This window comes from Eutrema salsugineum, unplaced genomic scaffold (assembly GCF_000478725.1).
Source record: "Eutrema salsugineum unplaced genomic scaffold, Eutsalg1_0 scaffold_15, whole genome shotgun sequence".
NCBI classification, from domain to species: domain Eukaryota; kingdom Viridiplantae; phylum Streptophyta; class Magnoliopsida; order Brassicales; family Brassicaceae; genus Eutrema; species Eutrema salsugineum.
This window is the reverse complement of record NW_006256867.1, coordinates 4,824,776-4,893,583: the sequence shown is the minus strand read 5'-3', so window position 1 is coordinate 4,893,583 and position 68,808 is coordinate 4,824,776. Positions and strand designations below refer to the sequence as shown.

General features: G+C 35.5%; 11 protein-coding genes and 1 long non-coding RNA gene across 13 annotated transcripts in view; 6 read left to right on the top strand and 6 right to left on the bottom strand.

Annotated features, from left to right (window-relative positions):
- Nucleotides 1-19,325: 19,325 nt before the first annotated feature.
- LOC18022028 (psbP domain-containing protein 4, chloroplastic) lies at nt 19,326-21,046 on the top strand. Its single transcript, XM_006405035.2, has 5 exons — nt 19,326-19,684; nt 19,921-20,024; nt 20,150-20,261; nt 20,516-20,743; nt 20,825-21,046. Exons 1-5 carry the CDS (start codon nt 19,396-19,398, stop codon nt 20,887-20,889), a joined length of 798 nt encoding a protein of 265 aa, XP_006405098.1. The 5' UTR covers nt 19,326-19,395; the 3' UTR covers nt 20,890-21,046.
- A 644-nt stretch (nt 21,047-21,690) lies between these two features.
- Nucleotides 21,691-23,619, top strand: LOC18022027 (carboxyvinyl-carboxyphosphonate phosphorylmutase, chloroplastic). Its single transcript, XM_006405034.2, has 6 exons — nt 21,691-22,067; nt 22,160-22,233; nt 22,461-22,543; nt 22,710-22,734; nt 22,843-23,018; nt 23,096-23,619. The coding sequence occupies exons 1-6, from the start codon at nt 21,775-21,777 to the stop codon at nt 23,465-23,467; spliced, it is 1,023 nt and encodes a 340-aa protein (XP_006405097.1). The 5' UTR covers nt 21,691-21,774; the 3' UTR covers nt 23,468-23,619.
- Nucleotides 23,620-23,886: 267 nt separating this feature from the next.
- On the top strand, nt 23,887-25,039 carry LOC18022026 (putative DEAD-box ATP-dependent RNA helicase 29). Its single transcript, XM_006405033.2, has 2 exons — nt 23,887-24,368; nt 24,523-25,039. The coding sequence occupies exons 1-2, from the start codon at nt 23,993-23,995 to the stop codon at nt 24,912-24,914; spliced, it is 768 nt and encodes a 255-aa protein (XP_006405096.1). The 5' UTR covers nt 23,887-23,992; the 3' UTR covers nt 24,915-25,039.
- Nucleotides 25,040-25,236: 197 nt separating this feature from the next.
- Nucleotides 25,237-27,330, top strand: LOC18022025 (chaperone protein dnaJ 10). The gene is made up of 9 exons (XM_006405032.2): nt 25,237-25,470; nt 25,562-25,621; nt 25,715-25,797; nt 25,886-26,039; nt 26,126-26,255; nt 26,343-26,680; nt 26,763-26,843; nt 26,933-27,061; nt 27,135-27,330. Exons 1-9 carry the CDS (start codon nt 25,384-25,386, stop codon nt 27,213-27,215), a joined length of 1,143 nt encoding a protein of 380 aa, XP_006405095.1. The 5' UTR covers nt 25,237-25,383; the 3' UTR covers nt 27,216-27,330.
- Nucleotides 27,331-28,890: 1,560 nt separating this feature from the next.
- Nucleotides 28,891-29,467, top strand: LOC18022023 (ethylene-responsive transcription factor ERF084). Its single transcript, XM_006405030.2, has 2 exons — nt 28,891-28,900; nt 29,001-29,467. The coding sequence occupies exons 1-2, from the start codon at nt 28,891-28,893 to the stop codon at nt 29,465-29,467; spliced, it is 477 nt and encodes a 158-aa protein (XP_006405093.2).
- A 2,550-nt stretch (nt 29,468-32,017) lies between these two features.
- On the bottom strand, nt 32,018-33,219 carry LOC18022022 (probable WRKY transcription factor 64). Its single transcript, XM_006405029.2, has 3 exons — nt 32,972-33,219; nt 32,767-32,889; nt 32,018-32,656 (listed from the first exon to the last, which is right to left on the bottom strand). The coding sequence occupies exons 1-3, from the start codon at nt 33,217-33,219 to the stop codon at nt 32,083-32,085; spliced, it is 945 nt and encodes a 314-aa protein (XP_006405092.1). The 3' UTR covers nt 32,018-32,082.
- A 2,658-nt stretch (nt 33,220-35,877) lies between these two features.
- LOC18022021 (UPF0725 protein At4g29550) lies at nt 35,878-37,865 on the bottom strand. The gene is made up of 7 exons (XM_006405028.2): nt 37,810-37,865; nt 37,270-37,472; nt 37,111-37,155; nt 36,832-37,015; nt 36,605-36,729; nt 36,423-36,509; nt 35,878-36,337 (listed from the first exon to the last, which is right to left on the bottom strand). Exons 2-7 carry the CDS (start codon nt 37,441-37,443, stop codon nt 36,119-36,121), a joined length of 834 nt encoding a protein of 277 aa, XP_006405091.1. The 5' UTR covers nt 37,444-37,472; nt 37,810-37,865; the 3' UTR covers nt 35,878-36,118.
- Nucleotides 37,866-42,595: 4,730 nt separating this feature from the next.
- LOC18022020 (putative 57 kDa heat shock protein) lies at nt 42,596-43,902 on the bottom strand. Its single transcript, XM_006405026.2, has 5 exons — nt 43,866-43,902; nt 43,402-43,743; nt 43,287-43,316; nt 43,091-43,141; nt 42,596-42,921 (listed from the first exon to the last, which is right to left on the bottom strand). The coding sequence occupies exons 1-5, from the start codon at nt 43,900-43,902 to the stop codon at nt 42,596-42,598; spliced, it is 786 nt and encodes a 261-aa protein (XP_006405089.1).
- Nucleotides 43,903-49,490: 5,588 nt separating this feature from the next.
- LOC18022019 lies at nt 49,491-52,749 on the bottom strand. 2 transcript variants are annotated; one of them, XM_006405025.2, is made up of 7 exons: nt 52,689-52,749; nt 51,117-51,722; nt 50,922-51,020; nt 50,687-50,812; nt 50,024-50,545; nt 49,760-49,866; nt 49,491-49,664 (listed from the first exon to the last, which is right to left on the bottom strand). In XM_006405025.2, exons 2-6 carry the CDS (start codon nt 51,609-51,611, stop codon nt 49,816-49,818), a joined length of 1,293 nt encoding a protein of 430 aa, XP_006405088.2. In that variant the 5' UTR covers nt 51,612-51,722; nt 52,689-52,749; the 3' UTR covers nt 49,491-49,664; nt 49,760-49,815. The 2 variants fall into 2 exon arrangements, with proteins under 2 accessions (XP_006405088.2, XP_024014139.1); XM_024158371.1 differs by having other exon boundaries at nt 51,117-51,686; nt 52,689-52,715.
- Nucleotides 52,750-57,386: 4,637 nt separating this feature from the next.
- LOC18022018 (UPF0725 protein At4g29550) lies at nt 57,387-59,378 on the bottom strand. Its single transcript, XM_006405024.2, has 7 exons — nt 59,315-59,378; nt 58,793-58,988; nt 58,654-58,698; nt 58,362-58,542; nt 58,129-58,253; nt 57,948-58,034; nt 57,387-57,862 (listed from the first exon to the last, which is right to left on the bottom strand). Exons 2-7 carry the CDS (start codon nt 58,964-58,966, stop codon nt 57,644-57,646), a joined length of 831 nt encoding a protein of 276 aa, XP_006405087.1. The 5' UTR covers nt 58,967-58,988; nt 59,315-59,378; the 3' UTR covers nt 57,387-57,643.
- A 5,309-nt stretch (nt 59,379-64,687) lies between these two features.
- Nucleotides 64,688-66,805, bottom strand: LOC112088224. The gene is made up of 3 exons (XR_002900390.1): nt 66,577-66,805; nt 65,873-66,087; nt 64,688-65,673 (listed from the first exon to the last, which is right to left on the bottom strand). It is a non-coding gene; the product is annotated as an uncharacterized LOC112088224 (long non-coding RNA).
- Nucleotides 66,806-66,995: 190 nt separating this feature from the next.
- Nucleotides 66,996-68,808, top strand: part of LOC18022016 — a 4,729-nt gene continuing 2,916 nt past the window's right edge. Inside the window, exons 1-6 of the mRNA XM_006405021.2 lie at nt 66,996-67,317; nt 67,387-67,539; nt 67,628-67,840; nt 67,929-68,158; nt 68,249-68,327; nt 68,409-68,808. The exon at nt 68,409-68,808 is cut by the window's right edge and continues 4 nt beyond it. Of these exons, the coding sequence (XP_006405084.2) occupies nt 68,261-68,327; nt 68,409-68,808 (467 nt within the window). The 5' untranslated portion in view covers nt 66,996-67,317; nt 67,387-67,539; nt 67,628-67,840; nt 67,929-68,158; nt 68,249-68,260. The remainder of the gene's footprint in view (nt 67,318-67,386; nt 67,540-67,627; nt 67,841-67,928; nt 68,159-68,248; nt 68,328-68,408) is intronic.

Below are 68,808 nucleotides of genomic sequence, written 5' to 3'. Positions count from 1 at the left end.
AAAATTTATTTTCTCAGTTAACAAAAAGGAAAAGGAAACAAGATCTCAACGGTTACTTAGTTACTTGTTAGATACGATTGAAGAGCAAGCTTACTTAATTTTTGGTCGTATTTGAGTGGGTTTGTACGATTAGGGTTCCAGGATTACTAAAATAATTATTTTTCTACCAAAACGTAAAATTCATTTTTCTGTCATAACATATATTTTGTTTAGATTAACAACTAATTTAAAATAGTTAAGAGTTAACATTAAAACTTAAAGGAGGGTTATTGCGAAGTTGATTTATGCAGATTTTTAGAGGTTAAGGGAGACACCTACTCACTCTTGCTTGTTCAATAAAATGACTAGGACTGTCTTGCCATCGATTTGTTCAGTCTCCAAGTATAGAGCAGCTGCTAAACCAAGAACTCCTTAATCTCCAAAACTTAACGTAGCTTATTTTTCACTCACTTAACAGCTTTTCAAATCAATATAAACTCATTAAATATTTTTAAAACTAGGAAAAATAAAAAGAGCGTTTTAATCGAAAACAGTAATTCAAACTTAGAAAAATAAAGCAGCATATAATTATTTAGAAATATAAATAAACTGAAACACTCTTTTGTTTCCAGAACAGCACCAATGTGACTTCAACTCGAGTGTACACGAAGAACTCACCTGAAAAAGAGAAAGAGAGGTGAGTAACAAGTTACTCAGTAAGAACGATCTTACCTGTCCACTTGATCTATACGAAGAATTAAACATAACCCCATATATGTCTATTTAACCTAACATTAGACGGAAACTTTAACGGAAAGAAACAGACACAAATCTCTTATCATACCTCAGAAAAGGGATCGGAAGGTAGATCTGAAAAGATGGATTCATGAGCCTCTTTTGAAACTTCTCGGATCGCCGGCAAAACGCTTCCAAAGTTGGCTTCTCGCCAATATGATCTGTGCAGATCTGCTTCGGAAAAACACACGTAACTTTCAAACCACAACTACAAATGCAGATCTGCTAGCGGCTATAGCTAGATCTCAGAATCTTGAATATATTTACTAGTTTTCAGGCCGACCCAATGCGATTTACCTGTTTGTTTCTCTCTTATGCCAGAACAGGTCAGATATGCCTCTTAGATGGCTACAATGGCTTCTCCTTTAAGGTGCTTCTCCACAACGTAGCTCTCTGGTCTCTTATAGGTCATGGCTCCTCTATTTATAAATTGGAGAGGAGAGACTTCTTGGTTAGGTTTTCTGAGTAAATGTCCTCTTTTCCCCTTAATAACTCCTTTTGGCTTCACGCATTGGGGTTCACACATTCTCCTTATAGGGCCACGAAAATGAGTTTATGATCTCTGGAAACTTCTTCAAAATTGGCTTTAATACTTCATTCCACTCATGGTTTTTTCTTAGCCCGCAACAAGCCCGACTCCTCGCCTAATGATTCATTCGGTCCTCTACTTCATTTCATTCATTATAGGTTCCACTTTTTCACCAGCCCAACTTAGAATGAAGTGAACCTTGTCCCAATTTACTTTCACTCGAGAATTCCAAACTGACGCATTGCTTTCTAGTTTAGACTTTCGTTTTCAAAAAGTTAGGGTTTACACTCTAGGGTTTAATCTAAAACAAAAGCCCTAATTTTGATTATTGGGATGTCTCATTAAAATTCTATAGTTATTGGTTTGTGAATTTTTACATTCTTAATAGAATTTATTTTTATTTTTTTATGGATTATAAAAGTTTTTAAAAATCCATTATTATTGATTTGATGATTTTTATAATCTAATATAAATCTGTTGTTATTCAAAAAAGTTTGTATTTTTTAATGTTTCTATGATTCTGCTAAAATTTAGTGTTATTGGGATAAAGATTCTATACAATTTAACTCATAAATCATGATTTTCAAAACACTAACTATATCCCTTAGATTCTCAAAGTCTGTCACATTATAGATATTTTGTGGATTGTTTAAATCCACAAAACTCTCTGCAAATTTTACAAATCTAACAAAGTTCTTAAAGATTTGACAAATCTCATGACTTTTAAAATCAACCAAAATCTTTGTAAATCTAACTCTCAATAAATCCCCCTTAAAGTATGATTAGATCAAAGCAGGGGTATTTTATTAATTTTCTTATTAAAAATATTTTGATGGTGATGTAAAAATGATAAAAAAAAAAGTTCATTGAGATGAATCATCCAAATGAACAACCGAAAATAGAAACAAATATCATTCAGATGTATAATCCATATGGATCATTTAAATGGATCATTTGAATGTAAATGCAAGATGAACAAACAAACATGGTCTTAATATATCTGTTTTGCTTTGATATTAAGTGCATTCATCACATCAATTCTTCAGCCAACTCCTCCCCCACCACCACAAGCAAGGCCAAGGAAGAGAAAGCAATCTGATTTTGATGGGGACTTAGTATTAGATAACCAGGAATAATTTTTCCACTATTTCATTGTGAATTTGGTTATTTTGTCACTTGGGTTAGTTTGGTCCTGCCTTCGTGTCTGCCAGGGTTGTTATGTTGAGCTTTGGTTCAGAGTTTCATGGTTTTGAGCTTAAGAGTTTTATGATTTAAGCCATCCTTTCCCTTTTCTTATATTTTAATGGTCTCGAGTAAGAGATCTTTTGGTCGTATCGTAGAAAAAGAAAGATCAAAGCGGAGTGAGATGTCCCTGTCCTGTAACTATCAATCACTTGAATAATTGAAGAGAGATGGGATCCTAGGTTTAGCTCATCGATGAATCGGTCGAGCGGAAAAAAGAAATTCATCACATGAAAGATTATCGGGTAAATTTCCCAATAATGTCTGGAACAACCACTATCAAACAGGGAATACTCTCATCTTAGCACACTCCTGTCACATGCATTTGAGTTCTCCTTCATCTCGAAAAATCATTCTTGTTTGTTTCTATTTCTATCAGAGCTACATCTCCCTTAGTTGAGCTTTGCTTCCGGGGTTTTCTTATTTTTGCCGGCTCTTTGTGTTGTAAAAGCGCATTCCACCATTGCATCTTTCTTTTGTATTATATAATGAGAAATTCAGACAATAAACAAAAAGCGGACAATCTACATACCTGCGAGTGGCAATTATGGAGGTGATACTGATGCTAAAATGGCTTATGAGGCAGAACCAAACAAGGAGCCTATAGACTTCAATGTTGGTCTGGATACTGGAACCTATGTTGTTCTTTGTAGCTTGACAAAAGCGCTCAATCCCAGACCCGAGAGAAGCAATGCTAATTCTCCTGCAAGTGTTTCGGAGACTGAGGTAAGGCGTGACGCTGGACATGATTTAAGCCCTCCAGCATTTGCTGCAGAACAACAGAATATCACTAAATCTTTAGATGAAACTTCGAATGACCAAGAGCACACTATACCTTATATTGATGAACAAGTGTTACTGTGTTTGATTCTAGAGGACGTTAGGATCTCCAGGTTTAGTGCTTATCAGGAAGCAGATGAAAAATTTGGTGAGTTAAATAACATAAGTTTGATAATTTTTATATTTAACAATTATGTGTCTTATTTGATTCTTGTAAAGCTTACTCATGTTTATGCTTTGTTGATAAGTAATGTGGATTTTCGCTGCAAATTACCAAAAGTTTTTGGTGTGTAGGTCCCGCAAGTAACAAAGGAAATTGTTATAGCTGTTCTTCATATGTATTGATATGGGTGCAGTGCACAACTACATATTTTATACTAAACAAGTTGTAAGTGCATATCAAACGAAGTAGTACTTTGGAATCGAATCTATAGGAATTTGTGTGTTAAGAATTTTTAGTTGATGCTAATAGCGACTGTAGACCTAATCAGATTAAAGGAGGGTTTCTGTGCCACATTTTCTAATAAAATAAGAAAACAATAAAACTAAATGCAAGAGATTGTAAATAAATAGATAAAAATATTGGGTATTATGGATTCTCTCTACGGTTCATGATCTATAACATAAGGAACTTATATAAGGATTTTTTTTTATCATTACGGAACTAGAATAGACACAGGTAAGATTATCCAACTATCGTCACATTTACCATCTAATCACTCAAACTCGACCAATAGCTTTCGTGTCTGGCCGCACGAGAGATCATGTGTTAACTAAACATAATTCATCTCGGCTCACGCCCCTTCTGTAGGTAGCTTTTGTCTCGTATGATGGTTACGTCCATAGGATCCAGATCAGGTAATCTGATACATCACTATCGTGACTCTGATTAAACCTTATATCAGATGCTAGATGATCAATATGGCATACAACATTAGGATCAGGATGAATGAGAGAATCATCTCAAAAATGAAATCCTTAAACCTAGATATTTTTTATCATAAGGTCTTCATTGATGAACCATTTTACCCAACAAGGTCACTAATCAGAAATAGCTGAGCTTAACATCATTATTGGTTTTAAAATAGAAAGCAGTAAAGTAAAAGATAAAGGATGAAGAAAAGATTCTCTTATTAAAGAAAGAGTTGGCGAGAAAGCCTTCTATTGCATAAAAATAACACCTAGACCTAAAAGATGGTATTCTATTCTAAGCATGAAAAAAGACAAGTTGTAAAAGACCTATAAAGAGAATATATTTGTAGTTTCTCCTCTCCTTAGGGCGTCTAGGGGTTGCAAAATAAGTGCAGAAAGTGACTTGGGCTTCTAAGGCTCGAAAATAGGTCCACCACGGGTGAGAGGGTCGGAACCATGGTGCAGACTCTTTCGACCACGGGTAAGAAGGTTTCAGCTTCTGGACTATGTTGATTTGCCTTCAGTGCATTAGGGTGTCTGGAGATCTAACCGTTGGCTTGCATCCATTCACATTGCATTGGAAAGCTAGTTGTGTTCTCTATAACATCTACAAATCTGGTGATGATCAGACGACAAGAAGGGTTTTTGGTTACAAAACTTTTGACTGTCTGAGTTTATCCAAAAATATACTTTTGTTCTAAAATGCACACCTTAAGTCCAAGTTTCCTGAAAAGTCTTTAAAACTCTAAAACATATAAATCACTTATAAAACATTGAAAACAGAGTTAAAACACATGCATAAGATATTAATAATAATTCATAAATGATAAAAAATATCCGGTGTTATCATATATCCAACACTTTTATCTCTTGCTTCTGCCTATTACCATCTACTAAGCCTTATTGCGTTTTGGCTGAGATCTCAAAATCTATACTACTTTATAACACCAATTTTGAGCTACAAAATCTCTCTCCAATTTGCCTTTTGAAGGAAGGGAATATGTCAGGTCAAGATTAGATGTTGAGACATTGAAGCAAAAATTTAATCTCTACATCAGCTAGTAAGAATATATTCAACTTCGTTTGGGGTGAATGACTATAGAGCCTAGAGAGATATAGAAAAAGTTTATCATAATCAGATCATAAACATATATAATTGTTCGTAACGAGAAGCCGAGCGTAATACTTCTACTATACGAGTACAAAATTCTAACCAATAAAAATACTGCTAATATTATTTCTGATAAATACTTGAAAAAATATTCTTCTAATATAAAAGGAAAATTACAGCATATAACTTAATACTAGGTGGTTGCCTGTGCCAAGTGCGGCGAATATATGTTTTAAAATCTAGTAACGAAATAATTTTAACTTAACTAAAATAGGCATATTTAACAATTATAATTTTTTTAAAGTGTATATAATGCTATTAATATAATTTTTTTACTTAAATATCAGATTAAGCAAAAAAAAAAAAATCGTTATACAAAAACATTACAACTTCCGTAATAGGTATTCATTAACTTATTAAGAATAAATTAAATTATTTCCATGTAAACTAAAATCATTTGAAATTTGTTCGAAAGAATTAAAAAAAACAATGACAAAATGTTTTTAAAAATAAGACATCATCAATTTTTATTGTGGAAAGTTGTTGCACTCTTGTCTTCATTCTTTATCGATCTTCAGTCTTTACAAGTGGTCTGCAACACCATTCACAATCCCCTTCTTGTCCTTGATCTCCAAGTCAAACTCCTGCAACAAGAGGATCCATCGAAGGAGCCTTCGTTTGGCATCCTTCTTCGTCAACAGGTACTTCAGTGCGGCATGGTCTGTGTGGACAACAACCTTCGATCCAACAAGTTAAGACTTGAATTTCTCAAATGCATAAACCACTGCTAAATGCTCTGTTTCGGTTGTGGCATATCTGCACTGAGCTTCGTCGAGTGTTCGGCTTGCTTAATAAATGACGTGGAGCCTCTTTTCTTTCCTCAGACCCAGCGCTGCTCCCACTGCATAATTACTAGCATCGGTCATGACCTCAAAAGGCAGTTCCCAATCAGGTGGCTGGACAGTAGGAGCGCTAACCAAAGCTCATTTTCTCGTATGGAAAGCCTCCAAACATGCATCATCGAAATCGATTTTCACATCCTTGCACAGCAGCTGCATCAGAGGACTAGCAATCTTTGAGAAATCTTTGATGAAGCGTCTGTAGCATGACCCTGAAAACTATGGATCCCTTTGACTGAAGTTGGTGGCTGCAGACTCATCATCACGTCGATCTTTGCCCTGTCTACTTCGATCCCTTTCTATGAGATTTTATGTCCCAGCACGATCCCATCTCTCACCATGAAATGGTATTTCTCCCAGTAGAGCACCAGATGCTTCTCCTCACACCGCTGCAAGACCCTGCACAAATTAGAAAAACTGACAGAAAATGAGCTTCCATAGACAGAAAAATCATCCACGAAAACTTCCATTATGTCTTCAATCAAATCAGTAAAAATCGACATCATACAGAGTTGGAAAGTTGCCGGGGCATTGCACAAGCCAAATGAAATTCTGCAGTACGCAAAAGTGCCATAAGGACATGTGAAAGTCGTCTTCTCCTGGTCGTCTTGGTGGATTTGGATCTGAAAGAAATCTGAATCGCCATCTAAAAAGCAGTAGTAAGGATGGTTAGCCAATCTTTCAAGAATCTGATCAATAAATGGCAAAGGGAAATGATCCTTACGAGCTGCAGCATTCAATTTCCTGTAATCTATGCACATTCGATGCCCAGTAACAATTCTAGTTGGTATCAATTCATTCCTATCATTTTTGATCACAGTGATGCCACCTTTCTTATGAACTACATGAACCGGACTAACCCAATTACTGTCTGAAATTGCATAAATGGCGATATCAATCCTAACTCCCCCCAACAGCCATTCCCAGTGAGCCTAACGTCCTCGCTAGGCACGTGGGTCCAACGTCCTCTCTTTAGGCCCGTTGGCCCAACGCCTTCTCTAGGCCCATTGGCCCACCACTGTCCGACGGTCAGGAGTCGTTAGTCCGGAAAGCTTGTAAGACTTGTTTACTGTCTCTGCAATCACCACGTGATCTTTCTCCGTGTTTTATCCTCACTCGCGCGGTACCGCAGAGTACTTCCCGGTAGGTCACCGATCCTGAGATTACTCCAGCATCAGCACGCTTAACTCTGGAGTTCTCTCAGCACATTTGACCGGAAAAGATAAGTGTACTTTGTTGACATAGATAGCCAAATCAATTCTTATAAGCCTTTCCATATATACCAGAAATCGAGATGTTACACATATAGTTTGCATATGTGCAAAAGGACACTGAAATATTCATACTTTACTTCCATGGCCTAACTCAGTCATTGCAAAGCAGCCTTTGACAACATAATCTTTGATGTCTTTCAGCCACTTGTCATGGTGGCGCTTTATCCCAAAGAATTTAACAGCACTACCCTGAACTTAATCATGCCTACGAATATCACAATTCCCAAATATTAATTTCATTGTTTTCGATACCAATATGGACAATATCCCTCTTAAGACCGAATTGCACATCTCCAAAATGAGAAATTCAAGAGGAATTTTGCTTTGATGTGAGTTAGGCACAAACATGTAGTTCGTTGAACATAGAACAACAAGAAATGAACACCGAGTTTGGCAGAGATAAAGTAATCATAAATCCTGCAAACTTCGTACATAGCAAACTACTTGAGCTCAACCTCAGGAACTGTCTCCATCAACCATCCTTGAAAGACCCCTTTCTCGAGCAAGTAGCATATGCGCTTCATATTGATCTCGTGCTGCTGCTCCATCTTCTGTTTTAATCTGAAACAAACATAACCGAACCCAAGAAAAGTGTCCCCCACCTTTTCTGTGTATCATACAGGTTATACACAAATAACCTTCTAACAAGGTAACCAATACGATTACGACAAAAAGAAACCACAAAGACGATACAGAAGTAAATATATAAATAAAATCTCTACCATTTGACAGTATTGCAGAATACAGTGACAAGCAACACCTAAACAGTTACAAACATCAAACAAAGGTAAGACCACGAATAAAAGCAAAAAAAGTTAAAGATCAAAAATATCAATCTTTATAGAGAATAAATCACCACAGAGAAAGAAGAGAAAGATAGAGATGACGAACGAAAAAAAAAAACGCCAGGAGTCAATAACAGAACAACGCAAACGCAAAACATGCAAACTTGCAAACGTGAAAAACAAGAAACCGATACCTCGATAGAGATGTATGCACCTGACAAATGTCCAAGAGCTAGACCCACCTACACGAACAAAATAAAATAAATAAATAAATCTTTTTGGAAATGACTGAAGAAAATGATCAATTTCAGTACTCGTAGTGTTTTTAAAGAGTTTAAAAAAGAGGGATCGGATTAAAAAACGGAGGATGATGATGATGAATTAGCTAGTGCAATAGACAATGTTTGCTCCCTTGTTTTTTACAAACGTAGTCACATGTTAATAAAGTAATCCAATATGATTTGCAGAAATATAACTCGTGCTGATTTAATCGAGAAACATCTTAACAAAATTAACAATAGAAAAACTATAGTATATCAAGAAAATCCACAGAGTGTGAAAGTCAATCAAATTCCAACATGATCCTTATTACCTTCAATTTTTATAACCATATATAGTGTAAACAGATCTCTTGTTCTACATGTTAGATCCACCTTCTTCAACTCGTCATTGTGGATTTGCATCGAGTTGCTTTATGATTCGTGTATACAGTCTTGAAAGAAGACAAAGATGAATCATATTAACCTAAACATGTGAAACCCACAACTTCAATATTTCTTAGAGACAAACCTGAGCTAATTGATATCTAACAAATCAGAGTCTACATTAACCCTAAAAATGGAGACCAGTTTGGGAAAAAAAAAATTACATGCCACAGAAGAGGAATAAGAGTCGTTGTCTGTCACCACCAACGGCACCTCCGATGCGGTTGAAATTTCTCAGTGGACCATCAAAACAGATGAGATCGTGGAGAAAACTGCTGGTATAGGAGTCAGCTGATCCCAAATTGTAATGATGCATATTCCAACCCTAGGGTATGGAGAAACGACGATAAAACAAAACACTCAAACCTCGACAGAGGAGAACTGATGTTTAAACCTCACAAAAATACCCAAAAGAGAGAAAGCAACCTACAAAACAAAACCAAAAAAAAAAATATCTGATGTATTAGTAAGGGAACATAAATTGGAAAATAAATCATAAAGAGACATATGGAAAACTAATCAATTAGCAGCGGACTACAACAATTACCAAAAATAACAGTATAAGTTTTGAGAAACCCATAACCGTAACGATGAACACAGAAGGTAGTTACCTACAAAAAAATCAAAGCTTAAAAGAAACAATGACTATAAACCTAATGCGAAAACACAAAATTAAGAGTAGGAGGATGTGATCAATTTATGTGAGATATATATATAGGTTAAGCTAGTGGTTGAGTTTTTTTTTTTTTTTTATGAAACCTAATGCAGCTATTGTTTTATTTTTTTTCTGAAAACCTAAAACGGCGTTAGACTTTATTTAACAACACAGACTTTAGCCCAAAACCCAATTTTAAACAAAAAGGTTCCGATAATGGTTCCGATAAACGGGCTATGACACAACATTTATAAAATACCCATTTTTTTATACTAATAAAAGTTGAAGCTAAATGCTTCTAAGAGTGTCCACATAAAATTTAGAAGTATAATTTTAGGGATAATTTTATTGGTCCACATCAGCATTTAAAAATAAGAAAAATTTCCAAATTTTAATTTTATTGTTGAAAAAGGAAATTAAGAAAGTTTACAAATTCTAATTTTATTGCTGAATAAAAAAAAACTGTATAAATTTTTTATTGGTCCACCTCAACATTGGAAATTAAAAAGTTTCCAAATTCTATATTTTTTAAAAAAATGAATAAAGATGAATAATTTTTTTTTTATCAACAGATGAATAAATTATATATAAAATTTATATTAATAAGAAAAAATAAATAAATTTAAAATAGGAAAAATTTAAATTTAAATTAGATGTTTCAACTGTATAAATTTTTTATTGGTCCACCTCAACATTGGAAATTAAAAAGTTTCCAAATTCTATTATTTTTTTTTTTAAAATGAAAAAGATGAATAAATTATTTTTTTTTGTCAACAGATGAATAAATTATATATAAAATTTATATTAATAATAAAAAACTAAAATAAATAATTTTAAATAGGAAAAATTTAAATTTAAATTAGATGTTTCAATTATATAAATAACTAAAAAAAATAAAATATTATAATTTATTTACATATATATACACATATATTTAGAGACTCCTACATTAGCATTCAAATTTTTGTTACATAAATATAATAAATTATAAGTTATTTTTTTATGTGTGTACAACCATTTCAATTAAAAAAAACAAAAAATAAAGTTAGATTTCACTAAAGAATAAATCATTACAACATAAAATTAAGAACCAACTTGACTAAACTATATGTTTAACTATTAGCTAAATTAAAAAGAATATGATGAAAGAAGATATAAACAAAGCCACTAAAAAGCCGCTTTAATATTGAAAAAGAGACTGTAAAATCTCCAAAGTTTGGCCACCGGATTTGAAAAAAATGAGAAATTTCAAGTAATCCGAGAAACATGTCAAGTGATTGATACCCGAAACTTTTGAAAAACGAAGCACTAAAAATAAAGAAAGAGGTTCTGACATTAAGGCAAAAGAGATTGAGGTATCCGAGGAAAATATTTGGAATAACATGACATCTGACAAGGTTTTAGCAACTCAACCTGAACCACAAATGTAACAATTAGCTGAACCAAACAGTATCAGATACATTCAGTAAGCCTCAAAACATGGAGGAGGATCAAAATCACTTGCCGCAATGGGCTTCGTATGGTATCTTCCAGCGTTAATATCTAAATATCTTATACTAATAAAAGTTGAAGCTATAGGCTTCTAAGAGTGTCCACATAGGATTCAAAAAAGTAATTTTATTGGTCCACATCAGCATTCAAAATTAAGGAAAATTTCCAAATTCTAATATTATTGTTAATAAAATATATATAAAAGGATAAGGAAATTATGTATTAAAGGGTGTCCACATAGAATTAAAAAATGTAATTTTATTGGTCCACATCAACATTCAAAATTAAAAAAAGTTTACAAATTCTAATATTATTGCTGAATAAGGAAATTAAGAAAGTTTACAAATTCTAATATTATTGTTGAATAAATATTTTTTATAAATTTTTATTTGTCCACCTCAACATTGAAAATTAAAATTTTTCAAATTATATTATTGTTTTTAAAATTTATTAAAGAAAAAGAAATTATATATAAAATTTATATTAATAATAACAACTAAAATAAATAATATTAAAATAGGAAATTTAATATTTAAATTAGAGGTATGAACACATATTTAGAGACTCTTACATTAGCATTCAATTTTTTTTTGTCACATAACTATAATAAGTTTTATGTTTTTTTCTGCGTGTGCAACCATTTCAAATACACAAAACAAAAAAATAGAGTTAAGTTTCAATAAAAAATAAGTCATTACAACATAAAAGAACCAACTTGACTAAACCATATGTTTAACTATAATGAAAAGAGATATAAACAAAACTATTACAAGCCGCTTTAATATAAAAAAAAGACTGAAAAATCTACAAAGTTTGGCCACCGAATTTGAGAAGAATGATAAATTTCAAGCAATCCAAGAAACATGTCAAGTGATTGATACTCGAAACTTTTGAAAAATGAAGCATTGAAAATAGAGAATGAGGTTTCGTCATTAAGACAAAGAAGTTTGACGTATCTGAGGAAGATTTTTGAAATAACATGTATCTGATGGGGTTTTAGTAACCTAACATTAACCACAAAGGTAACAATTAGCTGACCAATCAGCATCCAAATACATTCGGTAATCCTCAAAACAAGAAGGCGAGACCAAAATCATGACACTTTTGAAAAACGAACCACTAAAAATAGAGAAAGAAGTTCCGTCATTAAGACGAAGATTGAGGTATCCGAAGAAGTTTTTTGAAATAACATGGCATCTGATGGGGTTTTAACAACCTAACATTAACCAAAAAGGTAACAATTAGCAGACCAAGCAGCATCCGAATACATTCGGTAAGCCTCAAAACAAGGAGAGACCACAATCACTTGCCTCTTGTGGGATCTTTCAGCTTTGATTTCTACATCTATTATTAAAAAGGTAAAAGCTATATGCCTATAAGAATGTCTAAATATGATTTAAAATTTTTCAATTTTATTGGTCCAAATCAATATTTAAAATTAAAAAAATTCCAAAATTTAAAATTTATATGGTTAACAACAAAATATATTTATAGAAAAATAAAATCGTAACTATATGCCTCTAAAAACATCCACATAAGGTTTAAAAGGTCAATTTTATTAGTGTATATCAATAACTAAAATTTAAAAAAAAATTAAATTATTAAATTACATTGTTAATACAAAACAATATAGAAAAAAATTTTAATTAAAATTATTCTATTATTAATAACAGTTAAAGCTATATTATTTTCAAGGCATTCATATCAGCATTTAAAAATTAAATCTTATTCGTATATATCAAAATTGTAAATTTTTTTTAAAAAATTCTAAATCTATTAAGAAAAAAATTAAAGAATAAAGAAATCTCTATTAACAAAAAAATAACATGATATTAAAATCTTCATTAAAATGTTTAAGTTATAAACTTAATTTAGTATCTATAAAAAAATATACTACTTATACAAGTTTAGGTTACTTGATTTTAAAGTTTTTTACGTAGAAATTTAAATAACTAATATTTATAATTTATATTAATTAATTTTTTTTTTACATATGCTAAACATATTTTCACATAATCTCATGTAATATATTATGCGAAAATGCTCAAAAAAATACATCTTGTATATTCGACTTGGAATTGCAATGATTAATGTAGAAGTTTTGAGTTGTTCAATTTGTTATTTTATTTTTCTAGATCTTTATGTATTAAATTGTATCAGTTTTGCCTACTTAATTATAATTACAAGAAATAAGAATGAATATGATGAAACTAAATATCATCGTACAAAAATCATTAAAATAAATAAATATGATATATTCGTTGAAAAAACAGATATAACAAGAACAAAAATGAACAAGATGAAAAAAATTATTCTTAATAGAAGAGATGACGTATAATCATTGAATTTTTTTTCAAATGTTTTCACAACAAATTGATCAATAATATATTTAATTCACAAATTTTGTATGATATTATTCATTTTATATTCAACTATTATTTTGGTTTCAAATTTAAAATTGTTATTAATCTCAAAGCAAATATTTTATTTATTAGTTTGTTGTTTAAATTAATATAACAAAATAAAATTTGTATCGGTTAAACAAGAGAAGAAAAAAGATTAAATTTTAAATTTTATTATTTTTTATTGTTTTAAAAGAACACATATATAATTGGAAGAAAAGTGAAAATGATGAAAAAAGTTATCTTCATTTTTTAAATAAGTGAATGTATAATATTTTATCATCATGTCAATACTATGTTTAAAAAGTAACATTTGATTAATTTACAAAATTTTTAGTTGATTTGAGTATATTAACTTATAAATATTCAACTAATTAATACATTTTTGAAATATGACATATTATATATAGATTTAAAACAAAACCGTTAAAACTTTTAAATTTACATAATAATTAACACCATAATATTTTTAATATATTATTAAATTATTAATATATAAAATTTATATCTTAATAAATATAATTGATTGCATATAATTTTTTATCAACAAAATATCCACGTGTAGTGTGGGAGCAAAATCGAGTAAGATTAATAAAAAACCTATTAAAATGATCAAAAACCCGCTACAGGACGTGAAAATACGACATGTAAGCACAAATTAACATATAAAAAAGCTTTTTTGCTTGCCTATAATCGAAGAAAATAACTATATCACAGGTATTTACACGTAAGATTAATGTTCGACCTATCAAAACTAATTTTAATGTCACATAATGTTTTTTTTTAATAAGAACACATAGGCGAATCGTTGTAGAGACAACACGTAGGATTTTTGATTTTGCAAATAATAATATAGATAGCAATCGATATTTGCTATTGAACTTAATAAATTGGCATATATATATAAAAACACTACATAATATTAAGTCCTAACTTTCACACAACAATATCTTTAAAAAACATATAATAGCATACAAAAAAGCGCTATTGTAGACTGCCGACCTATTATAGCTTCTCCAGTAATAGCGTTTAGAGTAACACTATTTAACACGTTTAATAGCGTTATGCGTGAGTTAAGAATGTGCATATTTCTTGTAGTGGAGTTTTTCTTTGTTTCGGTGGCAATACATACTCTTAATCACCATTAAATTCAAGTTATTGTTAGGAAGGGGAGAAGAAACATGCTGAGCAATATCTAGCTCGTGAATATATTGAAACAAATGAAAAAGATTTAATTTATTGTATAAAAAGAAAATAAAGACATTAATTCCATATATATAAAACACTTATGTAAAATTATAGACGAAAATAGATCATAGAAATAATCATCTAGTAAAGACAAACAACTTCTGTTTTATATTGAAAACGGAATTTGATAAACATCTTATCATGTTTCTAAAAAATAATTAAAATCTGAAAAGATCACTGATCTTGGCTTCATTGGCGATCACCATATCTTCTCTCGATACTGCGGCTAATCTTTTGCAATTCAGATTCAATGTAACGACGATTTACAAGGTCTTGATGTATCTCGTAACAAGTACGTGCCGCATAAGACAATAACGTGATCAAGAGGCAGAAGATGATGATGACGCAGATTCGTTTAGAAGCCTTTGTCATGACTGATGGAAGAGATACAGACAAGAGCCGGTTATGTTTTTTTTTTCTTAAACAAAAGACTTTGGAAAGACAAAGAGGTTAGGGTTTTTTTCGTGTAATAAATCGAGAGAATGTGATTATGAGTGTGTGCTCATGTGTTTATATATATAGAAAAATTAAGTGGAGAAGAGAAACCGACCTTATATATATATATTTTTTTTACGAGGGCAAGGTTTTTCCTTTTTTATTACTGTTTCATGAGTAAAATTTATTTTTTCAGTTAACAAAAAGGAAAAGGAAACAACATCTCAACGGTTACTTAGTTACTAGTTAGATACGATTGATGAGCAAGCTTACTTAATTTTTGGCCGTATTTGAGTGGGTTTGTACGATTAGGGTTCCAGGATTACTAAAATAATTATTTTTCTACAAAACGTAAAATTCATTTTTCTGTCATAACATATATTTTGTTTAGATTAACAACTAATTTAAAATAGTTAAGAGTTAACATTAAAACTTAAAGAAGGGTTATTGCGAGGTTGATTTATGCAGATTTTTAGAGTTTAAGTGAGACACCTACTCACTCTTGCTTGTTCCATAAAATGACTAGGACTGTCTTGCCATCGATTTGTTCAGTCTCCAAGTATAGAGCATCTGCTAAACCAAGAACTCTTTAATCTCCAAAACTTAACGTAGCTTATTTTTCACTCACTTAACAGCTTTTCAAATAAATATAAACTCATTAAATATATTTAAAACTAGGAAAACTAAAAAGAAAGTTTTAATTGAAAACAGTAATTCAAACTTAGAAAAATAAAGCAGCGTATAAATATTTAGAAATATAAATAAAATGAAACACTCTTTTGTTTCCAGAACAGCACCAATGTGACTTCAACTCGAGTGTACACGAAGAACTTGTTGGGGTCGGTTTCCACCCCAGCTGAATTAACTATTTCAAAATGGCTGTGTCAAAAGGCATTGACAAACCCGAGCCCTGTGAAGAGGCAAGCCGAGCCCGTCTATAAAGTAGGATGGGCCAAGCTCTGGAGCGATATGGGCCGAGCCCTAGAAGCAGCATGGGCCGAGCTGTGCAAGAGAGAACGAGGCCGAGCTGTGCAAAAAGGAGAATGGACCGAGCCGCTACCTTTCGCAATTGGACCGAGCTGATTCTTCCCAGATGGGCCAAACTAAAGTCTTGAAGGACGAAAGCCCATAAAAACCCTAGGCGAGGCATTGTGACGGTGGCCGCATGAAGCGATAAGAAAATATTCCAAAAATCTCTCCCGATATTCTCGGCTAGGCGGTTAGAAAACTAGTATAAATAGACAATGTACGCAATTCATTCTGTAACTTTTCACAACTCGAGAGAAATAAGAGTTAAACATTTTTCCAGCAAAAAACCTTCTTTTGATCTTACTGTTCTTGCTATAAACCGTAGAGATTTCGGATCCCTTAAGTTCTCCTTAACAAATTCTTGGTTCTGCGAGTTTTGGCTCACAAAGAACTCACCTGAAAAAGAGAAAGAGAGGTGAGTAACAAGTTACTCAGTGAGAACGATCCTACCAGTCCACTTGATCTATACAAAGAATTAAACATAACCACATATATGTCTATATAACCTAAGATTAGACGGAAACTTTGACAGAAAGAAACAGACACAAATCTCTTATCATACCTCAGAAAAGGGATCGGAAGGTAGATCTGAAAAGATGGATTCAACAGCCTCTTTTTAAACTTCTCCGATCGCCGGCAAAACACTTCCAAAGTTGGCTTCTCGCGAATCTGATCTGTGCAAATCTGCTTCGGAAAAACACACATAACTTTCAAACTACAACTACAAATGCAGATCTGCTAGCGGCTATAGCTAGATCGCAGAATCTTGAATATTTTTACTACTTTTCAGGCCGATCCGATGCGATTTACCTGTTCGTTTCTCTCTTATGCCAGAACAGTTTAGATATGCCTCTTAGATGGCTACAATGGCTTCTCCTTTAAGGTGCTTCTCCACAACATAGCTCTCTGGTCTCTTATAGGTCATGGATCCTCTATTTATAGAGTGGAGAGGAAAGACTTCTTGATTAGGTTTTCTGAGTAAATGTCCTATTTTCCCCTTTATAAGTCCTTTTGGCTTCACGTATTGGGGTTCACACATTCTCCTTATAGAGCCACGAAAATGAGTTTATGATCTCTGGAAACTTCTTCAAAATGGGCTTTAATACTTCCTTCCACTCATGGGTTTTTCTTAGCCCGCAACAAGCCCGACTCCTCGCCTAATGATTCATTCGGTCCTCTACTTAATTTCATTCATTATAGGTTCCACTTTTTCTTCAGCCCAACTTAGAATGAAGTGAACCTTGTCCCAATTTACTTTCAATCGAGAATTCCAAACTGACACATCGCTTTCTAGTTTAGACTTTCTTTTTCAAAAAGTTAGGGTTTACACTCTAGGGTTTAATCTAAAAAAAAAGCCATAATTTTGATTCTTGGGATGTCTCATTAAGATTCTATAGTTATTTGTTTGTGAATTTTTACATTCTTAATAGAATTTGTTTTTATTTTTTTATGGATTATAAAAGTTTTTAAAAATCTATTATTATTGATTTGATGATTTTTATAATCTAATATAAATATATTGTTATTCAAAAAGTTTGTATTTTTTAATGTTTCTATGATTCTGCTAAAATTTAGTGTTATTGGGATAAAGATTCTCTACAATTTAACTCATAATTCATGATTTTCAAAACACTAACTATATCCGTTAGATTCTCAAAATCTGTCATATTATAGATATTTTGTGGATTGTTTGAATCCACAAAACTCTCTGCAAATTTTACAAATCTAACAAAATTCTTAAAGATTTGACAAATCTCATGACTTTTAAAATCAACCAAAATATTTATAAATCTAACTCCCAATAAATTACCCTTAAAGTATGATTAGATCAAAGCAGGGGTATTTTGTTAATTTCTTATTAAAAATATTTTGATGGTGATGTAAAAATGATAAAAAAACAAATAAATGTTCTTTGAGATGAATCATACAAATGAACAACCGAAAATAGAAACAAATATCATTCAGATGTATAATCCACATGGATCATTTAAATGGATCATTTGAATGTAAATGCAAGATGAACAAACGAACATGGTCTTAATATATCTGTTGTGCTTTGATATTAAGTGCATTCATCACATCAAGTCTTCAGCCAACTCCTCCCCCACCACCACAAGCAAGGCCTAGGAAGAGGAAGCAATCTGATTTTGATGGGGACTTAGTATTAGATAACCAGTAATAAATTTTCCACTATTTCATTGTGAATTTGGTTATTTTGTCACTTGGTTAGTTTGGTCCTGCCTTCGTGTCTGCCAGGGTTGTTATGTTGAGCTTTGGTTCAGAGTTTCATGGTTTTGAGCTTAAGAGTTTTATGATTTAAGCCATCCTTTCCCTTTTCTCATATTCTATCTTCTTGTTTGTTTCTATTTCTATCAGAGCTACGTCTCCCTTAGGTCAGCTATGCTTCCGGGGTTTTCTTATTTTTGCCGGCTCTTTGTGTAGTAAAAGCGCATTCCACCATTGTATCTTTCTTTTGTATTATATAATGAGAAATTCAGACAGTAAACAAAAAGCGGACAATCTACAGTACCTATGAGTGGCAATTATGGAGGTGATACTGATGCTAAAATGGCTTATGAGGCAGAACCAAACAAGGAGCCTAGAGACTTCAATGTTGGTCTGGATACTGGAACCTAAGTTGTTCTTTGTAGCTTGACAAAAGCGCTCAATCCCAGACCCGAGAGAAGCAATGCTAATTCTCCTGCAAGTGTTCCGGAGACTGAGGTAAGGTGTGATGCTGCACATGATTTAAGCGCTCCACCATTTGCTGCAGAACAACAGAATATCACTGAATCTTTAGATGAAACTTCGAATGACCAAGAGCACACTATACCTTATATTGATGAACAAGTGTTACTGTGTTCGATTCTAGAGGACGTTAGGATCTCCAGGTTTTAGTGCTTCTCAGGAAGCAGATGAAAAATTTGGTGAGTTAAATAACATAAGTCTGATAATTTTTATATTTAACAATTATGTGTCTTATTTGATTTACTTGTAAAGAATACGATTAGTGTCAATCACAAAGAAAGGCGCCGAGGCATGCATGAGCGAGAGCAGCCACACAATCTGTTTCATCAAACGCCTTTTTCCCGGATTCGCGCGAGTTTGAAACAGAGCGTGGAAGGATGGAGACGGCTCTGCTCCGGTACTGCGTCAGTTTCTCCGGTCATCATCCCTACCACAAGCAAATCGTATCTCATCACAGAGCCAATGGTGAGATTCCGGGACCGAAGTCGAGTCCCGAAGACGAACGGTGTGCTAAGGTTTTGAGTAGAAGATCGGTAATGGTGTCTTCTGGTTTCTCCTTGGTCTCGTCGACGACGGCTTTAGTGCTTCCAGGGGAAGGATTGGCGGTCGTGAAACAGGGTCTTCTCGCCGGGAGAGTTCCTGGTCTCTCCGAACCTGATGATGAAGGTTCGTGTCTCTCTTCTCCTGGATTGGTTAGATAAAGATCTTAATTATTGGAAACGCAACCGAAAGTTTAAAACTTTGCAATTGAGTCAATGATTTAAAATATGATCTTACTTAGTATCTTCTTATTTAGGGTGATACCATTGAATCATAAATCTTTAGGCTTTAGACATTGATTCTGAGGACCTTTGTGGTGTTGTTGAGTTTGTGGGTGAAACGTAATTGCAATGCTCAGACAGGTTGGAGAACATACCGTAGGCCAGACGAGAAGTCAGGAGGGCATGGCGTTGGTTGGAGTCCTATTATCCCTTATGCCTTCTCTGTTCCTCAAGGTTGGAATGAGGTTTGTTGACTCTGCTTCTCTGTTTCTTTTCTTTTTTCCAATTTTGCAATGCTTTAGTCATATGTATATCTTTAAGATTCTTTTTTTTTTGTTTTGTTATTATAACCATTGCTATATCAATTTAGGTGCCTGTATCGATCGCTGATCTTGGTGGCACTGAGATTGACTTGAGATTTGCTAGTCCTAAAGAAGGCCGCGTGTCTGTAATTGTCGCTCCCGTTCTAAGATTTGCAGATAGTAAGTCTTCTCTGCCATTAAAGATTCCTACAAAAATCCAAGTCTTTTGATTTAGAGAATCAATGCAATCTGGTCTAATTTGTATAGAACTTAGTTTGATTTTGTGTGTTAAGGTAGATCAATTTATAGAACTCACCAGGCAATCATGAACCGTTTTACAAATGTTTCTTGTTATGTTTCAATGTCTTTATTCTGGCTACAAGATTCCTACGTTTCCTGTGTAATGATGATTGGTTCACAAATTCGTTTGACAGACCTTGGGGATGACGTGAAGATTGAAAATATTGGAACACCAGCGAAGGTGATCAACGCATTTGGACCAGAAGTCATTGGAGAAAACGTAGAAGGGAAGGTGTTAAGTTCAAATGTAGCAGAGCACGATGGCAGACTCTATTACCAATTCGAGCTAGAGCCACCTCATGTAGTGATCACTGCAACTGCTGCTGGAAACCGCCTTTACTTGTTCAGTGTCACCGGAAACGGTGAGTCAAAATATTTCTTCCAGTCGCAGTCTCTATGATACACATAATTAAAAACTGGTTTGCTTATGTTTGATTCTACAGGGCTTCAATGGAAGAGATACTACAAGGATCTGAAGAAGATAGCTACTTCGTTTCGCATTGTTTAGAGGCATTTGCCAAAAGTCTTCTTTTTGATACATGGGTTCTTCTATAAGTGGCTCAAGAGTTTATGGATGATCAGTCTCGTACATAATATATTTTGTATACAGTTGAGAATCCTGTAATTTTACAGTAATCCAAATACGAGCAGTAAACTAAGTTTGGCATAGGGTCTTCTCGATTTGGATTCATCAGAAAACGGAACCTCGTGGTTTGTCTATGGCCTTATTGGTAGGAATCCATTTGTTGCAGTGAGTCAGATATATAGTTCCCTCTTTGTGACTTACTTGCTATGGAAGCAAAGCTTCTGCACTGAGTTTTGAGATTAAATGGATTCGGGTATGGATTAAGGGACGTTGCAACTGATATTGTACTTGGTATACTTCAGAAACAACAAAGGGCGAGAAGAATAAAAGACCAACAAATTAGTTGTTTTGGACTGAAAATTGGTAGGCCACTAGGCCCATATAGTTAGCTCAAATAAAACTTGGTAAAACTAAACTTTACTATTTAACAATTTACCATTTCAAAAGTAGACAAGATCTCCACAAAATCATAACGCTTTGTAAAACATGACAACTTGAACACATTTTATCTGGAAACGAACAACATACAGTGACTGACTTGTGTTTCTAACCAACTGAGTTAAATGACTAAATCAGCTCTCGACCAATTCTTGGCTCACTTTAGGTCCCGGTTTAGTACTAGCAATTGAAATCTTCAGCTTCATTAAACCAACAACACACACGACAAGATAAGACCAGGAAGTACGTAACCAAACCTCACTTTAATAAGTGTTGGTCCATTTATCGGCCTCGGTTTTCTCGTCTCCACACTCCAATTAAACGGCACGATAGAGAGAAGAGAAGACTTATCGAGAGGAGCTTCCAAGAATGTCGATGCTAATGGCAGCCAAAACCACTTCCCTCTGCAGCACTTTAAACCTGACGGCTTCACCAAGAATCCGAACCACGAATCCTCGCGCGGCGAGATCGGTGAATCCGACGGCGAGAATCCAAACACGCATTCATCGTTTGATTGAAGACCAAGGCATTATCCTCATGCCTGGATGCTACGACGCCTTATCGGCCGCCATCGTCCAGCAAACCGGATTCTCCGCCGGTTTCATATCCGGTTATGCACTCTCCGCTTCTCTTTTGGGAAAACCCGATTTCGGTTTGCTAACGTGCGCCAGTGACTCTCTCTCTCACTATCTTTCTTTTATTCGTTTTTTGTTTCTATGCTGCCGTTTTATTTGTTTTTCTTTTGTCGTTTTAGACCCCCGGAGATGGCTGCGACGGCAAGGTCCGTGTGTGCTTCCGCTCCAAATATACCCATCATTGCAGATGCCGGTAAAGTTTCTAATTTTGGAGTAAAGTTTCGAATTTTACTGTAAAGTTTAGAATTTGGTAGTAAACTCAATCAAAATCGGTAAACAAATTAAGACATAACAGAAGCGTATTGTTTCTTTGATTAGAGCATGACTGAGATGAAATGAAACTATCCATAGCTCTTTCAGAAAAGGGAGTTCTTGGTCATGTATCCATAGCTCTTATCTTAGGAATCTGATCTGTTTCAGATACTGGTGGAGGAAATGCGCTAAACGTTCAAAGAACTATAAAGGATTTGATCGCAGCTGGTGCTGCTGGTTGCTTCCTTGAGGTAAATTCTGACTCTGATTCGTTGATGAATTTCTCTATCTCATAACTGTTCAAGGCTCTTGACTACTCCACAAGTAAACCTTTTTAAAATCAGATAGAGCATTTATTAGTCTTGTGTACTGCATTTTACATGTTCATTTAACATTTTGTTTGGTTATTCTTCGTAGGACCAAGCGTGGCCAAAGAAATGCGGTGAGTGTGTCATACTCTTCGGTTTCTTCATATTCGAAGTCACTGTTCAAATGTTATTCATAGTCACTCATTGGATACACTTTATGGTCTGGATGTCTTTTCGTGTAGGTCATATGCGAGGCAAACAGGTTATATCAGCAGAAGAACACGCTGCCAAGATAGCATCAGCCAGAGACGCTATCGGAGATTCTGACTTCTTCCTTGTCGCTAGAACAGACGCACGTGCTACTTCTGCTAAATCAGGGCTTGAAGACGCCATTGCGCGTGTTAATCTCTACATGGAGGTACCAAATTATGATAAAGTAATTAAAAAACAGAAATGGTATCAAATGTAATAAATATATTTGTCTTAATTGTGAAGGCGGGAGCGGATGCTTCCTTTGTGGAGGCACCAAGAGACGATGATGAGCTCAAGGAAATTGGAAAGCGCACAAAGGGTTTCAGAGTTTGCAACATGATTGAAGGCGGAGTCACGCCATTGCACACCCCTGAGGAGCTTAAAGAAATGGGATTTCACTTGATTGTTCACCCGTTGACAGCACTCTATGCATCCACTCGAGCTCTGGTCGATGTTCTCAAGACTCTTAAAGAAAAAGGAACCACGCGAGATCACTTGCAAAAGATGGCTACTTTTGAGGAATTCAACAGCTTGGTGGATTTAGAGTCATGGTTTGAGCTCGAAGCTCGCTACTCAAACCTGAGGAACGCTCTTGGGACGACAACAAAATCATGAAGAGGCTGCTCCTACAGAGACCCAAGCCTTTTTTTTTTTTTTTTTTTCTCAAATCTCTCGCAAGCGTCTTTTGTTTGCTAATTTTTCAGACGATTATTTGAGCAATTGGCTCATCAATAATGTAACTTTTGCAGTCGTATAGAAATTCGTATTTCCACTTATAATGAACATTGTCCTGAGCAAAAAACAAAAAAACAAAAGTGATCTCCATGCTTGTTTGATTATTGAAAATAAAAATGTAAAATTGAAAATCAGCTTAAAAACTGAAAATCTTTTCAAAAGTTGTTTCGCCAACCACATAAGTCAAAGCAACATAATATTGGGCTTGGACAATGGTAAGTATAGGCCCAAAAGTAAGCCAAGCCCACGAAAGGGTTTTATGTGTCGTTAAACCCTAAACCTAACTTACCTAAAAACTCATCACGGGTGAGTTAGTCATCTTCTTCGTTAACAAACCCTAAAGTTTGGGGATTCGCTGCAGATCCTCAGAAGCGGCGCTGATCTCTCCGGTAACTCAGATTTACCATGGTTGAAGGAAAAGGGTTCCTTGTGAGCTCAATTACTGAGCTTCACCGGAAAGAGAAACAGAAGAAGAAAGGAAAATCTGGAGGATTCGAGTCTCTAAACCTTGGTCCTAATGTCTTCAATGCAATCAAGAAGAAAGGGTACAAAGTTCCTACACCAATCCAGCGGAAGACGATGCCGCTCATCCTCTCCGGCGTCGACGTCGTCGCCATGGCTCGAACCGGTTCCGGAAAAACCGCAGCTTTTCTTATCCCTATGCTTGAGAAGCTCAAGCAACACGTGCCTCAAGGAGGTGTTAGGGCGCTCATCTTGTCTCCTACTCGTGACTTAGCCGAGCAGACTCTGAAGTTCGCTAAGGAACTCGGAAAGTTTACAGGTTGAGTTTTCGTATTTTCAGAAACTTCTGCACTGATGGAGTTATGATTGTGTTTATGGTGTCTGAAGAATTCGACTTTAACCTAATTTCAGTTTTTTAAAAACATTTGTTTCAATTCTGTTTTAAACAACTTTTGATTCCTTTATTGTTTCAGATCTTCGTGTTACCTTACTGGTTGGTGGTGATAGCATGCAAGAGCAGTTTGAAGAGTTGACAAAGAGCCCTGATGTGATTATTGCAACGCCTGGGAGACTTATGCATCTTTTGGAGGAGGTAGATGATATGTCACTTAGGACGGTTGAGTATGTGGTTTTCGATGAGGCAGACAGTCTGTTTGGTATGGGTTTTGCCGAGCAGTTGCATCAGATCTTAGGTCAGTTAGGTGAGAACAGGCAGACTTTGCTTTTTAGTGCTACCTTACCAAGTGCACTTGCAGAGTTTGCAAAGGCTGGTTTGCGTGAGCCTCAGCTTGTTCGGTTAGATGTTGAGAACAAGATTAGCCCGGACTTGAAGCTTTTTTTTTTCCAATTTCCTTTTGCGAAGTGACATACAGACATCCCTGGCCATCGGAGGTGGCATTGCATGAATCATAATCATCTTATTTTTCTTCAACGTTCAACAATACAGAAAAGAGATGGTGGCTTGATTAATAATAATGTCAACAATGTTTTTTTGAAATGGAATAATCAAAAAGGAGGCATTGAGATGAATGAATGATATAAAGCACTGAGTGGACAGTTAAAAAGAGAGAGTGAAAGTGTGGTAGCTCCCGCTAAAAAGCGGCGCAAATTAGTTTTATTATAAAAAAAAATTTGCATAACTGTAAAGACATCTCTTTTTTTCCTTCTTCAAGCAGATCACACACCGTCTCTTGTGTCCAACTTCTTCTTCCCCACATCTCCTAAAAGCTTCACTCACAGACACCAAACTAACCTTTCTTTTCTTATCTACACAAAAAGTCACACATCTTACTTTTTGGGATAACTCCTCAAATCTCTCTAGCTTTGATCCGATCATGGTGAAGGAAACAGTCTACTATGATGTTCTTGGTGTCACTCCCTCCGCTTCCGAGGAAGAGATTCGAAAGGCTTATTACATCAAGGTTGAGTTTTTTCTAAATTGATTTTGTTTTGAGTTTTGTTAGATCTGTGAGTTTTTCTCTGTTTTTGGGGGACTGACTCTTAAATCTTTAGGCAAGACAAGTTCATCCTGACAAGAATCAAGGTGATCCTCTGGCTGCTGAAAAGTTTCAGGCAAGTTCTTTATAATGTCATCCATTTTCTTGTTTTTTTGTTTTGTTTTGATTTTGATCAAATCAAGAGTTTTCTTCTTGGCTTTTGGCACAGGTTCTAGGTGAAGCTTACCAGGTTCTGAGTGATCCTGTTCATCGTGAAGCGTATGATCGTACTGGAAAATTCTCAGCTCCCAAGTAACGTTTTCTTCTTTCTTTTTTCCTCCTTTTCTTAATAAAAAAATGTCTTGTTTCTCTGAGAATCTCAAATGGTTTGATCAATCAGAGAAACGATGGTTGATCCAACGGCTGTTTTCGCTCTTCTTTTCGGAAGTGAACTATTCGAGGATTATATTGGTCACTTAGCTGTTGCATCAATCGCTTCCACTCAAATGGCTTCTGAAATAGAAAATCCTGATCAGTTTCATGACAAACTAAAGGCAACTCAAACTCATACATTATATAATTGTATATATCCATCTTCTGGTCTGGATCAGACATAAAGAACTATCTTTCTTCTTTATAGGCTGTTCAGAGAGAAAGAGAAGAAAACCTCGCTAGGTTTCTCAAAGATTTTCTAAGCCAATACGTCCATGGAGACAAAGAAGGTTTCATACACCGCGCTGAATCTGAAGCCAAGAGACTCTCTGATGCAGGCATTGTCTTCTTTCACTTGTTAGTTAATTACTCAAAACATTTCTTCGCATTCTGAAATTGAGTTCTTATAAATGAATTTGTTATAGCTTTTGGAGCGGATATGTTGCATACAATTGGATATGTATACACAAGACAAGCAGCTCAAGAGCTTGGGAAGAGAGCTCTTTACTTGGGAGTTCCTTTTGTAGCGGAATGGGTTAGGAACAAAGGACATTCTTGGAAATCACAGATCAGTGCAGCCAAAGGTGCTTTTCAGTTACTTCAGCTCCAAGAAATGAGTAACCGGAGATTCAAGAAAGACGGGACTAGTCCAGCGAATGAGTTGGAATCTCATATTCAGACAAACAAAGAAACACTGATGGGATCTCTGTGGAAACTCAATGTGGTTGACATTGAAATGACTCTGTTACACGTGTGTCAAATGGTGAGTTCTTTTAAATCTTATGTTGTGTATTGTTGTCGGATCTCAAGACACAAGATATGATGATTCTTAAAACAATGGTTAGGTCTTGCGCGATAACAACTTGAGAAAAGAGGAGCTTAAATCTCGAGCATTGGCTCTCAAGATTCTTGGGAAGATATTCCAGGTTCTTTTAATAATACCATAAATAGTATTCATATTATCTGATCTTCTTTTGTTTCTTGTGCTGATTCAATATTGTTGTGGTTTGTATAGCAAGAAAAGCAATCGAGGAACGGTGCAACATCAAGAAGAGAAGATGAAGACAGCAGCGACGGCGATGACAGTAGCAGCGATGACGATTCTTCACAACCACTTTCATACAGAACTCCTCTGCTCACTCAGGTAGAATTCTGAATTTTAAACTCATTCGATGATGATACTGTTAAAAGATTCTTGACTGAACATTTTTTTACAGGGCATTGGTAGACTCTTCAGATGTCTCTGCAATCCCGCATTTGATGTAGACGATGATGAAATTGTATACAAAGGCAAATGATCAAACACAACACATTCTCATTGCAAGATGGTCTCACATGTGAATGTGATTGCAGCCACTAAGTTATTTATTCTTCATATATATAATATATAATATATATTTGTAATGATGATGATTGATGGATCAAACTTCACAAATCGTTAAAATAAGTACAAAAGCGGAGAGAAAAGAAAATCCGCTGTTTGTAATCATTACAAGATTGCTATAATGTTTTGTTGGAATATTCCGTTCTATTGGTGTTATTCATACTCAAATTGAGTAGTACACAATCATCACAACCATGAAGGGCCACTGATCGCTGACAAATCTTTTTACTCACCAAAATAGAGCTTAAAATCTCATTCATATCTGTCTGAAACCTCAAGTCCACCTCTTCAATATCTTCGTCAATAGTTTCAGCACATGATTTCCTCTCAGCTATCTTTTCGTCCGCGGCCTTTGTCTTCTCTTTCGCAACCGTTTCTTGTCTATGCTGCTCGAGAATCTTGCGTTCCAACTCAACCACTTCATCTTCAAACCGTGATCCGTGACAGAGGCGGTGTAACGTGGGGCTTCTTTACCTAGAACAATAATGGGATAAAATGAAGACATTTTAGTACTGTTTTGAGTGCCTCAATCGATTTACATGTCATCCAAATACAATAACCTCTTGCAGAGAAGACATGTGAATAAAAAAACGGAAGGTGTAAAAACAGTACCAGAGAAAGTGATGGTGACCTTTAACGGATTTGTGTGGTTGGTATGATGTTGACCTTTTCCCGATTATTAGAGAAAGTGAAAAGCCTGCAACTAGCAACTATATAGCACCATTGATTCCTTTGCCGAGCTAGAGCCTCTGCCTCGTCTAATAATGTATAGATCATGTAGAGCACGATGCGATAAGTCGGCTGGAGAAAGGATCAGAAGCAAAGAATCACTATATGTACCAAAATGAAGTTTTATTTTGTGAAGAAGTTCAGCTTAACTTACCTATCAATTCACAGCATAGCAGATAACTGACTAAATCTTCCGAGATCGACAAATATGACAATATGACCCGACCTACGTTCATCAAACTTCAAGTGACTGAAAGTTTTATATTATTTTGTTGCAATCATCCCAATCCCAGTGCATTTCCTGTTACTCAAACTTGACTTCTTGTTTTGCTTCAATTGGGTGTTATTCACACTCAAATGAGTATTCAACAATCAGCCCAACTAGAACCTGGATTCTTTTTCACATGCTTCTCTCTCATCAGCTTTCTTACAAGCGCCGAGCTTTCCCAATCTCCAGAGGTTGCGAATATGGCGGACAACTGCACATAAGCAACTGAGTTCTCAGGTTCGAGCTCTAAAATCTTCTCAGCAACTTTCTTTCCCATGGCTTTATATCCATTCGCTACGCATCCTCTTAGAACAGACGACCACATGCTTGCATCCGCATCGAATGGCATCTCTTCTAAAAAATCTAAGGCTTCTTCCAAATAACCAGCACGAGCCAAAAGGTCGACCATACATGAAAAGTGCTCTCTATCTGGAACAAAACCATTATCCAACTTCATTGCCTCAAACAGTTTCTTTCCTTCTTCCACTAAACCACAGTAATTACAAGCAGTTAGAACGCCCATAAAGGTGATCTTAGTGGGTCTCATACCAGCAACATTCATTTTCTTGAACAATTCAACCGCTTCCAATCCATGACCATTCGTAGCATAACCTGATATCATTGAGTTCCATGGTACTTCATCTGACTTCACCATTGTATCAAATACTCTCCTGCCATACTTAACGGCTACGGAGACCGAAGACGGCGTGAAGCGGTGGCGGAAGATGCCGCAGAAGAATGGAGGATACAGAGGGGTGAGGAAACGGCCGTGGGGGAGATGGTCGGCGGAGATAAGAGACAGGATAGGGCGGTGCAGGCATTGGTTAGGAACGTTCGACACGGCGGAAGAGGCGGCGCGTGCGTATGACGCGGCAGCGATGAGGCTTAGAGGAACGAAAGCCAAGACCAATTTCGTGGTTTCTCCGTTCTTTCCGGAGGAGATAGCTCAGACTCAGTCCTCTACGACGGAGGAGGATATGAGGAGGAAGAAGAAGAGGGTGAATGTGAGGAAGTGTGTTAAAGTCACATCGGTTGCACAATTGTTCAGTGATACCTTAACTTCTTCTAGTCACAATGGAAATGTGATTACTCCTTTTAATAATTTTGAAAAAATGGGCTTTCATCAGCTTGATTTGAAGCTGGGGTTAGGATTCTTTAGTAACTGCTAGTTAACTTAATGTGTAACAGTTCAGTTGTTTGATGATCAGCACTGTTTTCTTTTTTTTTTTGCTGGATTATTTTATGTGCATGGATCTATATGAAGTGCTTTTGTTCTTTTTAATCGTTGGTGAGACGAAGAGAACATAATCTTTGGTCTGTTGGACATAAATCTCAACATGTAGTTGTTTTTATACAATACCCGTTTGTTTTACTTTTGGAATTTGACTATTCATCGCTGTAGTAGAATTAAATGAAACTGGCGCTTAAGTTTCAGAGTCTATATAAAATATGAACTGTTGGGTCAGATAGAGGTAGTTGTTAAAATAGGATGTAGAAGCTGTGTACATAAGTCATGGGATAAGTGTAGCATTTTTATGAATAGTTAAATATTGATCTTGTTTGTGCAGATGATCTTAGGATTTAGCTGTTAGCTTAGCTGAAACTAAAATCTACAAAAGCTGAGCAAGTAACACAGACATATACACGTGTGTACAATGTGTGTATCACTGTGTGATCCACTGAACATTTTGTTAAGATGTTCATTTGTCTTGGGTTATGAGAAAGTTCTCTCCATGAAACCTGGGGGAAAGTTATTTGAAAAGTTTCCTTAATTTGTCTTTAAAAGTTACTCAAACACTTTTTTTCATTGATATGAGATCTACTGCCAATTTTATTTTTTTATCAAAATGAGGTTAAAATGGGAAACTGGACAGTTCCAAAAAAAAAAAAAAAAAAAAAAAAAAAAAATGGGAAACTGAGTAGTAGACATGCTTAAGCCAACGATAACACATGTTTTATCATCAATGGCCGATAAAGTGGTATGAGAACTGGTTAGAATTAGGCCTGGGCATAAAACCCGGATCCGAATATCCGAACCGGAACCGAACCGAAATGGAGGTACCGAATCCGAACCGAAATTTTTAAAAATATCCAATGGATCTTAAACTCTTGTACCCGAAGAACCGGAACCGAACTAGTACCAAACCGAGAACCGATTGAATACCCGAATTATCTAAAGTATAATTTTATATCGCTCTAAATATTAGTTATTTATTTTATATTTTTGATATTTGGTATATATTTCTGGTTTTACAGATATATTTTCTTTACTTTTGGGACTTTTGGGTATATTTTTAAGTTTGATATATATATTTTTGAATTTTTTGATATAATTTATATTAAAAAAAAATTGAATCGAATTAAAAATTTGAAGCAAAAGATCCGGATCCGATTATCCGAACCGGAACCGAACCGAAATAAAAGTACCGAACCCGAACCGAAATTTATAAAAATACCCGATGGATCCTAACCCTCTCTACCCGAAATATCCGGAACCGATTGGTTCCGAACCGAAACCGAACCGAATATCCGAATGCCCAGGCCTAGTTAGAATCCGACCCTAGATTAGTCGGATTGTAAATTGTGGAAACAATAAAATACATGTGTTGTGTAGGTATATTTATGTAACGGCATGTATAATTTCTATGGAAACCTATAAAGTTTAAGACCAAAAAATAATAAAAAAAAAACCTATAAAGTTATATTATTAAATCAATATTTGCGCATAATGTATGTATGTATGTATAGTATGCATTACATTGATATGATGATGATGCTTAAAATCTGTGAGATGTATGTGTATCATGCGATAAAAACACATTTCTATATCGCGAACTTTCTGGATTTCGATATTAATATCACGTAAGAATATATTTTAATTCGTTAATAAAAAAGAAAAGAAAATATATGGTACTTAAAGTATTGCCCGAAAAGAAAGATAAAGATAAAATTTCTTTGTCCACTCGCCTGGATTAGGTTAATGCATGGGTCCATCGTCAAACAAGTAAACTAATTTCCTGTTTTCCTAAGCTGTCGAAACTTGACAAAACTGTGAAGAATTCAATAATTTATTCAAGTGTCCAGTTGATTATTAGTTTTTCCGTTTTGAACTTTAGTCCATTTTATTATTGCCTTTGAGATTCATCCCGCGAGAAGGTCAGTCGCAAGTCTGTACGCGTGTCACTAGTCCGCATTTTGATCTTCACTCGTTAATTATCAAAATTCCAACAAGCCAACAAGTCCGTATTATTCTATATATTATCCTATTAGTTTATTTGACCTTGAGAAAGCAATAAGCACATACCGAACGACTAGGGTGCTTTCCATTTCCGTTATAAATTTAAATGAAAATGTGTTTCTGGATGCGATTTTGTTAGGGTTTTTTTTTTTTTTTGTCTTTCTTCTGTATATGAATAGTAAAACCATTTTAAAAGAATCAATATTTCGTTCAATTTTTATTAATAGTCTATGCGGTTCTTGCTTAAACCAAGAGCATTGAAAAAATTAATCGCCTATTTGGTTACGCTCATTTTATCGTCTTGAAATTAAACTCTCTTCGTAATTATGTTATTTTAATATACAGACCAATTCTGGAAGAAATATACTCGAGTAAACTAGAGTCAGATGACGCGTTTTACGTGATAAACCACTGTTATATCGTTCAAAAGATAAACATTAGTATTTGTTTTTGTCTTTTGAACCAAACTTACACAAAATACGTCATTGGTGTGACGTAAACCCGACGCAACGGTGTGACATAAAACTAACGCAACGGTGTGACGAACTATGAATCTAACCCACCAAAATATAAACTAATACAAGATATAGCAAATAGCCAAATACTAGTAGTTTGAAGATAAAACCCAATAAAAGGCAGAGGAAGTAACTGTCTCTTCACAGTGTGAACATAAGAAGCTTGAAAAAGTGCTTGTTCAAAGTGGAAAGGATTGTAATCAAAAGCAGCTGAAATATCGTCCAAGAACATAAAATTTCCAGGAGAAGACGGAGGAAACTGATACGCCCATAGCTGGTCATCATCCACCAAGAACTCGTTACTATCACATTCTAGGTTCATGATTTGGTCCGTGCCTTCGTCGTCTTCGATGGTAATGACTTGGTTGTCTACTGGAACGAGTTGAGGCATAACCAATTCCGACATGGGTTGGTCGATTTTGTCGAACCGGATCATCTTGGAACCGTTTGTGATATCGTCATTATGCTGCGAAAAAGCATCAACCTCACAGATGTGTTTTCCGACATAAGTTGTTCTGAACACCGAAGGAGTGTCTTGGATCTGCTGCACCCGCTTTGTAGCATTGCAGTTTCGGTCTTTGGCATAGGCACAACGATAGTAACACCTGTGAAAGATCCACACTCATTATTAGTTACCAAGATTCTTCAATTAATAAAACAAAGCATATCATAACAGAGCAATACTCTGTTTGTTTTGTTTTGTTTTGGGCTTAACCTTTGGTGGGAAGAAGTTTTGATTTTCTTTTGTCCGTACTTCCTCCAAGAAAAACCGTCGTTGAGGAGCGGAGTTGGTGAATCATCTATGTAGTGCTCTAAACCGTTTTCCCCATTGCTCGTTCTGCAACATGGAATATTAGAAACGATTAGCTCAAACATCCCTTAATCATCAACAAGTATTGATTTTTTCTTTCGTCAATTACTTTTTCGGCGATTTTCGAGCAACGGGAGCTGCCTTGTTCTGAGAAGACTCACGGTGTGGTTGGGGGTTAGAAGAAGTGACGTTTGTAAAAAGAGAAAGAGCAAAGGAAAAGGAATCAAGAACGGTATCAAAGAGAGGCTCGGTGGGAACTGAGCCTGTCCTCGAGTGTTCGAGCACCGTCTTCAAGCGAGTAGCGCTTTCTTGGCCACGAAGCAGCGCCTCAACCGCCTTGTCAACACCGTGAAACATTTTTCTTTGGAGTTGTGGAGGACTCTTAAGGCTTAAGGAGCAAGAAGAGTTTTGTTTCTAAAGTTGTACTTTGTTATTTTGGAAGGCTCTATGGTTTTATATAGTGTTTGAAAAGGACGTGGATAATTCGGAAAAAGGGAGACTTTGAATAAATGGGAAACGGCGAATCATTGCGACGAATCTGCCTGCCTTTTTTTTTTTTTTGTGCACGACGAATCTGCCTGCCTATATTAACATTTGGTGGAGGAGGGTTTATGGTTGGTTTACTTTTCCTTTGCGTTTAGTTAGTCACTATAAAAATATAACTATTAAACCGTCGGCGACAAGAACCAATGACGCTCCATATCTATAATTTAACAATAAATATATCATACAAAAAGATACATGCTGTCAAGTGTCAACAAAAAGTATACACAGTTTATGAATTACAGTTTTAAGACCAATTCTTCGGTAAGATTTCTTTCCCACACAAAGATTTCCTCTAATTAGAATTGACAGAGAGAAATTTGAAAATCACTTAAAATTACTCAATTGTTGATGATGAATCCACATGTGTTTACGTATGTATAACATAGTATAAGTTTGAGACAACACTAATATAAAGCCGATTAAATTTAACTTGGTTAACAACAGTAAATTGTTTTAACCGAATGAGACCGGGCGTATGCAAATTGTCCAATTTTTTCTTAAAAACAGCCAAGTTTTTTTTTTTTTTTTTTTTTTTTTGAAACTTAATAACAGCCAAGTTGAGTAAATAATTGATATGTTTCGACTGTTCATAGTATATGTAAAACTTTTTCATAAAAACGAGCCGCATACGGTCCATTCATTTTTATTAATTTGTAGATAAATAACTTAAAGTAAATAAATCTATAATGTTGCATGAGAATAAATTGGCGGTGGTTGACAAAAAAAAATAAAAAAAAAAATTGGCGGTTTATCCTTCCAGCAATTTTTTTTTTTTTTTTTGTAACTCATCCTTCCAGCAATTAGATCTCGCTTTTTCCATTCTCCGTGTGCATGGAAAATTAGGGCAGCTCCATCATCCCTGAGAACCCGAAAAAAAAAAAAGAATTCTCAAAATTTTTAAACTAATATTTCAATATATTTTGATTAAAATAAATTAAAATTTTTTCTTGAATCAGGTGGGAGGAGATGGGTTCTGTGAGTTTCTTGGGAGTTCTCTCTCTTTCCTACTTTCTTCCTTTTTTAATATTCTTTAATCTCTAGATACTCCTCCACATTGTCCACAACTCTGAGATGGAGTTGGTCTTTACATATACCTTTTGTATTTGAAAGAGTGAAGAGTCAAAATTTACGCGGGCCCCACCTTTTTTTCTTCTTGCCTACATTTTCTCTTGTGCATGGGAGGACCCTACTACCTTTCTTGTTGTTTTAAGAAAAGATTTCTTAATCGTTACATTTACATATATATGCTAATTTTTGTTTGCATGGTTTGATAATATAATAAAGAAATAAGGATAATGTTTGTCAGAAATTTAAATAAGTTTAGGTTCGCGAAAGCAGACAGTCCCCAACCTCCACAACTGGGCATCGCTAATCCTTTATTTAAAATCTAAGACAACCTATTTGTTTTGTTTTTTGTGGAAGAACACGTGTTTATAAAACTTCAAAAAAGAAAAAGAACACTTGTTTTATCCCTAGGAAAAAAAGTTAAGATTTGACACAAATTGTAAATGAAGTTTCTGAGAAAATGCTTGTTTCAGTGAAAGAAGACATGTTATGAAATAAATTAATTTCTGATAATGATCGTCTGTTCTAATACCACAAAAGGATCAGAGAAAGCTTTTACGGTGTATTCACCGATTTATTTTTGTGGGATTTATAAAGAGTCATTTTCTTTAAGCCTACAAGTGTATTTTCACAAATATTTTCGTACTATATTTTTTTGGATATTTGTTATAAAAAAAACAATGACGTAAATAAAATAAAAATTGATAAAATGAGACGAAAGATAACGACCCAAATAAAAGTTTGATTCCTTAGTAGACATTCTTGGCTAATCAATAAGCACCACGTTGGCTTTGATTTGGCAGCATTAAGAGTGTGACGTGGTGGCTTTAGTGGCTTTTACGGATAACATGATCTGACATGTACACATATGACATATGTATGTGCGCGTTTGATCGTGGAAATTGCTCGGACTCTATATACCCCATCATCAGTTAATTAACTTTTAATAATCTTTTAATATACGTATTTTAACTACAGCATCTTTATGTTCCTTTAATTAATCGACTCTTAATCATCAAGGTCTGCCGTCTGTACAGTATCATAAGCAATGGTGTTTTCAACGTAGCAAAGAACATATACTATTTTTTTCTCTAAGAATGATTATCCATTTTGTCACTTCGTAAGTATGAAACAGCCTTGGAACGAAAAAATCAAAGACTGAGAGATCATCCGTTCTCTGAATCTTCCAAACAGTCCTTTAGATGATATAGTCGATCAGGTAACTATCATGTATACGTCTCTGTTTTTTCTTAGGTATGAAGCACCTCGTGGTTATAGATAAAGCTGATTCTGATATTCTTTCTTTAATTTGGCATTGGTTGATCTCAGGTGAGAAAAACGCAGATGACATTTTATTTTACAAGTAGAGAAAACGAATCAACCAAATTATAAGGTGAATGTAGATATGCAAGCAAATGGATGTATAAACCCACAAAGAGATAGACATTATCATCTCTTTAACCCACAATATATATGTGGAGCCAAAATGGAATTAAAAGTCATTTAACTCTTTGCATGACTACCACACAAGCAAAACATTAAGCAAATAAGATGTCGTCACCATCTACGAAAAAAAAAGAAAAAACAAAAAGATGTCGTCACCATCTGAATAAAGACCTAGCTAGCTGGACATAATGGTGGACTTTCACATCTTAAAACACTTGATTTCAAGGGACATATGCCCTGGCGTTCCATCCATTGTTCTCCTTATGATAGCCCTGTAGTCTCGACCGACGGCACGGGTTTTGAAGGCAATGTAGAAGATTGCATTCTCCGCCAAGGCCTTCTTCTTCGACTCCACATGTTCTCTGGTTTGCACAATTATCTTTCTCAGCTCAAATGGCTGTGCCCACCTCAGATCTTTCTGCAAGACAACACCAAGAGATCGTTAACCTACACGAGTTCCCCATCTTAATTTGTTGATTTTGAGTCAAGTCCTTTTGCCTCACCAGGAAACTTCCACAGGTTGTAAAGAATCCAAGTTTTGCATAAAAATGAAGCCATTCCTTGTATTCTTCCGCCTCAGATTCTTTCATCTGCAAATCTCACGTCAACAACATATATATCACTTCTTTGTGATCATTTAAAGAGAAAACGCTTCTCTTAAGAACAAAAAGGGAGGGGGGCTGACCTCGTAGTATTGCAGATTATCACTGGCAGTTAGCGCATCCTCAGGGACCCAATCGGGCAGGTCATCTTTGAAGAAATCATCCACAGAAAGTCTGTCAAAGGCCGCACATAGATTGCCTTCCACCTCTGAGGACGTGACCAATAAAGATGGAATATATTAGACACACAAACAAAAAAAAAAAAAATATATGGAGAGAAGTTGGTTTGAGCACCCAAATTACAATATACCTGGAGTTTGCTGTGGCTTCAACCTGCAGAGAGTTGTAATCATAGTCGAGCAACGTTGTTTCTCAACCTCATCATACCGAACCCTAAATTCCAAGTCGAGAGTGGAATCGCGTATATGGCCAGAGATTATTCCAGTATCCTTGGGATCATTCATAAGTAAACCCCAAAATCGTAAGTTTGTTCCCTACAGTGTAAATTAATACAAAGTTCACTTAATATAGTAGACAGATCGAGAGAAGCAAGGGGAAAAAAAAAAGAAGAAGAGAGAGACTAATTTACGTTTTGCAGATTGTAGCAATGGAGTGCAACTTGACCAAGTAAGTCCTGATTGAGAGAGTCAAAATTGAATTCAAGGTTACTTAAAAAACAATTTAAAAAAAAAAAAAAATCAACCCCTCTGAATAAAGATAGTCAATATTCATGCAAAAAAAGAATTACCCGAGGCGGAATCTTGTCGTCTATGGGAAATCTTCGAAATTCCTGTAGCCTCGATGGTGGTGAATATTCAGGAATGGGGAAAACTTCTACGTAGGGAGAGCGTGGTACAGTGCCATCATCATGGTGTAATGGTTCAGAGGGCAAGTAGCATATTTGAGGTTCCAGCAGCGCCATTCTTGGAAAATCTCACCCAGCCCTAAATTCTGATGATCAAAGGATTAGATTCAATTGAAATCTTAATTCCAGAACCCTAAGTTTTTAAAACCGCAATTTTAAACATCTATGAGGATCAAATTCACCATGCATATATCAACAGATAGAACCCTAAACCCTAATTTCTCGGAATCTATCAAACCACAATCGTTGATTCCAGAGAGAATTGAATCGCAGTTATGGAAAGTGATTCGCCAAATTAGGGTGGGAATCGGCCTAAATCTAACTATCATGTAGAGTAAACAAGATGAATTTTATGGGTTTCATCAATTCAGCAGCAAAGATTCGATGAGCGAGAGAGACCCGATGAAGAACGAAACAACGTACCTTTTCTTCTCTGTCCCAGATTCGCCAAATCAGATTGGGTTTTTCTTAAATTTTACCTTAATAAAAGAAAAAAAAAACTTTGTTTTATATCTATACAACCGACAAAGTTATTGGGCTTTTTCTTTAACTCATAAAGCCCAATATTAATCGGGGAAGAGACAAAAATTGACTGGAATATATCTAAATGTCATAATTTTAAATCTCCCGTTTCCGACCCAAAAAAAGGAAATTTTTCTACAAGTTTTTATTAACAAAAAATTCAAATTAATACTATTAGATTAGAAACTTTTTTTAATAATTTTTCTATTATATAATTAACTGGATAAGTAAGTGAGTTTGAGTATCAATCTTTTTTGGATTGTAGTTTTTAGAAAAAAGCGTTTCTCATGGGTTATAGTTTGGTTTTTCCTTTTTACAAGTGTTATACGAAAAGAAAGAATGATACCACATTACTATAACATGAAGCATTTCTGTGGTTTGCGAGAGTGTCTCCCCTTTAATATACAATTCTGTGGTTTAATTAAGATGCTTTGGTATGGTTGGTAAATCATCATCGAATCCCTTAAAACAAAAAACATAAAAGAAGTATGACGTTTTAATGCAAATCTTGAAATCTCCCTCCCTACAAAGAGAGAGAGAGAGACTACGGGGGATTAAAATGGTTTGCACAATTATCTTTTAGAGTTGTGGAGAGCGATAAGAGTTTTGTTTCTAAAGTTGTACTTTGTTTTTTTTGAAGGCTCTATGGTTTTATATATAGTGTTTGGAAAGGACGTGGATAATTCGGGGAAAGGGAGACTTTGAATAACTGGGAAACGGCGAATCAGTGCGACGAATCTGCCCGCATATATTAACATTTTGGCGGAGGAAGGTTTATGGTTGGTTTACTTTGCGTTTAGTTAGTCACTATAAAATAAAACTATTAATCCGTTGGGCGGCGAGAAGAACTAATGACGCTCCATATCTATAATTTAACAATAAATATCATACAAAAAGATACATGCTGTTAACAAAAAAAAGTATACACAGTTTATGAATTACAGTTTTACTTTTAAGACCAATTTTTCGGTAAGATTTCCTCTAGTTTTCTCTTGCCCACACACAGATTACCTTTAATTAGAATTGACAGAGAGAACTTTGAAAATCACTTAAAATCACTAGATTGTTGATGATGAATCCACATGTGTTTATGTATGTATAACATAGTATAAGTTTGAGACAACACTAATATATAAAGCCGAATAAATTTAACTTAGTTAACAACAGTAAACTATTTTAACCGAATGAGACCGGCCGTATGCAAATTGTCCAATTTTTTCTTGATCACCGCCAAGTAGAATAAATAATTGATATGTTTCGACTGTTCATAGTATATGTAAACCTTTTTCATAAAAACGAGCCGCATACGGTCCATTCATTTTTATTAATTTGTAGATAAATAACTTAAAGTAAATAAATCTATAATGTTGCATGAGAATAAATTGGCGGTGTGGTTGACAAAAAAAAGAAGAAAAGAATAAATTGGCGGTTTATCCGTTCCAGCAATTAGATCGCGCTTTTCCACTCTCCGTGTGCATGGACAATTAGGGCAGCTCCATCATCCCTGAGAACCCGAAAAAAAAGAATTCTCAAAATTTTTAAAATAATATTTCAATATGTTTTGATTAAAATAAATGAAATTTTTTTCTTGAATCAATTCAGCCATTTAAATGTTGACAGGTGGGAGGAGAGGGGTTCTGTGAGTTTCTTGGGAGCTATGTAACAATTGCAATAACGTAGTGAATAATAGGTAAACTAGTGTTTTCAAAAGTTTGTAAATGAAAAAGACTTGTAAAATATGTGAATACACACCACCATTGGGATCCGAGTCACAGAGATATTTGTGAGGACCATCGCTACTAAAATCTTTGACCACAGATAGGAGAAGACAAACATTTTAAGTAAACTAGAGTTTTCAAAAGTTTGTAAAGGAAAAGACTTGTAAAGGAGACATATCAGGATATAGAAAAATATTGGAAACAGCTGCAGATCGAATAAATTACCATCTCAGAAGTCTGGGTCGGCAAGAAAAGCTGTGAAGAATTAAATTAAAAACTTTGTTTTTAAGGGGATTTCAAATATAACTGAAAAAAAAAATGATTGATTCTTCTCAACATGAGCCAAGAAATCATACAATTTAGCATTGTCACAGGCATGCCTGATATCCTTGGGTCTGTATATTGGGCATAAGCCCACTTCACTAACTAGTTATTTTACTACGGTTTTGATGACATATTAAACTTACTATATTGGGATAATTTAGTTTAAAATTTACTATATTGATACTATATTGGGCTGATTTACCTCCTTTATTCTGCTAATAAATCTCCTATATATTTATTTAAAAATTTATTGTATTCGTTAGCAAAGGTTTCTGTAAATATCTTTTTGCAATTCAATAAAGACTTTGGAAAATGATAACCTTTGTAGAGACGTTAAACAAATTTCATCAAGTTTTTGTGTCCTTTTGGATATCCAAAAAAACTCAGAAAAAAATCATAAAACGGAATAATCCCAGAACAATTTGGGTCCACTTAGGAGGACAAAAATATTAACAAAGCAAATGAACGGGAGTGATGATGATGGAATATTAACAATTTGGTTTCATGTCATGGAATCAAACGGGAGTGATGATGAGGAGGCGAATCATACCGTTGTTGATGATGGTCTTGATCCGACGGCTAGGAATGTCGACAGAAGCAGAGAGCATAGCCTGATAGCCACGTCAGCAGAATAGAACCCACCACCCGACTCGTGGCTAAAAGCAGGAGAATGACCAGTCAACTTCACTTTCCCGTTCGCGACCGAGAAGTCGTCTTTGGGAACACGTTGGCATGTCTAAACGCACGTATAAGCTGCCGTTTTCGAGCTGCTTCGACTCATATATACGATTCGCCAGCTTCACAGATCAAAACAACGAATTAATACTCCCTTATCAACACATAAACTCAGTACTATATAATAAGTTAATTTATGAACAGTAGGCTTTCGCAATTTATGAACAATAAGCTTGCGAAAGTGTGCATACTATTGTCATCCATGCCATTGCCAGGGAGATATCTACAACCACAGATAGAGAGAAATATGAGTAAATTTTTTTTTGCAAAAGACTTGTAATGAAATAATGATCAACATATATATATATATATATATATATATATATGGAAATTAAGTTATAGTGAAAACTGATGCAGGAAGTGAGTCTTAGCGAGGTGAAGCCTGGGAACACCGTTGGACAATAGACATTTGGTACGTAGGTGAAGCCGTAGAACTCGCAGCATCTGCAGACGGTGATGTATTTCCCGTCTCGAGGAGTCGTATTTGTGGACCTTTGGAGCTTCTGCGTAAGACAGACAAAGATTTCTTGGTCGGGTCAAGGAAAACCCTCAAGCCTTCTTCCGGAACGCCGGGAAAGTCCTCACGAACATGCCAAAGTTCCTCAAGAAACTTGAACTCCTCAAACCCTTTTGGTCCATTCATCAGAAACGGGTTGGTGAATTAGTAAAACCCTTCTGCTCATCAAGACCAGTAATCAACAATATTTAATAAATGAGAGAACAAAAATAAAATCAGAGAAATGGTCTGAGTAAACGAGAACTGAATGAAAAATTTGAGATTGGTTTCAGAGTGTCATGTGCAAACTAATCAATTACCGGGAGATTCAAGGGGATTAAGAGGGAAGGCGGCCATGATTCAACATTGGAGTTTCTAAGCTAGTACTAGTTAATTAGGGGTTGCTTCTTCTTTATAAATCTCTCTCTTGCTCACTGAGATTTTAGCTTCAGAGTTTTTTTTGGGATCTTTATCGGAGAGGAAGGCAACGGGAGGGGGAAGGAAGGTATTGTCAGGTGAAAACGACAAAAAAATTACACTAGCTAGGGGACACGCGTCCTCCTCTAATTTGTGAGGCATTTTTCCTACGCTTTTTTAAAGTTTCCTTTTCTTTATATCCTTATTAGTTTACGAAATTATACTTATTGACTTCAAATCGTTAAATAGTTCGTTAGTTTTGATTTGTGGTTAGTTGAGCATTTAGGTCTTAGACCCTGAAGTTAGAGCTATGTGCTTAGTTAATTTTATTAACCTGTTTTAACGTTGTGCTGGAGAACTGTGTAGTTGAAATCTTATTGGCTCGAAAGATGAATAGACACAACAAACCTTTTGGTCAACAGAAGAACTAAAAAGAGTATACATATACATTAAAGTGAATACTCGAATTAGTTTGTGAAGTTTGACAAATCACGAGGATCAATGAAAAAGAAAACTTGTTGCAGAGATTGAAAGGTCCGTCGTTTCGCATTTCAAAAGAGCTTTTGTCATTTATTGATAAGTGTGTATAGATCGATGTTTTCAACAGATAAAAATGGAAAGTATGTGAAGTAGGGTGATATTTATTGCTATAGTTCTTTATTGCGTCACTTCTCAAATAATTATGTGGCATTTTTTTAAATTGATCGTAGTTATAAATTTATACTATATTTTTATTCTTGGTGAAAGTTTGTAAAAACTCTCTGCAATTCAGTAAAGACCTTGGAAAATGATAACAATGTAAAGACTATCAATAAGGTAAAGGTAAAGCGATATTAGGTCAAATAAGGTTTTTTTTTTGGAACATATCCAAAATTGATAAAACATATAAAACGACATATGGTTCTACCAAATTAAACAGCGACATAATCTCTAAAAGAAAAGGTCCATCTTGTCCACAAGAGTAAATTAAGAAACAGAAACACCCACATAACTGAAATCAAACGGGAGGGATGATCAAACGAATCACACCATCCTTGGTGATGGTTTTGATCCGACGGCTAGGAATGCTGATAGGATTGTCGAACATTGCCACGTCACCAGAGTAGAACCGACCACCTGTGTCGTAACCAACGGCAGGGGCTTGACCAGTCACCGTCACTTTCCCGTTCTTAAGGGAGACGGTGAACTTGTCTTTGGGAACCCCTGGCATATCTACACGCACGTACAGGCTGCCGTTTTGGAGCTCCTTCGACTCATAAGCCATCGAAGATCCTTCTAACACGAATGGGTGTTTCTTCAATACCCGACCCGTTAACGCCGGGTCTGCTCTTCCACACATATATCAAAACAACAAATTATTCCCTTTTAGACAAACCAAATTAACGCAGTACTACTATAAGGTGCATAGAGCTATGTAAAAATATTAGTAATCTAACATCGTAATTAATGAATTATAACATAACGTCGCGGAGAAGGAATAAGATGTGAATACCATAGGGATCCGAGCCATGGGGAAACTTGTGAGGACCATCGCTACGAAGATCTTTGACCCCAAATGAGAAAGACAAACATTTTAAGTAGACAATTTTCAAAAGTTAGCGAAGGAAAAAGACTTGTAAAGGAGACAATATCAAAGAAATGGAAATTAAGTTGGTGAAAACGGCAGATCGGATAAAAATAATACTAACCATCTCGGAAATCTGGACCACCAAGAAACGCTGTCATAAACAAATCGAAACAAAAAATTATCAGAAAAAGGCACTAAATAAATGACTGAGTAAATAAATGATATATAAATCGTACAGATGGGGGAAGGGTTTGGAGTGGTTTTTCGCTTGGTGAGGAGAAGCCTGAGCACGCCGTCGCACATTTTGGAGGTGAAGCCAGAGATTTCGCAGCATCTGCAGACAAGCCCGGTGAAGGTGAGGTACTTCCGGTCAGATGAGTCGTATTTGTGCCCTTTTGGTGCTTCGGCGAAGACGGACACACCTTTCTTCGACGCAAAACGGGAAACCTTCACGCAGTCTGCTCGAACGCCGGGAAGATCAATCCTCACGAACATGTCCTCGTTCTCCAACATCTTGAACTCCGTGAACCATTTTGGCCCAGTCGCCAGAAACTGGTTGTTGATTGCGTAAAACCCTTCTACTCCATCACAGATATATACATAACCATAAAAGAGGAAGAAAATATCAGTGACCCATTTCATTTGAGAAATAAAGTGAAGAACTTGATGAGATTTGGGGGGTCGGTTTAGAAGATCTTACCGCGAGATGGAGGGACAGCACAAAGAGGGACGACCATGATTCAGCGGCGGAGAGAAGATTTCTGTAAGATTTCAGATTTTCAAGGTAGTAACTAGTTAGGGTTTCTAAATCTCTCTCTCTCTCTCCCTCTCACTCACTCTTTATGTTTTAGCAGCATTTAGGTTTTTTTTGGATCTTTATGTGCAGGAGCTAAGAGGAGGCAACGAGGAGGACAGTTGTCATTGTCAAGTAAACGACAAAACAATTAATGTGTACGTAGGAGAAACCTATACATACGATGAAACAAATAATGTACGTAGCTGATAGGTTAATTATCTCCAATAATTTAGGTTTCTTTAAAATTAACGTCATAATAACAAAATAAAATGAATACTAATATCAAATCAAATACCTTGTCGGCTATATCCACGAAGATGAGCTGAAAAATCAAAGACTAAAATAGATGACTTTATAAACGAGTCAGAGTTTAAAAAAAAAGAAAAAGAGATGTAAAACAGTATTCGAATACTATATTATGAATACACATCCCATGAAAAAATGTCAGATACCCTAACACTAATTAATTTATCAAAGAAACCCTAACACTAATTAATTTATTAACGCTAATTAATGATAAGATTTTATTTGTTTACCAAAACAAACATAAAATCGAAATTACCATCTGGGTTATAGAGCCACGAATCAAGTGAACTGCCAAAACCAAAAAGAAAGTTTGTAATGAACAGTTGTCACAAAAAATGCAATAAATGATTTTTTTTTTTAAAAAAATCATTCAAAAGATTGGAAACATACGAAGGGATGGGGATGCAGCAGGCATTCTGCCAACTGCGACAACATTAGAAAAAAAGGTACTACTTATTCTTTTTTGGATAAATAACACAATATTATTATTCTTTTTGTGCTCCACAGTCTTCATCGCTGGCTCCACTATGATCTTAGAGCATTACAATGGTGGTATTTAGGAGAGTTTCTCACTAATAAAATAATGAAAATATTAGAAAAAGTAAGAGAGAGGGTGAGAACCGATTCTCGTTTTAGAGATTATAGAACTCTTATGAGAGACTCATTTAACACTTGTTCTTTTATGATTTGTTCATTTTAAAATATTTTTCAATTAAATTTGTGTTCACATTATAAATTGTGTTCACACTTAGAATGAGAAATCTATATTGAGAAACTACCGTTAAAGATGGTCTTAACACTTTCTTTTGTGACTCCTGAGAAATCAAGCCTCATAAACAGATTCATACTCTGGTCTTTAGGGTTTTTTTGGAAATATATGGAAAAGAAGCTTTGACGGAAAGGAGGGAGCGAGAGTATGGAAGTGTCGTCGTCGAGTGAAAACGACAAACAAATTATCATTGACACGCGTCGCTTTCGCATTCGTGAGTTGTACTGTTGGACGCTTGTCGAATTCCTATTTGCGAATCATTATAACGTTACCAAAAAAACATTTTTATCTATCACTATATACGTTATAGTACACGTTATAATTTACAAAGTTCCGTAGACTGTAAAAGTCTGTGTTATTATTATTAAGACAGAATTAAAGTTGATTTTTTCGCTAAAATTAGCAAGTATGCAGCTTTATAGTACAAAGTTACAAACCCCTACAAATTTACATAGGAATTTTGAAAGATTATTGTCTTCATCACACCTTGGGCCATACCTCATTCCCTGGGTCATTATAAGTATTGGGCTTTAGCCCACGAATGATCACAAAAGGAAGTTTAAGACGGTTGGGCTACGGTTGGGTCCATTCCTTTATACCAAAACATAAATAAGCAAACGCAAAAAGAACAAGAGTGAACACGAGGGAAAAATCATTTATACTGACACTGAGAAGATAATTTTATCAGGCGATGAGAGAGTTCTACATCATCTCTTGCGGTTATATATAGAGAATAATCAGGAGAGAAGAATTATAGAGAAACACGGTCAAGACTCAACAGTCTCAAGCTTTCGTCTTCTTCTTTCAGCAGGTGGTTCCACATTTCTTGCGGTTGATGTTCACGTTTCAGAGCTAAAGTTTTTAGTTTTCTCTTCTTTCTTCTTGTACCCTGAATTAAAGAGAAAGAGATACGGTAGGTTGTAGATCATTTATTAAGAGTACAGTCTCTTCACCATAGGGAGATAGGTAAACAAATTTCTTGTGTTTTTAAATCAATCAATAACAAACAAAACGTGTCAAGTTAATTGATCATGGTTAACTTAATCTATTTGCGAGAGCTAAAACTCACAATTATATTTCTATCGAACTAGGTCCTACTTCAGCTGGCGAAGACAGTTTATTTATTAATGTTTTGCGTGTGCTAGTCATGCAAGAGATAATGAGAATTTTAACCGGTCTATTTAGACATGTGAAGTAATTGAATTCGAATATATAAATTAACACAAGGCTGATTGATAGACATCTTGCTAAATCTTGCTAATGACATGGCGTGTGCGCGGGTTGGTTTATCAAGTTTAAAGGGAAAAGAAGAGTCTCGGAATGGAGTGGAGGGTTTAGCTCATTAAAGAGAAGCAGCTTACTCGAGAGTGAGAGTATAAATAAGAGTCGTCATTGTATCTTCTTCTTTATGCTTTGTATGTGATTAACTTGAGACGCTATGAGTCTAAGTACATGAGATCTCTGTGATCGATCAATACTCGCCATGAGAGTTTGATCGTGAACAACTACAAAGCTTGTATTCGATTTCCCTTGCAATTACAGTGTTATTCATTCTAGATCGAGTTACAGATAAACGAAAATCTATCATTGGTGCGGTGAAACTGTTTCGGATCAAACGCGGAGGTGAAAAAGTTTCGAATCAATCGCGAATTGAAGACATTGGAGGAATCAAGCGCTACCATGGAGCGATAGTTCGAAGTTCCGGTATTTTGTGATGTCGACTTGCGGCAATGGCTTTCGTGGATGGAGCAATACTTCGTTAAGAAGAGACTCACGGATTATGAGAAATTACACATGGCTTCTGGATTTATTTACGGAGAAGCTGACTCGTATCTCTGTAGGCTTCAGATTATCAATACGTGGCAAGATTTGAAGAAAGAGTTGCTGTTGAAGTTTGGTGACGATGACGATCCGGAGAAGATTCGGTTGCGAATCGAAGCTGATAGATGCCACGATGTTCTCCAGAAAGCCATTCCATGGAACATCTCGGTTACGTCGGCGTGGGAAATTGAGCGAACCAGTGTTAAGCCCACGGTGATTGCAGAATCTCTGCAAACTCAATTTCAGGTACCACTCGTGCCTATGGAACAAAGCCGGAATGATTCTCAGTTAGGTTATCGAGCTAGTGATGTGAATGTTGCAAATAGTGAGGTTATGATTCAAGATAGCGAGTTGCCTATGTTTGATGGAACAAATCCGCACTCTTGGATCATGAAAGCGGATTGGTATTGGCGCTTCTTTGATGATAAAACAAAACTAGGTCTAGTATTTGTGAATCTAACTGGAGCTGCAGAGCAATGGTTTACTTGGGTGCGGCGACTTTGGGGATTCAGAGATTGGGCTGACTTTAAATACCAATTGCGGACTGTGTTTGGTCATACAAGTTATTCTCCAGTAGAGGTGAATCTGAAGGATGATTCGATTTCAAGTATGGAAGTTGTTCCTGAGATTGAAGTGATGAAGAAGCCAATCTCAACAACTGTGAATGACGTTTCTGTGAACTCTGATGACTGTCCTGTCCATAGTTGCTCTTCACAGGAGACACGGCTCAAGCATGATTCTCTTCCGGCGGTTGACGACGCGGCAGTGGTGATGCCTAAATACGCCTCACTTCCTGCAAGGAATTACGAAGCAGAGTTGGGCGGTGAAGTAGAATCCAGTGATACATTGGAGATAACTGATGCGTCTCTGGTGCAGGAGTTGCAAATCACCAAAATACAGTTTCCCGTGGAACCAAGTTGTGTTTTACAAGAGCAGGAAACTGAGCATTCAGTCGTTATGCACAAATTGGATGCATCTCAGCTTGATGACAGAAAAACAATGCTAGTGCGGCAGAAGATAGAGTCACCAATTCTGGACAGAAATCAGTTGTCATCTCAGCTCATCAATGTAACAACAGTTGCTTTGAAGCCTTATTCTGCTCACCAACGAGTTACTCATAAAGCTAGCAGAGTCACCAGTAAACGCAAACAGAGGAAGCTCTATGACGCATGGAAATTCAAGTTCAAAGAGAAGCTACGTCTTGTGGAGTTACGAGACGCAACTGTTGCTCGCCTATATCATCTTCATGTGCAACGATTGGCTGATGTTATATTGATGACTTCCGAAAAACAACATTTTGCACCTAAGAGGAAGTGTTGCAAGTCGTGGCATTTTAAATACAAATCCAGTTATTCGCTTGCCTTTGCATGGAGAAGAGGCTGGTGAGGGAAACTATAAGTCGGCGGCATACATTGTTACTGAGCCAAATTTTACTAGCATTGCAACAGTTTTTGGTTGGTACTGGAAAGTTCCTTGTGAAACATAGGTGGAGGTTTAAGCAATTAAATCACGCTTCAGTTTTGGTGTTAGCAGTGGAACAAGTTACAGACAAAAGAACAGCTTGGCAGCCGTATGCATCTTCTCACGGAGATGTCTCTGTATTTTGATGAGCTTAAGCTTGTGGTCAAGCTTATTTTCAAGGATGGGAGTAGACAAGCGAAGAATGACCTGTTTGTTCATAATGGATATGCTGCCTTTGTGGTTTTTAACAGTTGCTGAATCTGATGTCTTCAAGAGACAGGTTACAGAAACGAACACATGGTGGTTGTTACAAAAGCTTATATATGGCCACTCATTCTCGGAATTGTTTCAACTGCGGAAAAGGAAGCTGATGTTTCAAACGGAAGTTACAGCAGTGTGGGATCATCTATTGCGTACAAAAAGGGAGATTGCATTAATCCATATCCACAAAGATTGGTTACAAGTGCAAGCTCGACAAACTGAGAAGATGAGAAAAACTTGGATGTTCAAATATAAAGAAAAACTAAGTATCGTGATTGGCCACTACAGCTGTTTCTCGCCAAGCTTGAGGCCAAGCTTGTTTTCGTTGGGGGAAGTATTGATAGACATCTTCTATCTTGCTAATGACATGGCGTGTGCGCGGGTTGGTTTATCAACTTTAAAGGGAAAAGAAGAGTCTCGGAATGGAGTGGAGGGTTTAGCTCATTAAAGAGAAGCAGCTTACTCGAGAGTGAGAGTATAAATAAGAGTCGTCATTGTATCTTCTTCTTTATGCTTTGTATGTGATTAACTTGAGACGCTATGAGTCTAAGTATCGAGATCGCCATGAGATCTCTGTGATCGATCAATACTCGCCATGAGAGTTTGATCGTGAACAACTACAAAGCTTGTATTCGATTTCCCTTGCAATTACAGTGTTATTCATTCTAGATCGAGTTACAGATAACGAAAATCTATCACTGATTCACCGGAAAATGATGCACTTCAAAGATGATGTTGATTAAAGAAGATGCATTAGTATGTAGTAAATGAAGTGTATTCGAATCTTTGAAGTACATTCACTTTAATTAATTACATGACTCCAACTGCATTCGAATAAAACACATACTTATATAATTTAATAATTCTATGCAACGAATTATGCAAGAGCTCAAGAATAGGACGAGATATTTTCGAAATTTCCATATAAATTCAACCGTAGTTACCAAAATATTAGCTTCACACATAATCCGAGAAACCAAAAAATAAGTTTTAGGTTATTTAAAAGTTAAAACTCTACTTCCTGCAGAGCACACCTTATCAATTCCATTAAAGTCCCAGTCCGACCTTCAAACTCTACTTCCTACCTGCACACATCATCAGCAACTTCAGAAATCAGAATTATCGCTGTAAAGTTATAAAAAGATAACAAGATAGAAATACAGATTTGAGACATTATTACCTCTTAGAATCCATTGCCTGTCACAGAGAGAACGATGCTGGAGTAGAAGACCCATGTTATGGTGGAGCCCTAGACTGCCTGATATTCCGTGAACTATCTTGTGGAGCCTGCAAAATTATTGTCATAAAGTGTCACAAAATATGGAATTATTGTCATCAAGTGTCACAAAATATGGACTCTTAAGCTCTTAGCTTTTGCTCCAGTGTGCAACGTGAGGTGCAGGTCTTAGGATATGATCTATTTTAGCCAGATTCTAAGACACACCTGTTCAAGAGGCGAAGTTCTGTCGGTGGCCCGAGGCGGTTGACAAGAGAATATGGCGCTGAGATGGGACACAAGTCCTGCTAGATTGGATTTGGATGCATTCCAATTCCGGAGATAAGAACAATAGACAGAACCATTTGGAGTGACATTTAGTAGATCATCCCTGATGCAGCTTCCACTAGAGCTAGACACGAAGACGCGAGGACGGGTACCAGGATAAGACTTGAGTAGCCAGATGATGACTTCGACGTCGAAGTAGTATACTCCTTCGTAGCTATAAGGGATCACTCCATGTACCTGCAAGAGACGATCCTCCTCTCGGACCCCTAGTGAACGGTAACGAGGTACTAGGTCACGGAGATGTTGCAAGATATAGTTCCTGTCGGCTGACTCGTAACGGAGGTTTGGATGATAGACCACACCGTAGAGCTGATAATTTGCACGCGGATCTGACGGAATTCCTTGTTGACCAAGGGCATTAGAATACCCACGAGTCCCAGAAGATGACGCCCCACCAACACTCTACAAATAATCACAAGAGCAACGGCATTAGGATAGGAAATTAGCAATACCACAAGCGATCAATAAAACACTTATTTAACAGACCAACCAAGCTGTGAAAGACACCAATTCAAAGAGAGGAGGATTTATGTTTCATGTTACCTTTGAAGCATCAGGTAATAACTCTTTTGCAACGTCTTTCGCAATCCCAATGAATTTTGCTAATCGCTCTTGCGTACTGTTGATGAATTCTTCTAAATGAGGATGTTTTCGATATCGCGAAGTAATCTAATTGGGCAATTGTTTCACAAGAATTAATTCAGAACACTGAGCCAAAATCCGTGAAGGAAAAAAAGTTCAAACAAATAAGAAGAAAAAGAAAAAGTAAAGCGTAAACCTTCTCGAAAAAAGCCTTTTTTGTTTGGTCGTCTTGGTAGTATACGAGGGTGTAAAGATCATTCAGACCATTTTCAATCAAGATCTTTGCCAACTTGATCTATCACGTGACCAAACGATCATCAGCATAAAAAATAATATATATATATATATATATAACCAAATAAAAAAATAAGTATAATGGAAAGATACAAACCTGAGGAAGAGTCAAAGCTCCATCTAAATTAGGAGAGCCAAGAGGAGCAATACTTCTGAACTCGTCCACGAGTTTCCCGACGAGTTGCCGGACATTGGAACTTTTGTGATTCCAATTCAAGAGATAAGGATGAAAGACTGCACCACAAGGAGCGACAGCTATTTGATTTTGGGTAATGACGTCATCGCCTGGGCAAGTCACTCGGACAACAGGACAAGAAATTGGATAAGAATCCACGAAACAGATGACGACAGTGACGCTGTATCTGGGACTATACTGGATCACTACATCTGCGTGGAGCAGATTGACGGGGCTGTTGCCGCTCTCATCCTGGGCTATTCTGGGATCTATCTTGGGGGAACCATTGATCAGATCAGAGAGATGGTGCAGGATAAACCCCTTGGTATAGTCGTTGTAAGGGAGGGAGGGATCAGAGAGCAGGGAGTAGATTTTGTCATAAAGCTGTTTTCGCGGATTTGACAGCGAAGACGTCATCGGAGTCTATTGTTGATGGAAATTGAGACGGAAAATAGAGGCAAGTTCCAAACTAGATGAGCAAGGAATCAGACTCTGAGACCAAAAACCGGAGAATTCAATGAATAAGTCCTGAAAATGAACAATTTTGAAACAAGAGTGAGTGAACAATAATATAGCAAATCGAATCAAAGCAAGAGAGTTCACTGAAAATGAAACTACAAATCTGAAGCCAAAGAGCAACAAAACATCACCAAATGTTAAACCAAACTGATACTTGTGAAGAGCAATAAACAAATTTTAGCAATAAACTAAACATGCATAAGTAAAATATGCAATACACGCATAAAATGACATTACCAAGACATTGCTAAACAGAGTCACAAACAGACAAACCACCACTTGAGCATTTAACACCACGTATGAGCAGTTTTAACACATAATTAAGTTAGGGATCTAAACAACTTAACCCAATCACAAAATAAAGCATACCACCTTCTATAAGCCTATATGCTATCACATAATCACTAATAAAAGGCCTCAAAGATGCATATAAGTAAGGACTACTAGGTACAAAATGTGCAGCCACAAGCATGAGACTCAGTAAACATTCTGAGGAGAACGACCAAAAAGGGGTCTAAACAAGTAGCAATTAGACAGCTAGGACAAAAAAGACTTTCACTTGATTGTTCTTCTAGCAAAGGCTCTTTAGCATCAAAAAGCCACAGACTTTGCACAACGAATTCTAACAAATCGTACATCTGTTTCTTCACAACTTCACGAGAGCATTAAAAGCAGCTAACTACCACCACACCAAAATTGAATCTTTGCTGCAACTTCTTTCCTATTCTCGAATGTAACATCACTTGTACAAATTCAAAACACTTCATGAGATCTAGACTCCTAAGTTCGAACTACAACACGAGGAGAAACGAGGTATCGACAGTACCTAGCTGAACACAAAAAGCTTAAAACTTTTGATTGATTGAACAAACGGGTGAATCAGAATCGATGAACACTCTAAACAGACCTATTAATCGATGAACATTCTAAACCCAATCAGACCCAATTAGAGAGAGAGAGGAAAGAAGAACTAACCAGAGAAGAAGAGCTGAAGAAACTAAGATGAGGGAGTGTGAGAACGTGAATAGAAAATCACATAATGGACCGAGACGAAGACCGTCACTAATGAACCGGCGTAAATGGGATTGAAGTTGGGTTTAATTTTTTTAGTTGGCTATTTCTAATGTTTACTTTTGTACACATTTTATTTAAACGAAATGTTAAAAACTCATTAAAAATCAGTATATATAATAGTAAATTCAGATTTTAAGATTTAGTTATTAAAATTATAAAATATATGAATAAATTTGACACTTTCTAATTAATATTTACAAACCACTTATCATAACTAAACTAAAATTCTCTCAATAATTTTTTTCTCAACTAGTAGTATATACATATACATCTAATAAAGTAAAAATTTTAAATCTAACATTATTTGAAAAAAAAAAACAGTTTCTCCACTGAAATCATAATTTGTATCCAAATACAAATATTTTTTATTACTAATTATATTGAATTGGCAATTTTTATATTTTATTATAATCATATGGTTTTGCTGTTTTATATAATTAAATAATTTTTGTATTTTAAATGTGTTGTTTAATCGATACTACATCAATTAGTCAACCAATCATAAATATCCCGTAAATACATCTATTTTTAGTTGTTGCGTCAATCATGTAAATCGCTTAATAACATTTAAAATCGCAACCATTCATTTTTTGCAAAATTCTCATAACCATAATTGTATCAGCTGCATTCAAACTAGTCAAATCCTTAATGCATTGTTCAAATGAAAATAAAAATATTGAGATAAAGATGATTGTTTGATAATATGTTTGATAATGTTCCCATAAACTTGCAATAGTGTTTTCCTCTGTATATATATACATTTTTTTGTCATCTACGGAGCAATATTACTAAACTTCAAATACATCATGACATGCACCAATGAACTTCCACCGTTAGAGTACTACAACTAAAAATCGGGTCTCAACCAAGCATCCATTCCCATCAGGGAAGCTAAAAAAAGGAAAAACACAGTCAAAGCAGCCAAAAATTAAACTAAACAGAGGATGGAACTTTCTCATTCTCAACAAGATCTTTTAACCAAAAATGCCTCCATAAACGACATAAGACTGCACACAAATATCCTTCAAAGCACTTTGGGTAATGAATAAAGCCCTTTTGTTTGTTACCCTCTCTTCTTGCATCACCCTCCACCATTCGCTAACCTAAGCATCAATTCCGATCGTTGGTAACTGAAAGACGGCCATGTCCGAGGCCTCATTACCACACCAATAAATCGAGTGTCATCAAAGGTAAAGATGACGTGATTCAATTTATGACTAGTCATGCTTTCAATCGCCCATATGAATCCCATAAATTTTAGATCATGAAGACCAGTCACATTAGAAAACGACCTTCTACTATGAATCATAACTAATCTACCTTCATCTCTTATCACCCACAATGCTCCTTCCTTTTGGTATCTATGAGACCATGCAACTCCCACATTGCACTTAATTAACCCAAGAGCTCGGTAGAGGATTCCACTTTTTATTTAACCTTAACACCTTTTCAGCATTTACTTCTTCAAGACACGTTTCAAGATCTTGTGCTAAAAACCACAATTCAGCTTTATAACTTTTTCCATCATCTGATTTTCTATAAACTATTTTCCTTCAAAGAGTAACCCATTTGTGTTTTTCCAAAGGTACCAAATGATCAAATGATAGATTTTTTTAATCTCAACTGGAATCTGCTTATCATTAGCCAAAGCCTAAAGATAATAGAAGTTAGAGAAAAAATAAACATCACTAAAACCACATTCAGGCACATAAATATTCGACAATGTTATACCTGCATCGCCACTAGACAAGAGAAAATGATGTGATTGAATGATTCACCATCTCTGGCAACATGGATACAATTCAATTCATTTCTTCTTCAATAGATCAGCAGCCAGAATGGCATTTGACAAAGTCTTTCAAAAGAAAGATCTTATCTTTGGTTATGTCAGATTGTCCAAATTGAGATTTTATAAGAAACCGTGTTTCTAAAAGGGTTTTTAAGAGAGTATTTTAACATATAAAAAAAGAAAAATAATCAAAAAGTATTTGAGAAAGTAAGAAACAGTTTTTAAATAAAAACTTTTAAAGCCGGTTTTTAAACTTTTAAAAATCCCTTTTAACACTTGTCTTTTTTTCATTGGTTCTATTCTTTATTTTTAATTAAAATTTAACTACATAATTAAATTATATTAAAATACTATTATTTTAACTATAAAATTGAGGTTCTAAACGGTTGAAGACCACTGACAGAGAGAGAGGGCCGTAGTTTCGCTTCAGCAATTTGTCCGCGGTTAAATCAAACGATTAATCATCCAATAAACTTAAGATATAAGCAGATAACAGGCCCAATAAACCCACAAAATGGGCCGACAACATAAACTAAGGAGATAAGCGGATAATTGGGCCAATAAACCTATTCCCTTACTTTATCAAGACTCCGCCGTTGAGCTTTAAATTGTCCCCAAGTTGAACCAGTATGTGGCAGCCATTTGGTCCATTTCTCCCCTGCAATGCAAGCGTCAGAATCCAATGTCAAGGACGATTCTTCAGGGCTCGACCGAGGAGGCTTTCGCAAATTCCCTGATCATCTTGGAGAGGGGTTGTGCAAGCTAAATGTGGTGATCTTGTCAATGCCTTGACATTCCATGTTCACAGTTTCATGGAGCTTCTTATTGTCATCAGGATCTTCAAGTCGTAGGTAAGTACATTCTTGAGAATGGTCTCTCTCTCTCTCACACGCTCTTTCTTGTCTTTGTCTGAGTCTGCTCAATTCTCTTGCCCATGCAAACGAGCAGGTAAACCGGTGAAGCAAGATTTGCAGCTGTAAGAGAAGGACACACCGAAGGACTGAGTTCTTACATGATTACATTGGTGTTGTGGTTTAAGACGTCACGTAAATACCTTGCTGGATCTTCTCTTCTCTGTTTTTTGTACGTGTAATAAAGGAAAAAAGACACTTTCTTTTCTGAAATTTCTTGTTAATACATGTGGTAATCCATTCTTGATTTGATTGTCTTAGAGAGTACTCCGTGACAGGTAATGAATTCTTAAGAGGTTATAATGTCTTAGATCTATATTTATATCTTGTTATATGTTGAATTTATATGAAAACCGAAAATATATCGATCTATCTGCTGAGCTCTTGCATCAAATTGTGTTTTTTTATTATGTTTTCTATTCTTTTTATAGTGACTCGTTGCATAGAATTATGGAATTATACATATGTTTTTATTGAATCTTTCAGTCGTCAGGTAAGTGCAGAATCATGGAGCTTCTTATTGTCATCACGATCTTTAACCCTCCATTTCTTGTTACTTGCAACGCTCCCTATTAGTAGCTCCACATGTCTACCTAGTTCTTGAATTCATACAACTAACTCCAGGACAACTCCCGTAATATTGTTGATAAGATTACGATTCGTCATTTTTCCATCCTCACCTAGGGGTCAGGAGGTTGGTTGGGTCAATGAGGTGAGGTCGAAATATGGTATTCCAAAGTATGCTTTCAACTTCTGGATCTTCCAGCTTGAGAGGCTTCTAACAAGAGCTTGGCTGCAGTCTTGGGGAATGAATATCACTGATCTTTGTTGTTTGTGTAACTCCCTCACTGAAACGAGGGACCAACTTCTGCTCACGTGTAGCTTCGCCTCTCCTTCTGTTTACATACTATGCATATTGCCGCCTCCTCCCTCCCACCTGTCAAAATCTTCTCGCATATGGATAGATCGATCAGGGAAACACTACTTACTCGCCTTTCTTGCAAGCGGTGCAACGGATTACTTTCTCAATGGTTCACCCATGCCTAGTGTAACGCTCTAAGTTCCTGCTGTTAAATTAGTTTCTGCCTGGCTTTTTATTAATTTTTGTGCTTCTCTGTTCTAAAGCTTTGTTATCTACTCTTGTTCCTTTTTGATAATACATTCACATATTATCAAATATATATATCGTGTTCTTCTCATCCTTTCTTGGCCATACCCATTCCTCACAGTGAGGCAAGAGACAAAGGTCCACACCATCACCTCCTCTTCAGTAGTTTCTGTCGAAGTGGCCACACTCCAATTATCACTACTAGATGTAGTTTATCCGAAGGGTTCACCCTGGTTTTGTTTTGAAGAAACAAAGCATTTTCGTTTTCAACCACAAACGCGGGAGATGGTTTCTTGGACACCGACTTAAATTCAACAACACTTGGCGTGTCCCTGAATCTTGCTAGCCGACGTTGATCTATACTTCTATCCGAGTGTTTGCGGTTTGGCTTGAGACAATCTTTTATATCTGTAACCTCAGAAAATTGTGTGTTGTGAACATCATTGGTTACTCCAAGATCATTTTGTGCCAACACTCCCCCGCTTATACTTTTCTTTATCGCTAACATGCTGTCTTTCACCATCTTGTCGATTAGCCTGTTGTCCTCCTTTTTTCCCCCATATAGCATATTTCTACTCTTATCAACAATACAATAATTACCGCAAACTCTATTTCTCTCAAGGCCTAAAAATCAACTTCCAATCCCCTTGTTACGTAGTGAATTTATCCGTTCAGAGAAACAGATGACGTGGCTATACAGAACTTTAACAAGAAAGTGACATGAAAAGGATACCCAAACTCGTGCTTTCGTTTACTATATACCAAAAGATTATTATTATTAAGCACGAGTAAACACGAACACAAAACACACATAACTCACATAAACTTTATGCAAACACCACCACATTCCATAATGTATTGAAAGACAACACAACACATAAAACTTATTCAAAGACCACGATCCATAATATCTTGAAAGACAAGACACTTAACTCACATAAACTTATTCAAAGACAAACGCTCCATAGTACTTTTTTAAAAGAAAGACCTCAGATCGATGCGATACTTGAATACATAATGGGACGATATGATACATAATGGTGGACTTTCACATCTTAAAACACTTGATTTCAAGGGACATATGCCCTGGCGTTCCATCCATTGTTCTCCTTATGATAGCCCTGTAGTCTCGACCGACGGCACGGGTTTTGAAGGCAATGTAGAAGATTGCATTCTCCGCCAAGGCCTTCTTCTTCGACTCCACATGTTCTCTGGTTTGCACAATTATCTTTCTCAGCTCAAATGGCTGTGCCCACCTCAGATCTTTCTGCAAGACAACACCAAGAGATCGTTAACCTACACGAGTTCCCCATCTTAATTTGTTGATTTTGAGTCAAGTCCTTTTGCCTCACCAGGAAACTTCCACAGGTTGTAAAGAATCCAAGTTTTGCATAAAAATGAAGCCATTCCTTGTATTCTTCCACCTCAGATTCTTTCATCTGCAAATCTCACGTCAACAACATATATATCATATCTTTGTGATCATTTAAAGAGAAAACGCTTCACTTAAGAACAAAAAGGGAGGGGGCTGACCTCGTAGTATTGCAGATTATCACTGGCAGTTAGCGCATCCTCAGGGACCCAATCGGGCAGGTCATCTTTGAAGAAATCATCCACAGAAAGTCTGTCAAAGGCCGCACATAGATTGCCTTCCACCTCTGAGGTCGTACAGACGTGACCAATAAAGATGGAATATATTAGACACACAAACAAAAAAAAAAAAAATATGGAGAGAAGTTGGTTGGAGCACCCAAATTACAATATACCTGGAGTTTGATGCGGCTTAAACCTGCAGAGCGTTGTAATCATAGTCAAGCAACGTTGTTTCTCAACCTCATCATACCGAACCCTTGCTTCGAAGTCGCGAGTGGAATTGAGTATGATGGAAGTAAGTATTCCGGTATCTTTGTCCATACTCTCAACACAAAAAAACTGAAAATTTGTGCCCTACAAGACCAAAATAAGAAGAAGTTGACTTAAAAGCACTACAACATATACAAACCAATAATATAGTAGAGAGTCGAGAGAAGTAAGGGGGAGAAAGAGAGAGTAACTTACGTTTTGCAGATTGTAGCAATGAAGTCCAACTTTAGCAAGAAATTTCTGATTGAAAGAGTCAAAATCAAAACGGAGGTTACTTATTAAAATGTAAATAAAAACAGCCAATCCCTCCCCCTTTGCTTAAACAAAAAATTACCCGGTATACGGCAATTCTTCGACATTCCTCTAGCCCCGATGGCCCCGATGGTGGTGGTGGTGAATATTCAGGAATGTCGAAAACTTCTACGTAGGGCGAGCGTGGTACAGTGCCATCATCATGGTGTAATGGTTCAGAGGGCAAGTAGCATATTTGAGGTTCCAGCCGCGCCATTCTTGGAAAATCTCACCCAGCCCTAAATTGTGATGATCAAAGGATTAGATTCAATTGAAATCTTAATTCCCAAACCCTAAGTTTTTAAAACCGCAATTATGAACATATATAAGGATCAAATTCACCATGCATATATCAACAGACAGAACCCTAAACCCTAATTTCTCGGAATCTATCAAACCACAATCGTTGATTCCAGAGAGAATTGAAACGCAGTTATGAAAAGTGATTCGTCAGATTAGGGTGGGAATCGGCCTAAATCTAACTATCGTGTAGAGTAAACAAGATGAATTTTATGGGTTTCGTCAATTCAGCAGAAAAGATTCGATGAAGAACGAAACAACGTACCTTTTCTTCTCTGTCCCAGATTCGCCAAATCAGATTGGGTTTTTCTTAAACTTTACCTTAATAAAAAAAAAAGAAAACTTTGTTTTATATCCACACAACCGACAGTTATTGGGCTTTTCTTTAACTCATAAAGCCCAATATTAATCGGGGAAGAGACAAACATTGACTGGAATATATCTAAATGTCCTAATTTTAAATCTCCCGTTTCCGACCCAAAAAAAAGGAAATTTTCTACAAGTTTTTATTAACAAAAAAATCAAATTAATACTATTAGATTAGAAACTTTTTTTTAATAATTTAAACTATTTTTTTCTATTATATAATTATTGGTCACGAAGATGGTGAAGATTGATGAGATGTTCTCTTCCCATCATGCCAATCCCTACGATTCCCTACTTGGTAATACGATTCCCTACTTGGTAATCGTTGAGTCATTCACATACAATGAACTGTTTTTTGTTTGTTAATGAAAGGAGACGATAAAAGTGATTTGATATAGGAAGAAGAAGGGATTGTGGGTGATTGGTTTTTCCAAAAACCGCCATATAGTTTTTTAGGCTTTATTTTATTTTAATCGATTTTTTTAAAAATAAAAAATTTGAATACATTAATTAAGTGTCAGATTGGTGAAGTGACTTGTGCTTTAGTATATAAAGAATAAATTGATATTAGTTCATAGTATTTATATATGATATGACTGTAGATTCCATTAGTGTTCAATTAGTTAAATAGCCTTTTGACAAATGAAATTACAATAGCAGATATTTATTCTTTCGTCACGTGTCTGGTCAAATATTTGTGACTGTATTTCTTATTCGGATATGGGCCAATTTTTTATTGCAAATTTCAAATCACTAATGGGTCTTAACTAAAACCACATAAAACTCACTAATGGGCCATGTATGACATGTCGTGGTTATGAAGAGTAGTTATACATAAAACACATTCCTAATATACGCTTAATGAACTCATTATGTTTAGTTTTAATTAGAGTGTCATTTTTGTTAATCACACATCAACTAAAGGTTAATTTGCTATTGTTATTCTATTTTAATAAGATAGATGTCATTGAAAATTAACATTTCATTAAGAATAAATTAAGCTAAACATAAACGTAGGCTTCAATTGGTGACCATACTTTAGGAAAATAATTAGGGAGAATTTGTTGTTCCTCTAAATTTATACCAATCAAAAGAAAATTTTTGTCAATTTTCCATTCCTCAATAGGTTACCAATTGAAGCCGTAGACTATAATAGGTTTCATACATTTGATCACATATGATCATGTAGAGATTAATTACCATAAATAAAAATAAATTAATTAGAAATTCATTCAAACAATTTAAAATAATGAGTTTCATTTCTCAAATTAATTAAAAACTAAATATATTATATATTATATATTAAAAACAATAATAATAAAAACAATAAATATATATTATATATTAAATCAAATGATAAATATAATTATATAACATAATAAATCAATTATTTTTATTAACAATAAAATCTAATTTTGGTAAATATACACAAAAGTAACATAAAATATATATTTGGTAAATATATACAGAAAGTAACATAAAAATTTATTTTTGTATTTTTAATTTTATATATATATTTATATAAAATAATGGATTAAATATTTAAAGTTCATTAGTTAAAATAATGCATTAATAAATATATTATATAATCATATTATTAAAACTATTATTAAATATATAATATTATAGTCTACTAAATAAAATTAACTACACATCTCAAATTATGATTTACACAAATATATTTTCCATACAATGTAAAAAAAACCTAACTAAAAGTATTATCCGTTCTCAAAGCATATTAGAAATATATAATACATAAAAAATAAAATTGTGAACATATTTCAAATTAGAAATATATAATACATAAAAAATAAAATTGTAAACATATTTAAAACTTTCAAATTTACAAATATATATTATTAAATAAATTGAATAAAAACCTTAGATTGCATGGGATAGATTAGTAACCCAAAAATGGAAATAAAAAATAAACGAAGATTCTCTATTTTAAAAAAAAAAAAAAATATTCTTCTTTAGGAAAGTATCGAATAAATAACATATAAACACATTTTAAATTATGATTTACAAAAAAATATTTTTTTCATACGAAGTAGAAATATAAAAACAAAAATCAACTAAAACTATTATCCACTTTTACAACTACATAAACCATTTATATTAAAAATAATTTTTTTAACATATTAAAATTTTGAATGTACTAATATATATATATATATATATATATATTATAAAGATAAAACTTTCCGTCCTTAGGACGGGTATGAATCTAGTTAGTCTTTAAATAATCAATGCCTACATCAGGAAATTTTCTACAAATTTTTATTGACAAAAAATTCAGATTAATATTAGAGTAGATTTTTTTTTTAATTTAAACTAATTGTTTCTATTATATAATTAACTTGATATTTTCTCATGTCTTTTAAATGGAAGTAAAAATTTACATTCTTAAAAAATTATAATATAAATTTCATTAAAGTTAAAATAATTAAAGTCAAATAAACACCATATATGCATCACATTGAAGCTATAGGGGAGCACTATGTGGTTGATATTTGGTGTACCGTTTTTGGTAGTGATGCTTTTGGTGTTATCACCTCGTAAAATTGGATTACAGGATATGAAAGATCGATAAAAATTAGCACTTTGAAGAACTTGTCTATCTCGAGCCGATTTATTGGATAGGTCGCAAAATGGTGAAGCTATAGTCAATCGATCCTTGTACAGCTCTAGCATCTAAAAAAAAAAAATCAGTTGTGTTCCCATATGTTTCTATTGAAAAATATGAGCAAATTCTTTGATGAATTTGAGTAAGAGAGGATGGTTCTTGTCAAATGTTAGTCTTCTCCAATTTATTGATGAGGGATTTGTTCCTTTAAGAATTCAATTTCATATAGTGGGGTAGTCGGTTCATCTTTTGTGGGCAGGATACTCGATAATAGAAAAAAAAATATATATATATATATATATATATATATATATATATATAGTCTGTGCGCTACTTGCTTAAACCAATAACATTGAAAATATATTCGCCTATTTGGTTAGGCTCAATTTTATCTTCTTACTTATGTTACTTTGAAAGACCAATTCTCTACGAAAATAGAGTCAAATGAAGCGTTTTACGTGCTAAACCCCCATTATATCGTTTAAAAAAAACATTACTATTTGTTTTTTGAATCAAAGTTACACAAAATACATCATTGGTGTGACGTAAACTGAAGCAACGGTGTTGAACTATGTATCTAACCCACCAAAATATAAACTAATACAAGATATAGCAAATACTAGGAGCTTGAAGACAAAACCCAAAAAAGGCTGAGGAAGAAACAGTCTCTTCACAATGTGAACATAAGAAGCTTGAAGTGCTTGTTCCAAGGTGGAAAGGATTGTAATCAAAAGCAGATATATCGTCCAAGAACATAAAATTTCCAGGAGAAGATGGAGGAAACTGATAAGCCCATCCATAGCTGGTCGTTACTATCACATTCTAGGTTCATGATTTGGTCTGTGCCTTTGTCGTCTTCGATGGTAATTACCTGGTTGTCTACTGGAACAAGTTGAGGCATAACTGATTCCGACATGGTTTGGTCGATTTTGTCGAACCGGATCATCTTGGAACCGTTTGTAATATCGTCATTAGGCTGCAAAAAAGCGTTAGCCGCACAGATGTGTTTTCCGACAAAACGAGCAAGGCAATCAAGATCTCTTGAAGCGATACGTTACCATGTCGCAACATGCATCTACGAGACATTGATCTTGAACCATCAAACGATAATGGTTTCACAGAGTCCTTCTGCTGGGAACCTTATGGTTCGGTTTCCGGTCAAGTATAACCTCCTTCTTGTCTCTCAGATGACAAAAGCTTCTTGGAAAGAGCCGGTTCAGTCTGGGATCGCATCTGTATACCTTTGAAGTTTGAAGTCATGTTTTCAGATTGCAAACATACCACGCACACGCCAAATATTTTGAATATTAATTAACGTTTTTAGCAAATACAGTTCACTAATATATCTATCCCCTTATGATCGAGTTTCTCTTATGAGTCCCTGGGATTTCCATTTAACTTATTGAAAGAATGTAAATAAATATTAGCTCACGAGTTTTACCTTACGACTAAAACGACCAGAGCGACCAATATGATTGATTAGTGATTATGGATATACGCTCACAGATGTCCGAGTTTATTGACAAGAGAAAAAAATCAAGTCAAAATTTGGGATCAGTAGAGTAAACAAAAACTACAGACAGCATTTGTAATTAACCCAAACAATAAAGAACAGATGTAATAAAAAAACTATGACAAATGTATAATACGTAAAAATATTTGAGGGGAAGATACGTACCAATTAATAATATAAAAATTTATATAATAAACAAATATTATTACTTGTTACGTATCTTCCCCTCAAATATTTGACCAATAAAGATGGAATATATACACGACAGGACACAAACAAAACAAATATATGGAGAGATTTGTTTGAGAAAAAGGTACATTTTAATGCTACGAGTTAAACGTATATTAGAATGAGAATTTTTAACCCAAAAATAAAAGGATAGTGAATTAAATCAACAACTATGATTGACACTACTTTGACGGAGCGGAAGTTACTATAATCTGTGACATTATGTAGTCAAATTACAAAGTGAGAAGCTAAAAGCTGAAATATGTTAATAGATTTTTGTGAGTCATTGGGTGTGAATCAATTTCAGCTAACAAGCTATTTTTAATCCAACTCAAGTCATCTTTCTCTTTCTATTTACATATATATATATATATAATAATTAAATACAATCAGAGGACACTTGCTCACAATCCACCAAACAAATCAAGAGATGTTTCTGCAAAGCACAAATCTTAAACAACTCATTAACTCAACACACTGCACATCTGAATTTGTCTCTTTATTCATTATTTTCCTTCTTTTGAAGCCGCCACAAAGAGACAACAACTGTAATGTCATCAAGCTTACCTCCATAGTATCTGAACTCTGAAGCCAGCATCTGTGCTGCTGTAGAGAATGGTCCCAAAAAAATGACATAATCCCTAAAGAAGAGGTCCATTAATGTCCACAATACGAAATTAAGAAACAGAAACATGGCTTCATCAAGAAACATAAACATGACATTACATCAACACAAATCAAACGGGAGGGATGATCAAACGAATCACAACAAACAGTTTTGTAGATATGTAAAAGGGATTTCGTTACATGTTGATTTGGTGGATCGAACAACTCTGTTCCTTCTTTTCTTTTTTTTAAAAAAAAAACTCTGTCGTTTATTTGCAATAAAAGTATTATGGGGACCCTAAATGAAACAAAAGAATAATCAGAGGGGGAATCTCCTCTGACGAGTCACAACTCATGGCGGCTAAAACCTTAGCTCCGTTCATCTTGACACTGTCTCTTGTTCCCAAAAGCTTTTACTCCCTTCCTCTCCTTCCGGTGTCTCTCAGTGACTCGCCTAAGGTCTATCCTCGCAGCTCGAGCCATGACTCATGAGCTCTCAGTCGAGTCAACGCGTCCTTCCAGCTCAGACAAGACCCCCTCACCGGCAAATCGGAGTGGATTGTCATCAAAGAGAATGACCAAGCCGGTGCTCTCAGAAACTTCGACGACGGACGGCATCCTCGCGACGACATCATATCTGGACATGCTCAATGATGATTCTCGCCGCAACCGAGCTTACTGTCTTGCAGTCGAGAAAACTATCACCGAAACATGCCACGTCCTTGACATTGGGTTCTCATTTTCGTAACTCATTTTGATTCACTTTCACCGATTTTTGTTTTGATTTTGAGCTGACGTTCTTGGAAGTATAAGTGCTCATGATTAATTATACTTCTATAAACACAGTCAGGGTATTACTATAAACACAAGTGCTTCTTTCTTCATTGCTGTTCCTGATTAAGTAAGCGAAATATTGGATAGGCGGACAGCGGATTCAAAGCAAAGCTCAAATGCGTGAATAATAGCAGCACAGCTAAATAAAATATACAGATCCAGCTTTTCATTCACGAGCAAGTCTATGCATGTTACTATATATACATTCATTTAAGTTATGTGGACTCGAATTTATGGTTACGTTACTCTCATCCATCGGTTTTTTAACCTCAATACTCCTAGATACTTTCATGTTCCTCAACAACAATAGTAAGAAACGTCTAGTACCTGACCCAGGAAACAGCCAACAGAGTAAGAAGAAATGATGCTAAAAGTCCGGGGAATGTTGCTTCAACACTCATAGCTCCCTCGGTTCCTCTTGGGACAATTTTTAAACGCTGTGGCTAAATACCTGCAAATTTGCACCAGTTAGTAGCAATTGGACAAAATGCATGCAGGACATTTCCGTAGTCAACTAGATTCATGCTATGCCATCGCAAGTTCATTGACACAAGTTCGACAGAAAAGTGACCCAAATCTTAGCCTACTTGCTCCAAGTAACACAAACCGTTACAAAAGAGGCAATAGCTGAACAAGAGTAGCATACTCACGTAGTTTTTCCATAAGCTTTCCCTATGAGAATGGAAACCGAAACCAGGCCGGAAAAGTTGGGACAAAGCTCCTCCTCCCACTTGATATATATTGAAAGAAAAGTACAGACACAAGCAGACCAATCACACTGCGTGGTCCTTTCCTATCGTTTCTCTTCTCGGCCACGCCTTGTGCTTCCTTTTCCTGACATTTTAACTTTTGTTGCTGCTGGTCCCTGTGATATTGTAAATCATCCAAACCAACTTTAACGCCCGAAAAATGAATTGCAAATTTAGTGTTACTCTTTCCAGCTCTCGGTAGGTGAAACAAGATAATTAAAATTTAAAGCTTGAAGGAAATTTACAGAGTGGAGAAGAATCAACTGAATGTTGAGCATGATCAGACGACCTAGTGTTAATCTACGGAGTCAACACACTGCCTATATTACAAAGCTTTCCAAAATTTCAATACAATTTTCAAAACCAAGATCAAGCCTAAGAATAAGGTCAATCAAGAGAAAAATCTCTAAAATATCCAATTATGCATTTTAAACTTGGATCACAACTCATACACTAACCGTTAACTCAGGCAGCTAAGTAATTTATCAAAATTCTAAGGACATTCCTCATTCATGTGCTCGAAATCAAAAACCAAATAAGCAAATTTCTCTATTTTAAGAGTCAGCTATCAAGTTACGGCCAAGTTCATTAGCAAGTGCACTTACTATGAAGAAGTTAGCAGCGACTAAAAGGAAATCAGTAGAGAGCCATAACTCGGCCAAGTTGAAGTACCCAGTAAGAATGCGGCAGCAATTCCGGAAGCGGACAATCCGGTAAAAAGAAGCGGTGAGCCGAGAACACAAATCAATAAAATGTTACGATGAGCCGACTAGATCAGCTCCATCATCATCCCTTGGAATTACGATGTCCAAAAATCGGGAATCTCTCAGAGAGGGGCCGCCAAGGATAAAACTTTTAAAAAACATTTATTATAGGGTTTATTATAAGGTTAGGCATATAACTAATTAATAGATATGAGCCTTCGTATGTATCGAGGCCCATATGGTTTATAATTTTATATGTATGTAACAATAACGAGGTAAACTTTAAAACTTAAAAAAACCATTGATTTATTATCGAGCCCATTTGGTTTGTATGTGACTAAGATCTCTCTTCATCGAACCCTAATTTCGTCTCTCTCTTCAATGTCTTTTTTATTTTCGCCGGACGACGACGGCGCTCCGGCGACCGTGACCGTAGACACTATTCGACAGTGGCCCGATGTGTTACAAGCAGAAGTTAGGAAGGTGGAAGATGAAGTTACAGCCGCCGATGAGAAATACAACTCCATCGTCAGGGATTTCTCGTCGATTAAACAAGCTTATGCAACATTTCTTGAAACTTTCGATGATGGACTAGCCGAACACGTTGCTTCTCAGAAGCAAAATCATCTACATGATTTGACGGTACATCTTTTTGTTTTTGTGTGATTTGAGTGTTTCTTTTTGGGATTTGACTGAACTGGTTCTATGCAGATAAACTATCCAAACTATCCAGAGTTACTGATGCGAATGGATAAGATTTCTAGAGATATTTCGAACCTGCTTAACTCTCTGCAAGAACTGATAAAGTTGTTGGAGCTGACTAAGAAGACAAGTTTTACTATATACGACGATTTGTTGAAAAGTGTGAGTGAGGAGTCTTATTTTCTGTTTTATTGAATCATGATTTGATTTTTTCAACCATATAACTAACGGTAATTTTTAATTACAATAGGATGAAGAACTTGATAACTTCACAGACCAACTGTCACCGACTCTTGCAGCCACTCTTGCTTCCTCTCTTAATTCTGTGGGGGAACGTCTGTATGCTATCTTTATATCTTTCGATACCTCCATGGAAAGACTGAAGAAATTTCAAGCAGAAGCAGTAATCCCTTTTTATGAAAGGGAAATCAATGCCTATAGAGCTGCCTTCACTTGTTCTCCGGTGAGTTTTTTTGTTCTTTTCCTTTTTCTTACTTGACTGACTATTAATTGTAAGTTTGACTATTAATTGTTTCTTGTTTCCTTTGCAGTTAATTCATGTTATTAACAAAAACAGATTCCCTATACTAAAACGGTTTTGCGATGGTGACATGAGAGTGATTGTGAGGATGAGTCAATCTGATTACGACGTCATTGACGAAGCTCTGGAGTATGTGGAGTATAAGCAGCTTCGATTCATATTCGGTCGGACCCAAACTCCAACATCACATTAATTGGCTGCAAATTTAATATAAAATTTGCACATTGGACCGCCAAAAAGGTAATGATCAAATAAAATATTCTTTTGTGTATCTAGATTATTCTAAGGTTTTCTTAATAGTTACTTATTGTTTACGGTTTTGCTTCTTAGGATCATATACAGATGTCAATGATAAAGGACGATCTATGGTCAGAAAAGATGGGCCCTGTCAAACAGCAAGGCAACCACGGTATGTCAATATACTTTGTTCAATTAATCTTATTTTAAATAATAAAAGTATTGCTTTAACCTTTTTTTTCTTTTCTTTTAGATTGTTGTTGGGCAGTTGCATCTGCAGAGGTTGTCTCCAATGTGAGACACGAATTGGGGCATGACACGACTTACGTTGAGTATTCGGTTCAATACCTGGTGGATTTCACAAGACCGGAGCTACGTCGCCTTTCTAGAAAGACAGCCCATTTTTGCTATCCTCTGCATGTGAAGAAAGCATTGGACTTCATCAGCCAGAAAGGAATTGAAAGAGAAGATGCACGCCCTTTTAGCAAGGATGTCTGTAAAGAAGATGTAAGTCCAGTCCAACCTTCAAATGTACTCGCATACATCAAAGAAGCAATCACAGTGGATAAAGTTGACGAGGTTGTTGAAATATTACGCAAGCATGCCATTGCGTGTGATATTCCGATCTTTGAACCAGAGTATAGTGGAATAGA

Bases quoted from the DNA above. Each gene is read 5' to 3' on its own strand.
- LOC18022028 (XM_006405035.2), top strand. From the start codon at position 19,396: ATGGAGACGGCTCTGCTCCGGTACTGCGTCAGTTTCTCCGGTCATCAT. The intron at 20,025-20,149 runs GTTTGTTGACTC...ATATCAATTTAG, and splicing joins TTCCTCAAGGTTGGAATGAG to GTGCCTGTATCGATCGCTGA. The intron at 20,262-20,515 runs GTAAGTCTTCTC...TTCGTTTGACAG, and splicing joins CGTTCTAAGATTTGCAGATA to ACCTTGGGGATGACGTGAAG.
- LOC18022027 (XM_006405034.2), top strand. From the start codon at position 21,775: ATGTCGATGCTAATGGCAGCCAAAACCACTTCCCTCTGCAGCACTTTA. The intron at 22,234-22,460 runs GTAAAGTTTCTA...GATCTGTTTCAG, and splicing joins ACCCATCATTGCAGATGCCG to ATACTGGTGGAGGAAATGCG. The intron at 22,544-22,709 runs GTAAATTCTGAC...TATTCTTCGTAG, and splicing joins CTGCTGGTTGCTTCCTTGAG to GACCAAGCGTGGCCAAAGAA.
- LOC18022026 (XM_006405033.2), top strand. From the start codon at position 23,993: ATGGTTGAAGGAAAAGGGTTCCTTGTGAGCTCAATTACTGAGCTTCAC. The intron at 24,369-24,522 runs GTTGAGTTTTCG...TTATTGTTTCAG, and splicing joins GGAACTCGGAAAGTTTACAG to ATCTTCGTGTTACCTTACTG.
- LOC18022025 (XM_006405032.2), top strand. From the start codon at position 25,384: ATGGTGAAGGAAACAGTCTACTATGATGTTCTTGGTGTCACTCCCTCC. The intron at 26,040-26,125 runs GCAACTCAAACT...TCTTCTTTATAG, and splicing joins AGTTTCATGACAAACTAAAG to GCTGTTCAGAGAGAAAGAGA. The intron at 26,681-26,762 runs GTGAGTTCTTTT...AACAATGGTTAG, and splicing joins TGTTACACGTGTGTCAAATG to GTCTTGCGCGATAACAACTT.
- LOC18022022 (XM_006405029.2), bottom strand. From the start codon at position 33,219: ATGTTTCACGGTGTTGACAAGGCGGTTGAGGCGCTGCTTCGTGGCCAA. The intron at 32,890-32,971 runs GTAATTGACGAA...TCCATGTTGCAG, and splicing joins GCTCGAAAATCGCCGAAAAA to AACGAGCAATGGGGAAAACG. The intron at 32,657-32,766 runs GTTAAGCCCAAA...GATCTTTCACAG, and splicing joins AAAACTTCTTCCCACCAAAG to GTGTTACTATCGTTGTGCCT.
- LOC18022021 (XM_006405028.2), bottom strand. From the start codon at position 37,443: ATGGCGCTGCTGGAACCTCAAATATGCTACTTGCCCTCTGAACCATTA. The intron at 37,156-37,269 runs GTAATTCTTTTT...TCTCTCAATCAG, and splicing joins ACGACAAGATTCCGCCTCGG to GACTTACTTGGTCAAGTTGC. The intron at 36,510-36,604 runs GTCAGCCCCCCT...TGAGATTTGCAG, and splicing joins ATAATCTGCAATACTACGAG to ATGAAAGAATCTGAGGCGGA.
- LOC18022020 (XM_006405026.2), bottom strand. From the start codon at position 43,902: ATGGTCGTCCCTCTTTGTGCTGTCCCTCCATCTCGCG. The intron at 43,744-43,865 runs GTAAGATCTTCT...GTGATGGAGTAG, and splicing joins TGCTGTCCCTCCATCTCGCG to AAGGGTTTTACGCAATCAAC. The intron at 42,922-43,090 runs GTATTCACATCT...GTGGAAGAGCAG, and splicing joins CCATGGCTCGGATCCCTATG to ACCCGGCGTTAACGGGTCGG.
- LOC18022019 (XM_006405025.2), bottom strand. From the start codon at position 51,611: ATGACGTCTTCGCTGTCAAATCCGCGAAAACAGCTTTATGACAAAATC. The intron at 50,813-50,921 runs GTTTACGCTTTA...TTGCCCAATTAG, and splicing joins AAAAGGCTTTTTTCGAGAAG to ATTACTTCGCGATATCGAAA. The intron at 50,546-50,686 runs GTAACATGAAAC...GATTATTTGTAG, and splicing joins TATTACCTGATGCTTCAAAG to AGTGTTGGTGGGGCGTCATC.
- LOC18022018 (XM_006405024.2), bottom strand. From the start codon at position 58,966: ATGGCGCGGCTGGAACCTCAAATATGCTACTTGCCCTCTGAACCATTA. The intron at 58,543-58,653 runs GTAAGTTACTCT...TTGGTCTTGTAG, and splicing joins ATTGCTACAATCTGCAAAAC to GGCACAAATTTTCAGTTTTT. The intron at 58,254-58,361 runs GTATATTGTAAT...GTACGACCTCAG, and splicing joins TAAGCCGCATCAAACTCCAG to AGGTGGAAGGCAATCTATGT.